Consider the following 72,089-nt stretch of genomic DNA (forward strand, 5'->3'; position numbering starts at 1 on the left):
AGCAGCGAAGATTTTTGTGAGGTAAGTGATTTGTGAAAGGTATAGTTTAATGTTAGTCAGGGCCATTCTTTTGTAGGGAATTTTGAAAGTCAGATTGCGTTGCGCTAACAAAATATTGTGTGTCAGTTTAAGCACAGTCGTGTATAATTGTTCTAAGGGGAAGTCTCGTGTATAAATAGTTCTAAGGGGATGTTTCAATAATAACGGATTTTCTGAACTTGAATTGAAGAACGTTATTTCCAGAGCGTTGATGAAAACATCTGCCAAAGTACCAGCGAGGGGACTACCCATTGCTAAACTATCTGGTTGTATGTACATTTTCCCATTGAACGTGAAGTAATTCTATTTCAAAACGACTTTAAACAAACTAATCAGTTCTGCAATCTGAATTTCACTTAGTTTTTTATGTTTTAGTAGATTATTTTTTACAAGGGCTATTGTTACTTCGACATGGACATTTGTATAAAGACTGACGATGTCAAAGGAAACCAGTCTAGTGTCAGGTGTACATCTTACAGTTAGAATATTGTTGATCAATTCCTTGCCGGTTTTCACCGAAAAATTATTTTCAAATATGAAAGCATCTTAGTTTATGTGATGTGGGCTACCTATTCCATTCATCACAGGGCGAATCGGGTGATTTTGTTTGTGCAGTTTAAACTGACTTCTGAGCACGGGTGGTTTCGGGTTCATATTTATAAGCCATTTCTTTTGGAAGTTATTGAACAAGCTGCCAGAACTAGCTAAAGTACGCTGGATTTCTTTTTGCAATTCCGCGGTTGGATCTACGGTAACCTCAGCGATGTCATTGTCCTCAAAAAGCTTTACCGTCTTTTCAATATACTCATTGTTATAAGCCACGACAGAAGTTTTCCCTTTGTCACTCTTAGTGAGTAAGGCGTCGTGTTCTCTCAGTTTACGATTAATGTTTTTACTATTCTGTATTCACCCGACTGAACATTAGAATGTAGTTTAATTTCTTTGTCTATTATGTTATTACATTCGTAGGCACATTTGACTTGCTCGGTTTTCTCTAATTTAAGTGATTCCAAACCGATTTTAAGATCTACAATAAGATTACAGATAACTGGATTTTTATCGAGTTGAGGCCGGCCGGAGTGGCCGTGCGGTTCTAGGCGTTACAGTCTGGAACCGCGCGACCGCTACGGTCGCAGGTTCGAATCCTGCCTCGGGCATGGATGTGTGTGATGTCCTTAAGTAAGTTAGGTTTAAGTAGTTCTAAGTTCTAGGGGACTGATGACCTCAGAAGTTAAGTACCATAGTGCTCAGAGCCATTTGAACCTTCAATGTATCGAGTCTAAATGACACTGATAAACGTGAATGCTGAGTATTGTACACTAACTGAAACTCGCTAACCCTCGTATTTGTAATATAAACAAACGTTTACGTACACAAGCAAAATGACCTAATAAAACGTATAAAAACTGGTGCCTTCAATGTATCTGGTCTAAATGATACTAATAAACGTAAATACTGAGTTGTTCGTAATTGTAATTCCTAGGAATTTAGTTGACTTTAGGTTTTACTGATTTATCGTGTTATCGAAGTTTAAAATATTTCTTTTAGCACTCTTGGGGATAACCTCACACTTTTCATTATTTAGGGTCAATTGCCAGCTTTCGTACCATAAAGATTTCTTACCTAAATCGTTTCGCAAATTGTTTTGATCTTCTGATGACTTTACTAATTGATAAACGACAGCGTCATCTGCAAACAAGCTAAGACGGCTGTCCAGATTGTCTCTCAAATCGTTTATGTAGATAAGGAACAGCAAAGGGCCTATACACTACCTTGGTGAACGCCAGAAATCACTTCTATTTTACTCGATGACTTTCCGTCGATCACTACGAACTCTGACCTCTCTGACAGGAAATCACGAATCCACTTGCACAACTGAGACGATATGCCATAAGCGCAGAATTTCACTACAGGCCGCTTGTGAGGGACGGTGTCAAAAGCCCTCTGGAAATCTATAAATGCAGAATCAATTTTAAATCTTTTGTCGATAGCATTCAACACTTCCTGTGTTTCACAAGAATGATGTTTTCTAAATTAGTGCTGACTGTGTGTCAGTGACTGTTCTCTTCGAGGTATTTCATAATGTTCGAACACAATATGTTTCCAAAATCCTGCTGCATATTGACGTTAATGACATTGCACTGTAATTTAGGTGGATTACTCCTACTACCTTTCTTGAATATTGGTGTGACCTGTGCAAATTTCCAGTCTATGCGAACAGATCATTCGCCGAGCGAGCGGCTGTACATGATTGTTAAGTATGGAGCTATTGCATCAGCATACTCTGAAAGGAACCTAACTGGTATACACTCTGTACCAGAAGACTTGCTTTTGTTAAGTGATTTAAGTTTCTTCACTATTCCGAGTATATCTACTTCTAAGTTACTAATGTTGCAGCTGTTCTTGATTCTAATTCTGGAATACTTACTTCGTCTTCTTTGGCTGTAACAGCACTGCCATCGATAGTATTTCCACTCCTATCACCTGACTGCGTCTTGTCGCTGGCATACTTTTCATACGACCAGAATCCCTGTAGATTTTCTGCCAGGTTTCGAGACAAAGTTTCGTTGTGGAGACTATTATAAGCATCTCGCATTGAAATCCGTACAAAATTTCAAGCTTCTGTAAAAGAACGAGAATCTTGAGGGTTTTGCGTTCTTTTAAATTTGACAAGCATTTTTCGTTGCTCCTGAAACAGTCTTTTGACCTGTTCTGTGCACCATGGGGATCAGCTTCGTCGTTTGGTAACTTATTTGGTACGTCTCTCTCAACTTCTGACGACACTATTTCTTAGAATTCTTGCCACATTGGTCTACACTTACGAGGGCAGTTCAATAAGTAATGCAACACATTTTTTTTCTCGGCCAATTTTGGTTGAAAAAACCGGAAATTTCTTGTGGAATATTTTCAAACATTCCCGCTTCGTCTCGTATAGTTTCATTGACTTCCGACAGGTGGCAGCGCTGTACAGAGCTGTTAAAATGGCGTCTGTAACGGACGTTCGTTGCAAACAATGGGCAGTGATCGAGTTTCTTTTGCCGGAAAACCAGGGCATCTCAGATATTCATAGGCGCTTGCAGAATGTCTACGGTGATCTGGCAGTGGACAAAAGCACGGTGAGTCGTTGGGCAAAGCGTGTGTCATCATCGCCGAAAGGTCAAGCAAGACTGTCTGATCTCCCGCGTGCGGGCCGGCCTTGCACAGCTGTGAATCCTGCAATGGCGGAGCGTGCGAACACACTCGTTCGAGGTGATCGACGGATCACCATCAAACAACTCAGTGCTCAACTTGACATCTCTGTTGGTAGTGCTGTCACAATTGTTCACCAGTTGGGATATTCAAAGGTTTGTTCCCGCTGGGTCCCTCGTTGTCTAACCGAACACCGTAAAGAGCAAAGGAGAACCATCCGTGCGGAATTGCTTGCTCGTCATGTGGCTGAGGGTGACAATTTCTTGTCAAAGATTGTTACAGGCGATGAAACGTGGGTTCATCACTTCGAACCTGAAACAAAACGGCAATCAATGGAGTGGCGCCACACCCACTCCCCTACCAAGAAAAAGTTTAAAGCCATACCCTCAGCCGGTAAAGTCATGGTTACAGTCTTCTGGGACGCTGAAGGGGTTATTCTGTTCGATGTCCTTCCCCATGGTCAAACGATCAACTCTGAAGTGTATTGTGCTAGTCTTCAGAAATTGAAGAAACGACTTCAGCGTGTTCGTAGGCACAAAAATCTGAACGAACTTCTCCTTCTTCATGACAACGCAAGAACTCACACAAGTCTTCGCACCCGAGAGGAGCTCACAAAACTTCAGTGGACTGTTCTTCCTCATGCACCCTACAGCCCCGATCTCGCACCGTCGGATTTCCATATGTTTGGCCCAATGAAGGACGCAATCCGTGGGAGGCACTATGCGGATGATGAAGAAGATATTGATGCAGTACGACGTTGGCTCCGACATCGACCAGTGGAATGGTACCGTGCAGGCATACAGGCCCTCATTTCAAGGTGGCGTAAGGCCGTAGCATTGAATGGAGATTACGTTGAAAAATAGTGTTGTGTAGCTAAAAGATTGGGGAGTAACCTGATGTATTTCAATGCTGAATAAAACAACCCCTGTTTCAGAAAAAAAATGTGCTGCATTACTTATTGAACTGCCCTCGTACATTGCCAGTTTTGAAGGAGTGGAGATTGCCTCTCAGGAAGGCGTCAAGCGAATTTTTATCCTTTTTTTTTAAGGTATATTTTTCGTTTATTTTTGGAGGATTTGGGAGTTACGTTATCCAGACTGGCTACGACAAGTCTGTGTTCATTAATTTCTGTATCTGTTTTGATGCTCGTTGTTATCTCAGAATTATATGTTGCAAAGAGGACACTTGTGTTTTCACAACCGTTCATTATTCGAGTAGACTCATGGACTGATTGCTCGAAACACTTTTCAGGAAACGCGTGTAGCATTTTTTCGGATGATATTTTATGCGCACCTCCCGATTTAAACACTTATTTTCGCCAACGTATCGAGGGTACTTACGACTGCACTGGACACTACTACTGAAATTTGTATAATTTGGCTCTAGCCCCCACGTGCTATGGCACGAAAAAATATATATTTGTTACACTCATCGTAATTGAGTGGCCCAGAGAAGTGACTGGTCTCAATGTTTAGCTTCGTTTCTCGTCATAGGGTGCCAGCTCACACCTATCGTAAACTCAACTTTTAAGCTGGCATAAAATATAACAAAACATACTTGTCCCCGAAGGTGGCTACCAACCCACTACTACCCCCAGTATGTCTCTTAGCGTCGCTCATACCCAACCCCACTTTCATTAAAGATGGCCGCCCTATGCAACCTCGAAACGAGTGCCTAACTCAAAACAACGTTTGACAAAAAGAATTACGAATGTTCTAAAACCAAACACATTTGATACATTGAAAAACACGGAACATTTCTGGAAAATAACAATTTAAAGTCTAATTTCCTGTATCTGCCACCGTTTTTCCACAAATAATGTTCTTGTGGCGTGATATTGCTTTTCCCGGTGTTTTGATACTAAACATAAACAAAAAAATAAAAATACATTCTTAATTACTCATCTGCCTCTTTAAACTTTAGAGTGCTGCCGCTAGTTTCTTCTGTTTAAATTTATTTATTACCAAAACCGCAGTTTCTCTCAGTCGAATCCCACATTCCAAATTTTCATTCAAAAAATGGTAGAGATTCTGCTGAATCATATATGATTGCTCGATGCAGCTCTACTAGCCGCATCCGTAGACACTTTGTTCACATTAATCTGCCGAATCATTGCCGAGATATTAACTTTCGAACTTTGATAAATTTATAATTTTTAAGACGACAATAGCTTTTAAACTATTATACATTTTTGTGGCACGTCTATATAATTTAGTTTTACATATTCTTCTGTCTATAAATGCCAACTCGCACCTCCGTGTTTTTATCAATTTTTGTCTGGAATATAAAATCCTCCAAGCGCAAAAAAACGGTCATACGCACCCCTGCCGAGCGCTCGGGTTTTTATAAGACCGCGTAAACGCTAGCAGCTCACCACGGCCCCATAGCAACCACCAGCCACATGCTCTGCGGCGGAAACTGCAGCTCTGAATTCTCGCCACAGCTTGTACGCTCACATACTTCAATAACACTCGAGAAAGAAAAAGCGGTCCGGTTGTAAAATGGTTTTTTATTTATTTAATTTGTGACGCGTTTCGCTCTCACAGGAGCATCATCAGACATCAGATAAAAACACTCGAGGACACTGGCAAGTTTACAGAAAGTCTCGCGATCACCAAAAACGGCACGACATAAGACATTTTGCAACTGAGACTGCCTATTCTTTCTTGAACATCTCAAGAGACTGTAGTAACGTTTGCCGAAAGATGGAGTGGTGTGATTTTTCAACAATAATTGTATGAGTCGGGTACGTGTTTGAAATTAGACTCAAGTTTTGTTTGAACCTTTCTGGAATTATATCATCTATGTTGAGAGGTCGGTAAAAGTATCCAAATATTATTTTACTCAGGTTGCTGTGAATGACCTTTGCCCATACAGACAGATGGAAAACAAAGTTATGCTACAAAGTACAACATTACGACACACAGCAGCAGGCGTATACTCTCATTGCACGTAAGTTATAATAGAAGAAAACAGCCATCAAATACGAGGTTTAACTGTCAACGGCATAACCCAGTATGGTAGGTTTTAACGAGTTGCTTCTGCGTAGAAAGCGAGCTTGCATCTCATTGGCAACCTTCATCTCCACGTTATGACAGCAGCAAACTCGACTAGCTCAAAGGTCCGCTTTCGCTTTCACGTTCCGTGTGACCACAGCTTTACGAACTATCCCCGGGTGCACTGAAGACCGGCCGTACCGTGGGTGCGCCACGCAGCCTCGTAGTAACCCGATTCTTTCAGCCGCTCGCCTCTGTGAAGGGCCACGACAACCAACGCCCCCCCCCCCTCTGTCCACTCGACATTCCCACACGCTGCTACGGACTACTGGAGGTGGAGGGGGTGGAAGGTTTAGGAGGGGCGCTTTTTGGCTGGAGAGCGCCCGCCACCCCGGTGGCTGCCAATATGTTTGCCGAGCGGCTATTAGCCCAGGCATGCGGGCACCTGCGTCCCCAGAGCCGCCCCACCGTGCAGGGTGCGCGGTATGCGTCACAATCGATAATTGAGTTAATTAGTTCAGCTTAATTACACTCGATCACTTTCTGCCGATGCGCAGCGACCACAAGCGGGCGGCGCCCTGGTGCCATTAAGGCGCGCCGCGTTCGAACCCAATCCCAGTCGTCAGGCTAAAGGAAAAAGAACGCAATTGGTATCAGAGTGTTGACAACTATAGTGAGAGATAGATTGAAAGAGGAGAAATTTGTACTGCTCTCGTTGACTTGTAAAAATCCTTTTATAGACAGTGAAATAAATTATTGGACATTTTAAGGAAGAACGGAGGCTGATTATAAATCTATTCCTTCAGCAGGATATACGATTCCATGTTGGGAATGGAATGACAGAGGAAAGCACAATTGAAAGGGGAGTAAGGAAAAGCTGCTGTCTTTCCCCAGTTCTGTTTGAAATATGCAGAGTGTTCGGAGCTTACCGTTACGAACTGCCACGAGTTGTAGATGGGAGAGAGTACATAATGTTCTGAATAGGGATCCGTGTCCGGAAACGTCACCCAACAAGGCTATAGAGCGTCAAAGTTACAGGCGCCAGCGCCTGTAAGTGTATGTATAGACAGGGTGCTTCCGTGGTGATGTTTAAAACTTTCCAGGATGATGGGGACAGTTAAATGTATCAATTAGAGGCAAGGGTCCTTGATTCTGAAACGGAAGAGTCGACAGTCACAAGCGAAATTCATTCTGATACCTCTGAAAGAAGTAAAAGTAGTGGTACAGTTGTTGCTAAGACTGAAAGGTAGTCAACTTTCGGAGAAGGTAGTACGGGACAAAACAAGAAAAAAATGCCGAGTAAACATGGGCTCTAAAATGCGTACTTTAGGAGCTATGGGCACTTGTTCAATACAAGACTTGCGTTTCACAGTAGCATAGATGAACAAATGCTCATAGCTTCTCAGGTAGGTGTTTTAGACCCCATGTTTACTCGACATTTATTCTTTGTTTTGGTCCATACCAGCAACTCTGAAAGTTGTCTGACCTACAGCCTTAGCAACAACAGTGCCAGTACAAGTATTCCTCTGACAGAGGTAAAGCACGGTTTTCGCTTGTATCTTTCGACTCGTTCGTTTCCAGTACAGTGACCCTTACCTCAAATTAATACATTTATCTATCCCTATCATCCTGGTAAGTTTTTAACATTATCACAGAATCACCCAGTCTCTGCACACATTCAAAGGCTCTGGTGCCTGTAACATTGACGCTCTGTACCATCGCTGTGTTACGTTTCCGGACATGGGTTCCTATTCAAAATATTACGTACTCACTCCACTATACAAGTCAAGTTTGTAACGGGAATTTCCAAACACCCTGTATTTACAGCATTTTACTCAGAAACATTTGAAAGAGTGTGAGTTGGTTGTAGGGGGATAGAATGTATTGATCTGAGGATGATATGTTGTTATTGACAGAGAGCGAAAGAACTATGTTTGGATTGTCGAAGCAATTTCATAACACCTGTGGGGAATTTGGGATGAGAATTAATAAAAAAGAGGCGGCGAAATGCGTGGTGAGCACTGCCAGAGCAGTAAGAACGGGTATAAAGTTAGGACAGAAAGATAGAGAACAACTTAATGTTTTCATATCTCAGGGAAGCATAATTACAGAAGACATGAGGTGCAATAAGAGTATACCAATTGCCAAGGAAACATTAAATAAGAAGAGGTGGCTTCTGTGTGGGTGCATGGTCAGCGACCTGAAGAAGAGACTGGCGAAGTGCTTTGTGTGGAACGTGGAATTGTACTGAGTTGAGACATAGACACTCAAGAAAGAGGATGAAAGAAGAATAGACGGATTTGAGATGTGAAATGGAGGAGCAGGTACCGGATAAAATGGGTAGAGAAATTAGGAAATGAGGAGGTGCTGAGAAGAGTGAGGGAAGAGAGAGAAATGTGAAAGTTAATCAGGAAGACGAAACACAATTGGCTTGGGCGTTGGATGAGAAGAGATTGCTCATTGATGGATGCTGTGGAAGGAAAGGTGAACGGAAGAAGAAGAAGAAGAAGACAATGCAGAAGATACCAGATGAAGTACAGTATAAGGATAGGAAACAATTATGAGGAAACGAAGGGGGTACTAAATGATAGGGCTGCATAGAGACCTACATGTGAAGACCTGCCCTAGGGCAGAACACTGATGATGACGAATGGCATCAGAATATTCGGTATCAATAACAGCATCCGAGCAAGCTGAGGTTACGTGTAGAACAAAAATGTCGTCGGACTTTAAAGAGGTATGATAGTGTACTTCAATTCGTCCTGTCTTGCACTAATGTTTTCTTCTCCACCCAAAAAAGGTGACAGCTTACAAAACCACCGTTCGATCAATATTTGAATACTGCTCGTTAGCCTGGGATCCATACCAGATACAATTAATAGAGATAATAGTGAAGATCGGAAGAACAGCAGTATGTTTCGTGACACGCTCATTTATTAAGGTCCCAATCGTCTCAGTGATGCTCAGCTGACTCCGGTGGCAGACCCTGCGATAGAGGCATTCTGCATCACGTCGTTGTTTACTGTCAAAATTTCAACATCGTATGATCCCAGAAAAGTTAATGAATATATTGCTCCTCCTACATATATCTCGTGAAATGAGAATGAAGTTAAAGTCAGAGAGATTCCAGACAACATAGAGGCCTACCAGCAATCGTTCTTCTAGCAGACATATCGCACCTGGGAAAAAAAAGGGAAGTGAGAGCGGTACACAAAGAACCCTCCACCACACACTAAAAGGTGGTTTGAGGAGTATGGATGTAGACGTAGCTGTATAGCTGCTACACACATTGAACATTTGGTACTAAGGACACATGTTGCAGCGTTAAGGAACCACCAGCTTGCTAATGGAGGAAAGCATGGACTCTATAAATTGCAGAGAAAGAACAACTTCCTTCCTTACTCATTTGAAAAACTTTTCATTCTCTATAAAGATAGCGAGGTTTGCTCGACTTCTGAGCCATTGTTGAGCCAGCGAAAAAATTCTCTGTGTTGGCACGGAATCGAACCCCGGACCCGCCGATCTTAAGGCAATGTCGCAAAGTACTGGACCGCAAACTGCATACTTCACTCTAAATATTCAGCACGAACGGCAACAGATAACTGGAATCATATGACAGCTTGCACCACAGGTAATCGAAGATGCCGATACCTTTTCACTGGACACTGTGGACTGGCCACGCTAGTACTATAAACCAGTTACGTGTTACTCATGAATTTTAAAGGTCGGGTACCTTCTGTGTCACCCGACGTGACACGACCCGTCGGGTTAGCCTTTGTGTCGGTGTAAAAGAAAGGCCGCTTCCTTTATTAATGTGACTTGCGGCTGTCATAGAGACATTCTCCCCTGCTTCGTGAATTATGCTCCTGCTTCACAATCGCCCGCCTATTCGTCTGGCGCTGAAGCCTTCTTACCGCAAACTTTGCGAACATTGTTTTCGAAAGGACAACATAATTTTTATTTTATTCGTCGTGTCTCCAGGAGATATCAACAAACTACTGCACTAGTACTGATACCTAACGACCACACAAATTTTTGGTCTTACTGAACTCAATACATTTCCATCTACATTTTCATTAGGACGAATTGCTAATTATGTTGTCAAAAAGTTACTAATATTTTCGCACTATAGGGAGTAAAAGATTCGTAACTTTTGAAAGTTAGTGTGAAATAAAATAATATTTCCCTCTGCGGCACTGAAAGAAAATACGCAAAAATATTAACATCCCCAATCAATCATAACAAAGATTACTCATTAAAATTTACAGTCTATCAACTGATTTTAATTCAAGACCATAAAAGTATGGAGTATATCGGCTGATAATCACACAAAAATATGAGAAGCTTGGGCAAATGTCAGTAAAAGTACATATATTGTAGTTGGTGGAACAAAAGAAGATTTAGTATTGTAAGGAGTGATTGGAACAATAGCATCTACTGATGAACATGGATACCTTTCTCTGGGAGTTAGAACAGAATTTGTAGTTAGAATTTAGATTAAGAACAATTCTGAGACATATGACTATTTCATTATTAAATTAAATTTTTTTATATAAAAGCGTGACAACTAATACAAAAAATGGCTTTTAAAACGATAATTACGAGCATTATTACCTGTGGTTGGACAATAAAATGGTAAATAAATTCAAAATTAAGCTGTGGAGATGGATTTGCAGAGATGTTCGATAGTGATGCCAGCAAAAGAATAAACAAAAAACGAACTGAACACAGACGGAAAGAATGTTCAAAATAGTGTTATCCAACAAAAGCAACTACAGTGGTATGGGTGGCTCTGAGCACTATTGGACTTAACTTCTGGCGTCATCAGTCCCCTAGAACTGTTTCAACCTAACTAACCTAAGGACATCACACACATCCTTGCCCGAGGCAGTGCAAGGAATCCAAGATCCCACGAACATAGATATTAGTATCCGACGCCCAGGTCGACAGCAGACAGGAGTCGATTGTCAAGCGTTGCAGGAGGCAGTGAGACTAGTGTTGAGTGCGCAGTAGTACTGGAGAGTGTCGAGTAAACAGTGGTACCGGGGAGACGGCCAAGAATGGTGGTCGAATGAGTAGGAAACGGTACATTCACCGGAGTATGACAAACGAGCGCGTCCCACCGTTCATCGTGGGGTGGACCCTCATCGATACTGATTCGCGAGTGCTATGAAACCAAAAGTGACAAGTGCCGAATTACGTGTTTCGCATCAACCGCGTCGGCCAGAAACAACCATGGATTGCACTGAGGATTGTTGTGAATGTTAACCATCATCATTGCGTGTGACGAAGTACCTAAAAAAAGCAACAAATAAAAGACATAACCATAATTAAACGTGTAAGGCGAAGGTAGCAACCGCCTCACAATTTGTGTGTTAGTAGAAAATATATATCACTTTGTACATCGCAACCTTTGTGGTCCTTAATAATAGACAACTTTCAATCATTAACTATTCAGTTTCAGGACAGCCGCACTCGGTTGAAATACCCCCGAAATCACGGCAGAAAAACCGATAGCCTTCAACCATTAAGCTCACGGTCATATAATCATAATAATTAACTTTTGGCAGCTTCGGCAAATCACACAAAACCCAATAAAGGAATTTAAACGGGGGTATTTCAGCAGGATTCGAACCTGCGACCGTAGCGGTGGCGTGGTTCCAGACTATAGCGTCTAGAACCGCTCGGTCGGCTAGTGGTATGGGTATTCGAAATTAAATCCAAGAAGAAAGGCTTCCAAAGTGTATCACAGACGACATCAAACTGAAGAAAAAAAACAAGCTGAGAGTACCTGGTACTTAGAGGGAAAAGGTTCAATGACTAATATGGGAGACGATATTCTTGGAGATATATGGACGAACAAAGCAGATTGGAGAAAAGACCACACTTTGTAATTGTATTGATTGTTAGCACGCAGCTGGAGAACATACTGAGTGGGCAAAATAAAATTAGGCCGGAAAATATTTGTAACACTGATGCAGTATTTGCCCGCTGTAATAAAGAGGACGATCTCCCATAACATTAAGTGCTATAAACCGTGAAGACGATGCAGAAGTCGATGGCTGTCATATGTCTTCGCATGCGCACCTCGCATGTGCTCTGTCCCGAGCACTTCGCTGTGTCCTTACTGAGTGAGAGAAACAGACGTCTTTAAGGACCATTTGGATACTACACAAAATGGTGCTGACGATAAAACAGCGCATATTTGGTGTCGAGTGTAACACGAAGTACAATTAGGGGAAAATGTGTGTGGAACTATTTGCTCCGGATTTTAAGCCTGTATGAGTTTCAGGAAAGCCTCCAGCAAAAACTACAGTTAAGAAGTCGTGACAAAATGACGTGAAACAGGCTTTGCAGCGAATAAAGTCCGTAACTGTCCGAAAAGAGTTCAGACACCAGAAAACACTGCTTCAGTGCAGGAAAGTCTGGAACAAAGACTGACAAAGTATCAACGCCGTTTACCTTTGAAAGTGGGAATGAAGAGACCGTCGTACCTAAACATTATAAAAAAAGATCTGTATCTTTGTCCTTGGAAATTTACTGACGCGCCTGAGTTGAAGCGTCGCGACTAATTTTCTGTTGTTGAATTCTGCCGGTAGTTTCTGAATGAGGACTTTTGGATCTTAAGTTTTAATATATTCGGATGAGGCCTCGTTTAGTCTGCCATGGTATGTGTGGATTTACAGAGCATGCCAGGTTACGTATCACAAGATCCCCACCAGTACTCTAAAGAACCGCTGCATAGTATCAGTATTGGTGTTTGGTGCGTACTGTCAAAATGGTTCAAATGGCTCTGAGCACTATGGAACTTAACATCTATGGTCATCATGTAAGGGGTCCGTAGGCCCTTACTATAAGTTTGCACTCGGCACAGGTCGATAGGGCAAACAATCGATAGTGTGTCGTGTTGCGAGAGCGAGTGTAGAGTTGAGTGAGTTCCCAGGTTGCGGGCCGAGCCGTGCGGAGGCCTGTTGATGTAAGGCAAGGCTTAAACGACAAAGGGAGTGGCCATCGCCGCGGTTTAACCCCTTTGTGTTAGAATAATATGGGAAAGTGAAGAAGTTTAATTACGAGAGTGATCAGCGATATTTTTGTGCCGATATTTGTGGTTTCGTGTCTACCGCGCCGGCATCATTTGGATTGCAGTGTTGGATTGCAGTGTTGGATTGCAGTGATTGTATTTAGCGTGAGACGATTACGAATAACGAAGAAGCCTGTGCTCAGATTAGCCGTAATTAATTATGTATGACGAAGGCAGTGGCTGTCTCCTTTTTCTTGTGTTTTTGAGACGAATATAAGTTCTTGATTAATGAAGCTGTGTTGGCGTTCTTCTTGTCACGAGACATTTCATTATTACAGCATTTGAGAAGGACAAAATGGAATGTAACAACTCCGCAGCAGTCCATTCCGATTGCCAGCCCCATTAGGTACACGGTCACATTAATTAATATTTATTTGGGCTGCTATTCAGATCCCGATCGAGCGGGATACATAAATCGGAGGTGTTACAATGAGTCCCCTAGAACTTAGAACTACTTAAACCTAACCAACCTAAGGACATCAGACAACACCCAGTCATCACGAGGCAGAGAAAATCCCTGACCCCGCCGGGAATCGAACCCGGGAACCCGTGCGCGGGAAGCGAGATCGCTACCGCACGACCACGAGCTGCGGACAGCGTACTGTCAGGTGTCCCCATTGTAGTATGATTCTTTCGCCAAGCTGCGTGAGCTGTTCATGTCACCTGGGTCATTACAGAACTGTTAACTACTTACTTTCAGATATCGACATGCACACAGCTGAGAGGAAGTACGTTGATCTACGATCTTTGGTTGTGTTGTTACACGGTTTCTGCATCGGGGGGGGGGGGGGGGGGGGGCTCACCGACAGGTCATTACCATTGATCGAGGTGTGTTTGGAAGCTGACCTGAAACAGAATTGACACGAAACTTTAATCTGCAACTGAGACGCTAAAACTGAATACAGATTTGCTACAAATGATTAAATAAGATGACAATGAGGGTATTTATGGATTTTGAAAAGAGTTTTGAGAAGAATTGTGCTTAGAGGTAAATCCGCAGCTTTGCATATGTGGGCAAAGTCATCATTCTGTTGTGAAGTTAACTGTCGTACCAAGATTTCATTGAAGCAATTCTCATTTGGATTGCTCACAACTAGCGAAGTTAATCTCCTCTCCTACATACAGGGTGTTACAAAAAGGTACGGCCAAACTTTCAGGAAACATTCCTCACACACAAAGAAAGAAAATATGTTATGTGGACATGTGTCCGGAAACGCTTACTTTCCAAAAAATGGTTCAAATGGCTCTGAGCACTATGGGACTCAACTGCTGAGGTCATTAGTCCCCTAGAACTTAGAACTAGTTAAACCTAACTAACCTAAGGACATCACAAACATCCATGCCCGAGGCAGGATTCGAACCTGCGACCGTAGCGGTCTTGCGGTTCCAGATTACTTTCCATATTAGAGCTCATTTTATTACTTCTCTTCAAATCACATTAATCATGGAATGGAAACACACATCAACAGAACGTACCAGCGTGACTTCAAATAATTTGTTACAGGAAATGTTCAAAATGTTCTCCGTTAGCGAGGATGCATGCATCCACCCTCCGTCGCATGGAATCCCTGATGCTCTGATGCAGTCCTGGAGAATGGCGTCCACAATGCGAGCACGAAGAGTCTCTACAGTTGGTACCGGGGTTGCATAGACAAGAGCTTTCAAATGCCCCTATAAATGAAAGTCAAGAGGGTTGAGGTCAGGAGAGCGTGGAGGCCATGGAATTGGTCCGCCTCTACCAATCCATCGGTCACCGAATCTGTTGAGAAGCGTACGAACACTTCGACTGAAATGTGCAGGAGCTCCATCGTGCATTAACCACACGTTGTGTCGTACTTGTTAAGGCACATGTTCTAGCAGCACAGGTAGAGTATCCCGTATGAAATCATGATAATGTGCTCCATTGAGCGTAGGTGGAAGAACATGGGGACCAATCAAGACATCACCAACAAAGCCTGCCCAAACGTTCACCGAAAATCTGTATTGATGACGTGATTGCACAATTGCGTGCGGATTTTCGTCTCATTGTGAAAATTTACAATTTGATGACGTTGGAATGAAGCCTCATCCGTAAAGAGAACATTTGCACTGAAATGAGGATTGACACATTGTTGGATGAACCATTCGCAGAAGTGTACCCGTGGAGGCCAATCAGCTGCTGATAGTGCCTGCACACGCTCTGCATGGTACGGAAACAACTGGTTCTCCCGTAGCACTCTCCATACAGTGACGTGGTCAACGTTACCTTGTACAGCAGCAACTTCTCTGACGCTGACATTGGGGTTATCGTCAACTGCCCGAAGAATTGCCTCATCCATTGCAGGTGTCCTCGTCGTTCTAGGTCTTCCCCAGTCGCGAGTCATAGGCTGGAATATTCCGTGCTCCCTAAGACGCCGATCAATTGCTTCGAACGTCTTCCTGTCGGGACACCTTCGTTCTGGAAATCTGTCTTGATACAAACGTACCGCGCCACGGCTATTGCCCCGTGCTAATCCATACATCAAATGGGCATCTGCCAACTCCGCATTTGTAAACATTGCACTGACTGCAAAACCACGTTCGTGATGAACACTAACCTGTTGATGCTACGTACTGATGTGCTTGATGCTAGTACTGTAGAGCAATGAGTCGCATGGAAACACAACCACCGAAGTCAACATTACCTTCCTTCAATTGGGCCAACTGGCGGTGAATCGGGGAAGTACAGTACATACTGACGAAACTAAAATGAGCTCTAAGATGGAAATTAAGCGTTTACGGACACATGTCCACTTAACATCTTTTCTTTATTTGTGTGTGAGGAATGTTTCCTGAACGTTTGGCCGTACCTTTTGTAACACCCTGTATACATATTCATGAAAGAATAGAGATCATTTCAAGTAGGTTTGTCTTTTGTGTACAGTATTTTTTTTTATATATAATCAACATGTTAAAAAAAGAACAGTCGTTTTTGTATAACGTCAATATTGTTCATGATCGAGGAAGTCGAGCTATAAAGTAATTATTTGCTATCAAACTATTTCAGAAAAACCATTTGTAGAACATTAGCATGCAAAATTATTCCCATGCCAGAAATTCTGTGTTGTTTGTGCCCGCATTTCACGTGGCGTTACACACGCTGTTGAATGTTATTTTTAGTTTACCATTTTAGTCTAGCTTCGCTGCGGCGCCCCTTGCTGTGCTCCACTTTCTAGAGAATATTTTCACTGTAGCGATGTGAGTACAAGAATAGTTCACGGCCATAGCTACACGGTTACACTATACTACAAACAATGTCATTACGCAGTTAACCACTGACTAGATCAGTTAGCTTACATTCACTTTTGAAGCTATTTTCTTGTTATGCAAAGTACATTGAATGAGCATTGTGATATATATGTATGTGAAACGTTTGGCGTATTGTGCGCTTTGTTTCGGAAGTTAGCTACGTAAACCAGAAGTGGACTTTTATTAAAGTCATTTCAAAAGTTTCTTGAGACAACGAAATTTAATAGTTCATTTGATGTGTAATTTTTATTCGTTTACTTTCGAGTATTTTAGAGATTGAGAAAACTGTCCAGTGTGACGTCAGTCATCACACGAATGCCGCACAGGATTACCCGAGCGGTCTTACGAGCTGCAGTCATGGACTGTGCGGCTGATGCCGGCGGAGTTTCGAGTCCTCCCTCGTGCATGGGTGTGTGTGTTCGTCCTTAGGCTAATTTAGGTTAAGTAGTGAGAAAGCTTAGGGTCTGATGACCTTAGAAGTTAAGTCCCATAAGATTTCACACACATTTGAACAACACACGAATGTTGACTCGACTGCGCAACACAGGACTTAAGTAAACACGGTTTTTCAGTAATTAGTTTCGTGCAGTTCCACTCCACACACACACACACATTCTTTATACAGACACACAGAATTATATACCGGAAAAATTGCAACTGTTATCGCTGACCAGTGTGTGCATAAGGTGTATATGTCGATCGACTGATAGAAGAACGACTTCATGGATATTTTCCGCAATACTGAGCAACAGCAAAATCTTATCCCAAGTGCATGAGATTTTGGGTGAGAAGTACAATCAACAGAGACAATGCAATCTTATGGCCACATCGATCGCCTAGTATCTCTCTTTGTGTTTTTACCAGTAGGACGAACTGAAGGCCCATGTGCGCTCAATAATCGTCAGGCGCTAGAAGAGCAACTGCATAACACTGAAAACGCTTTTGCTGCTAATCCCTCAGGCGGACCAGCTATATGTGGCTCATAGTCTGAGAAAACGAGCACATCGTTACGTCGACGTCAACGGCGGACATTCTCACCACCTTTTTTTTGTGTTCATTAACAAAGCGCAATCCCGCGTCAGTCTTACTGTAACTATTCTTCAGGTCAGTACTGTTTTGCTGACCTTGTTTACACCCTTCGCGCCTAACGTCTGACTGACTTTCCCTGTCATTACCGCTGCGGTTCTCCTCTAACACCGGGAACTTCCGTTTGCTCCTTTCCTGTTAAATTTATTGTGCATGTATGTGAATTTCTATAGCTTCCTTCAATAAACGCCCATGCTAGCCCTTCTCGACAGTGCGTCCAACTGTGCCGTCGAATTTCACTATTTTGTCGGTCTCACACATCGCCATGGCTGATTTCTTCCCCTGTCCTAACCCGTAACGCCGGCCACTGTGGTCGAACGATTCTAGGCGCTTCAGTCCGGAACCACGCGGCTGCTACGATCGCAGGTTCGAATCCTGCCTCGGGGGTGGATGTGTGTGATATCCTTAGGTTAGTTAGGTTTAAGTAGTTCTAAGTCTGGGGGACTGATGACCACAGATGTTTGTCCCATAGTGCTTTGAACCATTTGAACTAACCTATCACACAGTTTGTCTTCGATAACACTGGTACTGATGGATCGTCCGCTCGTTCTAACATTGACTTCTCCACATGGACACCTTACGTGGTTTATTCTCAATGTTGCAAGTGGGTCCCTTCATCCTTTTCTACCGTGATGTCAATTTAATAACTGTCACGGAGATAGTTCGGATGTCGTAGGAAGTCACCGAGCTGTTCCTCAACACTACTCCACAGGACGAAAGTGCCGTCGACCCACCTGTTTAAAATGAATCAAGTTCCTCTAGATACTCCTTGAAGAAACTGGCAACCATTGGACTAAATGGACCACCTGGGCCATCCAACTGCTCGTATAAATGATTCATCTACAAAAAGTAGCATGTGGTAAGATAGGTTGAGAGGCACCCACATGCCTTGCTCATACTGTGGCATCAAGCAGTCAGGCCTGCAAGATGAGTGGTCTGCCAAGCGAGTGGATTCATTCTTACTTATCGAGTAACATGAACTCTAGTACTCACACTTAAGTTACAAGTTATCCTCCTATATGATTAATACGCAACGGAAACACGCATCTGACTATCAGCAATTTACAGAACTCTGACTGTACATTACGCACTGGCAATACCACATTTTCATTTTGTCTTTTATTTAACGGCTTTTGTCACCACGGGGCCACCGCACTGAATATGAATGGTGCACACATTATAAATTCGGGACATTATGACAACATACAATTCGAAGGGAAAGTCCGCCAATCTTTTTCTTTTCACTATCTTATTTATTCCGACAAATTCTCTAACCTAAACACACAAATTCTATAACCTACAACAATAACACATGAGAAATTCCGCCCAGTGGGCATGGCTTTACAACGGTAAATCTCTATATTATGGTCTCGTAATTATTTTAACGCTACAGTGCACTTTCTGGATAGGATGGTGGATCTTTTATTATACCTCACGCTTCGACTCTCACAATCATCATCACTAAACTCTCCTCCAGACCGAGCGGTACCGAAGGAACAAGCATAACCCACTAATCTTTTGAACCTACCTCGCTCCTCTCCCATGCAAACCACACATACCAAAATTACGTGACATACACCACACTACAACATGAAATACTACACAGAGAATAGTCACAACATTATCACTTTCAGCTTTCCCACTTCAATTAATATTTATCCCAGTTTCACACGACACTGTCCCACTTCATAATTCAACTTTCCTACTATGCACTCTGGAGATATTTGCACGTCTTCCTGTGCAATGCAAGCCAAGTGGCGTTGCTGGATAGACGGCCGACTCACCTTGCTTCTCTCTCAGAGTTTGAATCAAGCGTCACACGGAATCATATCACGCAAAGTAATATTAAGAACATCACACACGCGAGTCCTCAACTGATACCATGGACGAGTACTTCTCTTTATCTTTTGTCTCATACACAGTTTGAGACTCACACAGTACTCACCACGTGGAAGTACTCGTCTCTAATTTCAAGTCCTGCACACGCCATTTCTTAAATATTTCAGATTATGGTACACACGCTATTTCTTAAATATTTCAACTTATTGTACACACGCTAGTAATTCAGCTCAACTTAAGCACACGGAAGTATTTCAACTTAATGCTACACGTGGTTTCATTGTGACCGTTGGTCACTTCCGAAGATTCCTACAATTACGTTAATATTACCTGCCTGACATTTAATTCTCCCCACAAAAGTTCCTGAAATAGAGAAATTAATATTTCAAAGTACTCTTAAATATTCCACATGCATACCATGTCTCCACTCATTCGTCATTACGGAGCACAACTAAAACAGGTCTTAACAGCACAAGATCCAGCGGCAGAGTGCTGAAGCATGGCCGTTCTTGAGGTTCTCTCCCATCTCTGTCGAGGTGGGGGAAGCACCTTGCTATCGTATCGGTCAGCCACATTTCAGGCGCTCAAAGCTCTGGTAAATTTCATCTCTTTGGTCCCACCAAAGGTGGCCAAAGGATCGACTCAGAGATGATCATATATTCACATTCACTATCTGCGGTTAGCAGACGACCATACATTCATTCATTTCACAGATCTCACCAAACTGGATGTAGGGATTAACTTTGTGGGGGTGCACATGTGATCAATTAAATAAATAAATTGTCATTCTTTCCCACACTGGTATCCGGCTTCGCTGTATTAATTGAAATTGAGTTATTTTACAAAAAAAATGTGTTGCTCTGACAAAAATAATGAAGTACCCTTTCAAGGTATCATCGATTTTGGTGAATTCCGGCACGAAAATGCAACCCATATGCTCCAGAGAGCCATATATTCGCACAAGGCGAACAAATAAACATTATCAGAGCTGACTAGGACGTCGTTTTTCCAAGCCTTCCACGCTGTTCACCTCTCTGAAGGGACCAATGTTCACACAAACGCCTAAACATGGATTATTATATTATTTTAGTTCGTCAGTGCTGTCAGGGTTAAGTGGCTTGGTAAATCTGAGAGATATCTCGACCATAACCACGTGCTTGACAGTGGACGAAAATCATCTGAGCTTCCTCCTGGAATGAATAACGGACCATTCTACTTCGACTTCGCTGAAATCACGTAACCTGAAAAATAGAACTCTTCCTGTTCTTCATCACTTCCATCTACGTATCTACGTTGGGAAATGTTCTTTAATTAAGTTAAATTAATACCACGTAATGTGTAGTACAATGTGCCACTAATAATTATTTTACTACAGAGTCACTGTCCATTTGCATACATACGTTGATTTGAACTTCCCTGTCAGGAACCATCTCCTCGAGTTTCCCTGTTATTTAATATACACCCTCTATAACCTGTAACGATAATACGGACCACTTTAAATGGCAATAGATGCTAACGTTAAACCTCTATGAGCAATTTTTAAGAAAGTTGTGACCGTGAGATAAACTAATGGCCACAGAACAATCAAACTGGGATTCGTTTCAAAACACTCCAGCAGAGTATAGCCAACAGTAAACAGCTTTGTCAGGAACAGACGTTCTCCCAGCACAAAAGCAAGTTGTAACATTACGAATTAATATCGGTCGCCAGCCGAATTAGGCACTCTTGTGTCAAGGAACATAATGAAGCAGTAGGCAGTGTTAAGGCTAACCTAACCTTCCTTGACAAATACACACACACTAAACACTTCCTTTATACCTGTTCACACTACATCACAGTAACCTAACCATTCCGAGCGAGGTGGCGCAGTGGTTAGCACACTGGACTCACATTCGGGAGGACGACGGATCAATCCCGTCTCCGGCCATCCTGATTCAGGTTTTCCGTGATTTCCCTAAATCGTTTCAGGCAAATTCCGGGATGGTTCCTTTGAAAGGGCACGGCCGATTTCCTTCCCAATCCTTCCCTAACCCGAGCTTGCGCTCCGTCTCTAATGATCTCGTTGTCGACGGGACGTTAAACACTACCCACCACCACCAGTAACCTAACCTTTGAGATAAATGTACCATTAGCATAAAAGTCAGACAAACAAATCGTCAATGAGATAGCAAACAGTAACATATGCCGCTCAACAACAAGTACCTTAAATGAGCTAAGTGCCGCAGTTTATAGAACCAATCTACATCTATTTGATTAGTGGCTGGCAGAGGGTTCAATGAACCACCTTCAAGCTGTCTCTCTACCGTTCCACTCTTGAACGGCACGGGCGTCATTACACATTACACACTAAACTAGTAGGAATATTAAACAGAAAAGAGGATGAAATGATTCTGATTTAAATCAACCGGTCTGTTAATAATTGTACTCCATAACATCATTGCTTAGTACACGGTCTCCTTGCCTCTGCATTAAGCAACTTGCTTTAGTAGCTAACATAGTAAATATTTCTGGCCGTGCGGGATTAGCCAAGCTGTCTAAGGCGCTGCAGTCATGGACTGTGGGGCTGGTCCTGGCGGAAGTTCGAGTCCTCCCTCTGGCATGGGTGTGTGTGTTTGTCCCTAGGATAATTTAGGTTAAGTAATGTGTAAGCTTAGGGCCTGATGACCTTATCAGTTAAGTCGCTTGAGATTCCTCACACATTTGAACATTTTTAAAAATATGTCTTTCTTAAGTTCGGTTTGAAGCAATTAAACAGAACTGAAACGTAATTACACTGTCTGTGAAGGAGCCTTTGCTATGTTTCATTAACTAACCAGCCTACTACACGAACGCTCTTAAACTTTCATGGTTTGAGGCACCATGCTCATTAACAATACTACATAAGTATGTATGAGAAATTGTAAGTATTCTCATTAGTAATTATTAATTAAGGAAGTCCCAACAAACTATAACCCTTTAAATAACAAATATCCTTTGATAAGCAGTCTTGTAACCTAATCAATATACAGTTGGCTGTGCAAATGCCAACACAACATTAAAATGAAGTTCAAACACATTCTCGTGAATTGAACACTGATAAAACTTTGCAATTCTGATCAAAGTACATAAAGACAACAATTAATAATCTTTTACACTTCAGTTCAGCTTTACTTTTTGAAAGCAGTTTTCAAGTAAGGCAAATTATTTAAGAAAATAACAGCAGATTTATTTAAGAATGCACTAGAAGTGGAGTATTTCTCATACTGTAAAACTAAACTTAAAACACTGTAACTCCACACATTATAAAGCAATCACAGCTATTTTTACATTGCCGAATACGTCTTCCCATAATAAATTAGGACACTCGGAATTAAATTCACTAGTTTTGGATTCCTCTTCAGGTTTGTGATTTGGGATAGTCACGGGTGTAAGACAGAGATTTTAGCAACACCACGATTGTTATTAACTTCAACCAAATTTCGCAAATACCTGGTCCATTTACAGAGTGCCAAATGTAAACAATTTATTGGAAGGCTGGTGGTAATGATGGCGCAATTTGCAGTAGCTGTTAACATGGCGTCGATGCAGTCATGGCAGTACTGTTGACCTCGCCTTGCTACGGATCTTCTTGGCGTAGGAATCATATTTTTACAAGGCCAAAAAATATGCCATAATAACAGTATCACGAAATGCAGCATCCGAGGCCCTAAATACTGCTCTTAAGCTACTCTGGCCTCAAAATCCCAAGAACATGAGCCATAAACATCCGCTACTGCTAGCGAGATGTTAACCGCAGCACTGCTCAGCCGAGACTCCCTGAACGTCGCAAAGGAAGTGTTGCCACTTCCGCGCCAATCACACATTTTCCACTTTCCACTCCGCCAGGCTACTTCCGTAGCTGCGGGGCTTTTCCACATCTTCTACATTCAACCCTACTTTCCCTAACTATGAACCAAGGCATTTACAGTACATTGTATAACAATCATTAAAGTAGTTCTTTAAATCCACAAGCACAGTTTAAACAACATCGTTCAAAAGTTCACATAACTGAAATATGTATACATAGTCAATGAATTCCCATGACAAGACACTTGACACACGCCTGCATTGAGGAGGTAATCAGGTTCATCCGTTTTCCGTCGAAATAAGTCTTTTATTTTGTTTTGGCTAAAGAAAGATGTCTGATTACCATTTTACTTTAAAATTCTGCTTACGCGGTCAGTGACCCCAGAAACGAACGGTAACCTGACGGAGTGAGTAGGCGGTCCCTCGTAATTCTTATTAGCGGTATAAATATTCCGCCTAAAAGCCCTGTCGATTGAATAACTATCATACCCATTTGCTTTCCACGTCCTCTTTAAGAAATTCAACTCCGAATCTAAGTTGTCGTCATCGCTGATACAGAAGGCATGTGAAGACAGAGTGTTGAGTACTTCTTGCTTCTGGGCTGGGTGGTGGTGCGAAGCGGCATCTAAATACATGTTTGTGTTAGTCAGCTTTCTGTACACTCTGTGACCTAGAGTGTTATCAGATCTTCTGTATACCAACACATCTAGGAACGGGAGACCGACCTCACTCTCAACGTGCAAGGTGAATTTTATTTTGGGAAGAATTCCATTTAAGAAACTGTGGAACGCATGAAGTTCTTCTTCGCCGTGTGGCCATATAACAAATATATCGTCCACATAGCGGAGCCAACAAGAAGGCTTCAAAGGAGCACTACTTAACGCCTGTTGTTCAAAATGTTCCATAAAAACGTCAGCTGCAACTGGCGAAATGGGTGAGCCCATAGCAAGGCCGTCAGCCTTTTCATAGAATTGACCATTGCATTTAAAATAGCTCAAACGAAGACATAGTTCAATTAAGTCACAAACATCTGGTGCAACATTCTCTCTTATATCTCCATTGTATCTAATACTGGGACGTTAGTAAATAACGATGTCACATCGAAGCTAACAAGAACGTCACCTGAAGATATCCTCAGTGTGTGTATAATTTCTAAAAAATGTTTCGAATCTTTTATAAAAGTATTTGTTTTACCAACTAGATGTCTCAGTTTGCCAGATAAATGACTTGCTAAAAAATCGTCGACGAGTTAATCCCACTGACTACAGGCCTCAAAGGACCCGATTCTTTACGTATTTTTGGTAGTCCGTACATTCTGGGTGAGACAGGTATTGGAGGTGTTAGATTCTTTGTAATAGAGATGTCCAGTCTGGAGTCTGATATCACGTTTTTCACTTTCCGAACGATTCTGTTCGTCGGGTCGCTTTTTAACTTGCGATACACAGGATCAGTTAGTAGTTGTTCCATCTTCCTGTGATAATCCACGAAAACAACAATAGCATTCCCCTTATCCGATTTTGTTACAACAATGCTTTCGTTTCTCATGAGTTCAATAAGAGATTTCCTTTCCTGCACCGATATGTTGCTTTTCGGAGGTTTCGATTTCCGTAGAACTCTCGACACATCTTGTCTTACTTCTTCGGCCTGCACCTTCGGAAGACGAAACAAGGATGCTTCGACGGCACTTACGATTTCTTCAACAGGTATTCTCTTCGGTGTAGTTGCGAAATTCAGACCTTTGCCCGGAACTGAAACAGCTGCTTCATCGAGTACTTCTGGCGAGAGATTCACCACTACTCGCTTCGGATCCACAGTAGCGTCTTCCTTCTGAACTGTAACCGTTAGCTTCTCGAACTCCTCTTTTTGTTTCATAGCACTGAAGTCCAAAAACCTTGTTGAATGAACAAACGTTATTCTGTCCACTTTATCCCAGTCCTATGGTGAGAGAGTTGCCGCCAATGAAAAATGTGCATCAATCAAAACGGAGCTAACACAATTCAAGTCTCTGCGTATTTGCTGGATTCTTTCACGGACAAGTGCTTCGCTGGCCTTTTGGTAGATTCTCCTGGCTTTCACTGTCTGCACACGGTGGCTAATTCTGGCGAATGTGGAAATAACATCCTTATCACGGCACCGGGATAGAAAGGCCAAATCGCATAGTGATTTTCCTCTTCTTCTGCGAAGGTTCTCCAGTCTTGTGATGGTGATATAAACCTCTTGCCCATACAAGCGTTTTATGTAAGTCTGCAGGCTTTCGTGGCAGTTGTCACTGAAGTTAAAATCTTCTGGGTTATTAGGCCGCGTCATGTTTCTTCTAAGATGTTGATCATAAGGTTGCACAGGTCAACAAAATCGTGATTTTATTCAAACTAAATGGGAAAATGAATATCTCCTGATGTACAGAAAGACGCTATAACATATTTCAGAGGATGATATATGCAAATTTACTTGATCAGGTAGTCGTTCAGTTACACAGATCTGTAAGTGGATATCTGGCTTAAAAATGACACTGACTGTCTTAGCTTCACTGTTTGTTTTTCTGCCTTTCTTATGTACTTGGTGGAGATTTCGAAGACCTGAAAGATTACATGTTGGATGAGCGAGATAAGTCTTCTTCTAAGAGGAAGTTGCTCTGGGCAGGCGCCCGGCTCTAGGTAATGTGCTGGTATTCCCTTTTCCCCAGCTCGTTATCCTGGAGGGTTACGGAACACGCATCCTTCTGCTGAACGAAACAAATGATTTCTTCGCAAAAGCCCTTAGCCAGATTAGAGATTTCTAGACTGGTGTGGCTTCCCTCAAGTTATGTAAATATTCGTTACGATGTCTCAGAGAGACGTCCAGTTTGAAAGCGTCAGAATATCGCGTTCTCATTGGTTCATTCTGTATTTTTCAGGAGACACTACACTTTTGCGCTGTGCCTAAGTGCAGATTTTTTCATTCGTCAATTTCAGAGTCGTGTTATGGAGTGAGGGGAGTCTCTTGACTCTCGCTGTCGACGTCTGAGCGATTAGCTGAAGCACAATGAGACAGACATGAGTAGGAGATCGTTGAACGCTGTTGTGTATTTTTCATTCATTGGAATTCGGAATTTCTGTGCTTGTTGGCGGAGATTTCTAGTTCTGGCAATAAGACAGCAGAGTTTCGGACGACTCTTGCAGAACACGTTAGGCTTTCGCCACTGGAACGATGTCTGTACCTAAGTACGAAGTACACAGAGAGGGCAGAAATCATATCCTCCGATCGCTACTGTCACCATCTGCGTTATTCCACGGTTATCGTCACTTGTGTTGTAGTCATTCAGACATTAAGTTAATTCGCTCCCTTCAAGAACTAAGTACGCGATCTTAAAGTCGAATAGCCAGCTTGTTGCTCTCAACGGGCATTTTAACAATTCTACGGAGTTCGATCCTATCTTTCCGCGTACGTTCTACATCTAATTACCTGCTTAGGCAGCCAGTGGCCCTGTCCACCAATTGTTAAAGTGAATATGTTTTATCCTACATACCCACCTCTTGTCATTTCTGAAAGTATTCGTATGGAGTGTAGCCATGTATGGAAGTGAAACATGGACGATAAATAGTTTGGACAAGAAGAGAATAGAAGCATTCGAAATGTGGTGCTATAGAAGAATGCTGAAGATTAGATGGGTAGATCACATAACTAATGAAGAAGTATTGAATAGGATTGGGGAGAAGAGAAGTTTGTGGCACAACTTGACCAGAAGAAGGGATCGGTTGGTAGGACATGTTCTGAGGCATCAAGGGATCACCAATTTAGTATTGGAGGGCAGCGTGGAGGGTAAAAATCGTAGAGGGAGACCAAGAGATGAATACACCAAGCAGATTCAGAAGGATGTAGGTTGCAGTAGGTACTGGGAGATGAAAAAGCTTGCACAGGATAGAGTAGCATGGAGAGCTGCATCAAACCAGTCTCAGGACTGAAGACCACAACAACAACAACCCACCTCTGTCACGGTTATATTGCTAGTGGTTCTTTTTACGATGTCAGTGGGTAACGTTCATTTCCAGAGTCAATAAATCTATTTCTTTTATTCTCCATTTGTTTCCATTCATAGGTGAAAGATCCCTTCTTCCATGAATATTTCTGTGGCTGGTGTGGTACCCATTTGTTTCATGCTTAATTAGGTCATCCCAATTAATATTCATTTCAATAAAATGTTTTCCATTGTGTGGCAGTGCCCTTGTTTTCAGTTAATTTGCATGACCATTTGAGGTGGTTCCTCATGTCTGTGAGCACAAGAATTTGCTTCTGTGCATCCTAGTAATATGCTCATACCACTACCAACCCCCCACATGTGCCTCTCCAAAACATTTGAAGAATAGGGCCGCTCACCAGGTCGCCACCATATTCATCTGTGATGATCAGCTTCGACTGTGCAGAACTGTGATACAACGCTGAACACAATGCGACGCTGTTCACCAACAGACCGTTTCTCCTGGTCTCAGGCCCTATCCAAACATGGTCGTTTGTGTTGTGTCGTTAACAGCAGTCCTCGCACGAACAGTACTATAGTCCGCTACAGGTAGTCTTCGACTAACGGTGTGGGATGACATAGATTGTGTCAGGTAGTCTGCTGCTCGTTCTTGAATGTGATGGAGCTACGATCATCCATTGTGGTGGTCAGGGTTGGTTCACAAGAACCTTGACGCCCAGTTTGCCCGCCCTCACGTTTCTAAGGAGTCTTTCATCAGGCCACTGTCACATCCGAATGTCCCACAAATGTGGATATTGGCCAATTCGAGCAATCGGTCAGATTGCTGCCCACAATGAGGCCCCTTTCAAACTCTGTTAGGTGAGCTGATAACGCGTCACAATCATCGAAAGAAGATCTTGAATAAAAATTATTATCTCCAGATACTGAATAACAAAACAAACGAAAAGTATAAGAAGCTGTTAAACCAGGTAGTGGCATCTCGGCCCCTTCACAGTGGTTACTCAACGTCTTACCCTCATATAACATACTGGGTCCGGTATAACAACGCTATATACATGAATACCAACAGTGTACTCTGACTCTACTTGTCGTCGACAACTGCAGCTCCAGTCCTTTACATACCAGCCGATGTTTCGTTTTGTTATAGGGCGCAAATACATCTACGTCATACGCGCTCTTCTCAGAAGCGTAGAACACGAAGACGAAAGAGGAGTTAAAAACGACTACACGTAGAGTTCAATCGACGGAAGGGAGGCCAGATAAAATTAAGGACTTTCAGAAAAAACGGAGAAGACATGCCTAATTTAAACGGACGCAAAATCCCCAAGATTGGCTACCTTTTACAGAAGCTCTAAATTTAGCGCAGACTTCAGTGCGAGATGCTTATAACAGTTTCCACAACGAAACTTTGCCTCGAAACCTAGCAGAAAATCCCAAGAAATTGTGGTCGTATGTGAAGTATGTATACACAATCAATGCCTTCTCTGCGTGATAGCATTGGAGATACTATCGAAGACAGTGCTGCCAAAGCAGAGTTACTAAACACAGTCTTCCAAAACGCCTACACAAAAGAAGACGAAGTAAATATTCCAGAATTCGAATCAAGAACAGATGCCAACATGAGAAACACAGAAGTAAATATCATCGAAGTAGTGAAGCAACTAAAATCACTTAACAAAAGCAAGTCTTCCAATACAGACTCTATACTAATTAGATTCTTTTCAGGCTATGTTGATACAATAGCTCTGTACTTAACAATCATTTACAACCGTTCGTTCGATGAAACATCCGTACCCAAAGACTGGAATGCTGCACTGACCACACAAGTATTCAAGAAAGGTAGTAGGAGTAATCCACTAAATTACAGGGCCTGATCACTAACGTCGATATGCAGCTGGATTTTGGAACATGTATTGTATTCGAACATAATGAATTACCTCGAAGACAACAGTCTATTGACCCATAGTCAACACGGATATAGTAAACCTCGTACTTGTGAAATACAACTAGCTCTTTACACACACGAAGTGTTAAGTGCTCGGTAGCAGTCAACATTTAGTGTGTGTAAAGAGCTAGTCGTGTTTCACAAGAATTACTAAATCCATGTTGACTATGTGGGAATTCAAGGGATTTCAAATTGACTCCGTATTTCTGGATTTCTAATAGTCTTTTGACACTGAACCACACAAGGGGCTTGTAGTGAAATTGCGTGCTTTTGGAATATCGTCTCAGTTATGTGACTGGATTCTTGATTTTCTGTCAGAGAGGTTACAGTTCGTATTAATTGACGGAAAGTAATGGCTCAAATGGCTCTGAGCACTATGCGACTTAACTTCTGAGGTCATCAGTCGCCTAGAACTTAGAACTAATTAAACCTAAGTAAGCTAAGGACATCATACACATCCATGCCCGAGGCAGGATTCGAACCTGCGACAGTAGCGGTCGCTCGACTCCAGACTGCAGCGCCTAGAACCGCACGAATTGACGGAAAGTCATCGAGTAAAACACAATTGATTTCTGGTGTTCACGAAGGTAGTCTTATAGGCCCTTTGCTGTTCCTTATCTATATAAAGGATTTAGGGGACAATCTGAGCAGCTGCTTTAGGTTGTTTGCAGATGACACTGTCTTTTATCGACTAGTAAAGTCATAAGGAGATCAAAACAAATTGCAAAACAGCATAGAAAACATATTTGTACGGTGCGAAGATTGGCAAATTGACCTTAAATAACGAAAAGTGTGCCGTCATCCACATGAGTGCTAACAGGAATCCCTCAAATTTAGATTACACGATAAATGAGTCATACCTAAAGGCCATAGATTGAATTAAATATTTAGCATTACAATTACGAACCATTGAAATTGGAGGGAATAGAAAATGTTATGCGGAAGGTTAAACAAAGACTGCGTTTTATTGGTGGGACACTTTGAAAATGTAGCAGATCTGCTAAAGAGACTCCCTAGACTATACTTGTCCGTTCTCTTTTAGAATACTGCTGCGTGATGTGGGATCCTTACCAGATAGATTTCACGGAGTACGTCGAGAAAGTTTAAAGAAGGGCCGCACGTTTTGTATTTATCGCGAAATAGGGGGGAGCGTGTCACAGAAATGATACAGGATTTGGGGTGGACATAATTAAAACAAAGGCCTTTTTCGTTGTGGCGGAATCTTTTCAGGAAATTTCTATCACCAAATTTCTCCTCCAAATTCGAAAATATTTTGGTGACGCCGACCTACATCGGCAGAAACGACCACCTTGATAAAATAAGCAAAGTCAGAGCTCGCACGGAAAGACACGGGTGTTCGATTCTTACCCGCGGTCTACGGGATTGAAATATTAGAGACTTAGTGTGAAGCTGGTTCGATGAACCCTCTGCCAGGCACTTAAATGTGATTTGCAGAGTATCCATGCAGATGCAGATGTAGAAAGGTCCATTAAATACACCACATAGGAACGGAGGTCCTTAACTAAAGATAAAATGTCCCTCGCCATATTGCTACGACGGACTAAAAGGAAAAAACGCGGCCGACAGCCCACGCGTCGTTCGCTAAAACGGCCGATAATACAGTCGGCAAACTTTAATGAGAACGCAAGTACTTCAATAAATTGCATTGCGACAGGAAATGGCGAACCGTCAAAGGTTGAGGGCAATGAGATCAAAGTGGTGGGAAATCACCACCTAACAAATGGCGATTGCTAAAAATACAGTGCCCAATATGAAACCTGGATAAAATGATCTTCTCGCGGAGACAAGGCAGACAGGAGATAGTCCAAGGTGCTGGAACAGCTTCTTTCCATGAAGAGACGACCAGTGGTGATAGCAAAGTGGCGCCGCCTGCTGACAGATGGCAACACAGAGACCGTCGGAGGGAATAGAGGAACTAGTGCGCTGACGTACGTGGACTGCTGCCTTGACAGCAGCGTCAGACGCCTCGCTTCCTGACAGACCGACGTCACCAGGAAACCAAATAAACTTCGCAGTGGCTCCAATAAGAGTGAGTAAGCGACAGTTTTTCTGGAGCCGTCGCACTTAGCGGTGGGCGGTGTACAGCGCACATTGTCTTTGAAGGGCACTGAGAGAGTCTGAGCAGAGCACACAATTGAAAAGTCTGTGTTGCCGAATGCTCTCCGATGCCTGATACAGGGCGAAGAGCTTGGCTTTAAATACTGCGCAGTGTGCCGGAAACCGATATCGCACCACGGTCAGTGCGAGAGCAATCAGTCTACACAAAGGTACTATCACGAAGTTCCGCGCGAAGGTCGAGGACTTACGGCGATAGATAGAATCTGCAGTAGTGTCCTTAGGAAGCGAATGAAATCCGAAGTGAACTCTGGCCGTCGCACGAAGCCAAGATGGTGAAGGGTTCACACAAACCGGGAAAGTTGCAGGTAGCGTGAAATTAAGCTGCTGGAGCAAGAGCCGAAAGCGAACTCAGGGAGGTAAGAGGGAAGAGGTTTGCGCCCCATACTGGCGATCAAAAGAGTCATCGAAGAAGGTGGCATAGGATGGGTGGCCACGCATCGCAGACAAGCGGCATGCGTATCTGCTGAGGAGAAGTGGGCGGCCAGGTAAGATACGTGGGAGCACGAAGAAAGTTTCCTATCGATCATGGATCCCAGTAATTTCGTACTTCCAACGAACGTAAGAGCAACAGGCTCTAAGCACTATGGGACAGTACTCGTCTACAGCTGCTTGCGCTTAGCAATTGAAAGCTGTCGAAGGCGATGCCTGCTGTCAGGGATTTCCTTAAGTTGACTCGACTCTAGGGGTGTCTTGTTAGCAACGAATAATGTACAGTTCATTCATTTTTTCGTAAATGAAATAAATTCCACAGTTTATCAAATCTATGAGTATGGTTTGTAAATAAATTGTGGAAAGTTTTGAACACGATATCGGAAATTTTAAAAAAAATTGCCAGACTTTGACTCGAACCACGTTTTCCTGAATTTTTGCGAGAAATGGACCAACGCGTTATTGATCTGCTCTGTTTGTGAAGCTCTTTCCCTTGAATAAATCTGAAAGTGCAATTATTTGCTTGCCTGTGCATCTACATTCTCTTTCAACGAATAAATGTGTTAAGACACCATGCATAAAATGACATTTTCTTACGTATCGCAGTGTTTGGAACTGTGTATCGTTCTCTAACAGTAAGGTTCAAATGGCTCTGAGCACTATGGGACTTAACATCTATGGCCATCAGTTCCCTAGAACTTAGAACTACTTAAACGTAACTAACCTAAGGACATCACACACATCCATGCCCGAGGCAGGATTCGAACCTGCGACCGTAGCGATCGCGCGGTTCCAGACTGTGTATCGTACCGTGCAGTACTTGTGTAGAGACATTCAGCGCTGTATTCGGATACTGTCTGCGAAATATGGTGTGAATAGAGTAGCAAATAAGCAATAAATTTAAAAGTCATTCACAATGCTGCAGTTTTTCCCTTATGTCAGGGTTGATGAGGTTACATCTCTCGATGTATGCGTCATACTATTATGCAATTTTGTAAGTAGATTCAGCGTCATATTTGTGTAGAGTCTGAAAATGTGTTGCGAATATAGCTAGCAACAAACAAGTAATAAATTTAAACACCATGTACAATGTGGCAGTTTTCCAGGAATTTCAGCGTTTATGACGTCATGTCGCCAGATCTATGTGTAATACCATTATCTAATTTTGTAGGTGCATTTAGCGGAATCTGCGAATGAATAGAGTTAGTAGCACAGTACAGAAGTAATAAATCTAAATGTCATGCATTATGCTACAGTTTTCATGCATCTCAGTATTTATAACATTATCTCATAGAGGTAATGATATTACAGAGAGATGATTTAGCCACATGGAAACGTTTCCATTAGGAACGTTTCATGGAATAACAGGTCCGCAGTACCGTTCACTTTACGTAATTCGACGCACGAGTAGAATGCTAGCCAGAGTATTCCATAACCTGGTGCACCCAGCCTGCGATATGTTTCCGTTAGGAAGTAGCAGAATTGCAGTGTACGCGTTAGTAGTGCGAACAAATAACTCTCGCCTGGCTGTCCTCCGGATAAAACCAGCCCTCTACTGGTTTCTCAGACAACTTGAATAAGTTTAATGATGGATTATAATAAAAAACTACATATACACTCCCATTTCAACAGCCTAACGGCTGTTTCCTAAACATATCTTGCCCGTTGCAGTGAAATACGGAGGGTCGTGAAAATTTGTGAGACACTTTGGATATGTTCTTGACGTTTCTTTCTGGAGCACCAGTTCTGGAAGGTTGCAAGATCTACCTAGAATACGTTAATCCAAATTTCCATTTAATTCAAGAAAGGAGCTTACTCACTAGCACTAACTTCAATCTGCAGGCAAGGAAATGTATCCTGAGAGCATTCGTTTGTCGTGTACAGGGAGGAACTTGTAAAAAATAGGAATGGGTGAGCAGACGACTGGAGATCTTATGCCACCGTCCGGGAAGCTGGGCAAGGCACGTGCCGGGGGGGGGGGGGGGGGGGACCAGAAAACCAAAAACAGCGGGAGAGACAGAGGCATCGATGAAGAGGTGCTGGAAAGTATTCAAAACTTTGAAATCATATCCAAACTAGAAAACAGAATGTTATAAGGAACAATAACTTAATTGGAACAGTAGCAGAAGGAGTTATTGACAGAAGGAACGACCAAGTGTGTCATACCTACAGCAGATTGGGAGTGACGTGAAACAATTCACTTACCCAGACATTAAGAGACAGAGATATCATTTGATTGGCCAGAGCGGTTTCTTCCCGGTTTGGGATCGGTAAAATAAATACAGTCGTTGACAGATAAAGTAAGTGATAGTATGTTTCGAGCCCGTTAACAACAGTGTGAAGGCAACTTATTTGTCTGTGTGCAACTTACCATCGGACAAAGACTATTGCATCGTCTCTGGGAGAAGACACCGTGGCTTTCCAGAACTGATCTACACACAGACTAGATTTGATCAATTTCTAACATCTTACGATGGAATTATAGCGTCATTCCAACTCGCGTAACTCACCTCTGGTCCCGACTGAAATTAGTCACAAACGTTTCAAGCAAATTCATAATGAAGTTGGCGTTCGTTGAAAGAGAATCCCCGCTAAAGATTAAGTTCTGTAATAGGGAAGCAGATTTTCTCTGCGTCATTAGTTCTCATGAAGTTCAAATGGTTCAAATGGCTCTGAGCACTATGGGACTTAACATCTGTGGTCATCAGTCCCCTAGAACTTAGAACTACTTAAACCTATCTAACCTACGGACATCACACAACACCCAGTCATCACGAGGCAGAGAAAATACCTGACCCCGCCGGGAATCGAACCCGGGAACCCGGGCGCGGGAAGCGAGAACGCTACCGCACGACCACGAGCTGCGGACCTTTCATAAAGAAACGAAGAATTGCAGAGGTTCTGTCACTTAAGACATGTACCCTAAGAAGCAGAATATTTCTATATTTTTCAAAGACGACTGCCTCCGCAGCTAAGGGGTGAGAGCCAAGGTTTCAATTCCCGTCACTGCTTGGTAGGTGGACTAGCACAGTGTGGATTCAGCTTTGTGAGAACAGGTGAGGAGCTTCTTGAATGAGAGGAGTCGGTTCCAAGATTTCAAAAGCCTACAAAGGCTGGGAGGGTGGTGTGTCGACCACAGGGCCCCGCCACACCGCATTTGAATGACGCCATATGGAAGAAGATAACACAGCATCCCTCCGTCCTCTGGACCTGATGGCAAAGTTATTATTTTTTTAAATATTAGTCCTAGATTCCTTCCAATTGCACTACGTCGGCCAATACAGTTTTGGACTGTCTGCACAACAAGTACAGTGTAATAATAAAAGTTTTACTATTAGTTCTATGTAACACAGACTGAATTGCGCTTACATATACAATCATCATGCTCGAATAGATTGGTGCAAGTGACCTGCAATTCTCGTTTGTGTGACTTAGGGCCGGCCGCGGTGGTCTAGCGGTTCTAGGCGCTCAGTCCGGAACCGCACGACTGCTACGGTCGCAGGTTCGAATCCTTCCTCGGGCATGGATGTGTGTGATGTCCTTAGGTTAGTTAGGTTTTAGTAGTTCTAAGTTCTAGTGGACTGATGACCACAGATGTTAAGTCCCATAGTGCTCAGAGCCATTTCAGCATTTGTGACTTAGGAAGTGATAGGGTTGTTTTAACGCTGGTAGAATACTACAGAAATAAAAAGCAAGTACCGCCTTTGAGCGTACAGTGCGTTCACTGCTAATGCCCAGCGCTGTTTGACACCGCGTCACTTGAGTCGATAGTATTGTTGATGAGTTATGAGAAACACTTTGCTACATTTACAAAGAAGAAATGCTGCGTACCTGCAATACGTCTTCCGAGGTAACCACAGACGCTTGGGCGAAAATCATGACGAACATGACATTCGAATCAAAACCTTACCTTAGACTGCGTACACCGCTTGACTTCTCTGCGTACTTGCGTTATTGTCCGTAATGGCGCTGATGCTGGAAGGGGCAGGATGAAAGGGCGGAATATCTCGCGCATTAATTTCGAAAGGAAGAACAGAAGTAACATTGTGGTTAAGCTACCCGTCAATGATGTAGTCGCTAGAGATCGATAACAAGCTTTCATTGAGGGAGAGTAGCAAAACGTGCAGCTGCTTTTAAAAATAACCATGACATTTGCATTTAGCGGTTCAGGAAAATTAAATAAAACCTATATGTGTATATTTTTTGAGCAGGTGCTGCACCTCAGATCGTAAACATTTGGGAAGTGTCATATTTCAGAACTGCCGAGAGCTGCTGATGAAGTACTGATCAATTGACGAACAGAAAATACCATAAAATTATTTACATCGGCCATTATGGGAACATTCTGTCTGTGACATCAGAATATGGCCGTCAGTATGCAGAATGCACTCCAAACAGTGTACGACGGTTATTTAACCGTAAAAATGCATTTTGCTGTTGAATCTATTAATGAATTTCGCTACTGACCGCGGTTTCAGTGATGTTGGGTGGTTGTTGATTTTATTTTTGACGCCTCAGGAAGAACGTGGCTAGACAGGCAAATGTACCTAATTTTATGTGGTCTGATGATGTTCGGTTGATCGAAAATAGCAATTAATAGAGGTTTCTGGCCCCAGTAGCGCCTGGTGGTTCTCAAATCGGCGGTTTTTCCAAATCTGGATGGCTGGACGAGAATTTAAATCGTTTTGTCCCCAATGACGAGCTCACTGTTTCACCACTGCCACACCGAGCGAGGTGGCGCAGTGGCTAGCACACTGGACTCGCATTCGGGAGGACGAAGATTCAATCCCGCGTCCAGCCGTCGTGATTTAGGTTTTCCGTGATTTCACTAAATCTCTCCAGACAAATGCCGGGATGGTTCCTTCGAAAGGGGACGTCCGACTTCCTTCCCTAATCCGATGAGACCGACGACCTCACTGTCTGGTCTCCTCCCTCAAACAACCGAACCACTGCCACACTTTTGGGAAAGTTCACGTAGTGGAACGCACTACGTTTATATTTTTCATAGTTTATCTATGGCACGCGTGCGTAATATGCATCAAAATACTCGTCTGATTCTTGTCCATTGCCTAATACACGTTTGACATTAATTTCGAAGTTCTAGGACTCATAATGAAAAGTGCATGAAATATAAAGAAGTGGCATCAAATGTTACGAAATAAACATAAGGCTACACAATAAGTCAGTCTGTTACCACAAGTTAAATTCGCCATTCACATTCGTTGGCTTTGCCAACTCTTATCCAAACGATCACCTTTCAACCTAAGTAGACGTCGAGCAGATAGTCTCTCACCACAACCAAGATCTCGTTGGGGTCCGATATGACACTCGAGATCCGCCTCGCTCGATCATTATCTTCGGAAAAACTGAGAAGCTCTTCACGTGGCATGAACGTCTATCAGGCAGGGAGGATGGAGGGAAGGAGAGAGGGAGGGTAAAGGGACAGAGGGAAGTAGGGTATGTGGTAAGGACTGTGAGGCAAAGTGAGAGAGGTGGAGGAAGAATGGAAGAAGGGTGGTGGGAGAGCAGGTGAAATGGCAGGAGGGGAGGGGAAAAAGGGAGAAGGGGAGGGGGAGATAGTGGTGAAGGGTACGAGGAAGTCTGTCTCGGAGAGCAGGAGGGATGGAGTGGGGATGCTAACTGTCGTGGAATAAGATATCGAGAGGTGAAATCAGTATCGGAGTAGGTATTAATTTCAAGTTCTAACGAAAAGCTATTTCCAGAAAGCAACGGAAGCACTGTGTATTCGTGTACTCAATTAGCTTCAGAGTGACGCCACACTCATACAAAAAGGGTATGCACAAACGAGAAGGGCATTGTTCACCGCTCATGTGACCTGTATTCTGACACTCTCAGAATATGCGAAAGTTGTGTGATAAAACTGAAGCATGTGACCCCTATGTATATCAGATGGATTTTTCACTTTGTAGTCGAGTCGCAGTTAGAGATCTGCCCACGCTATCGTCGATAAACGCCATCCACAAAGTGTCATTACTCACCCTTTCAGGACACGACATGGGGAGGAATGGGTTAAGGGGGGTAGGACGTCAAACGAGCCAACTTGGAGCAGGAGAGACACCACAGTTTTCATTTCCACTGTTTTTACTACTACAAAGAAATTCAGCATGCACAGGGAGGATTCACAGTCATAGCAGAAAAAAAACGAAGTAATTTTGTTTACACGTGAAATTTCATTTTTTCACTTACTATTGGCCGCATTTGTTGCTACAAGTACACTTTTCTTCATAAGTAAGGGAGATTCTTCTATGAATTTTTCACAGCAGACAGATGGATGAACTCTAGAATTTTCCAAATCTGTTAAAAACTGCGGTAAAAATTGAGATAATTAACTATAAAATTCGATTTTTATCTAAACATGAAGTTTAAAATCTAACAGTTCATTCATTTTTTCATAAATGAAATAAATTCCACAATTCCTCACATCTATGAGTAAGGTTTGTATGCTGTGCAAAATTGATCGAAGAATCTCTCTTGCTTATGATAAAAGTACTCCTATAGCAACAAATGCAGCCAACAGTAAGTGAAAAATTGATGGAAATTCACATGTAAAAAATATATTTTGTTATGTATTTCAACTTTCTCTGCTATCAGTGTGATTCCTAAATCATTTCTGGTCATTCCGACAAAGTTTTATGAATTTATTTGTAAAAGTATAGACAGTGGAAATTAAGATGTCCTTTGGGGCTTCTCCTGCTCCAGATTGGCCCGTTTGACGTCCCACCCCGTTAAGGAGGGCAAGAGGGAGCGAGAGAAAATGGCTGGGAACGCAGGAGGTAAGATGAAAAGAGGCTGTGAGGGATGGTTACAGGGGGGTGGTGGAGGGCTCAGAGAGGATAGAGGGAGCAAGGGAGGGAGGGAACTAGGACATGTGGTAAGTATTGAGAGGGATGATAGGGAGCTGAGGGAGGAAAAATAGGATGGGACAGAGAGAATAGGGGAGGGAGTAATGGTGGAGGGAAGAGTGTGTGGCAGGGGAGCGAGGAGAGAGAATGTAGGATGAGTAAGTGGGAGGAAAGGCTTTAGAGTCAGAGAGAGGCAGAGGTGGGTTGGATGGGGGGGGGGGGGGCTGGTAGGAATGGCGCGTTAGAGGAAGGGAGGGTTGTTGCACGGCAGCAGCGAGAACAAGAAGAAGTGGATGGAGGAAGCAACGGTAAGAAGGGTAAGTTTGACAGAGTAAGGGTCAGAAGGAGTGGGAGGGAGATGGAGTCAGTTCGAGAGGGAGGAAAATGTCAGGGACAAGGAGGGAGGGTGAGTGGAAGAGAAGGAGAGAGGAATAGAGGGAATGAGTGAAGGATAGAGTGGGGGAAAAGAGTGTAACTGTATATATGTGGAAAGAAAATTCATTTGACAGCTTGGCACAGTCATCCTTAACTTCTCCATTTCTTACAGAGATGTTTTTTAGCCTAAGTAGCGTTACACTTTACCTTACGCCAGCAGCCTCTGTTGCTATTGTGATAGTGTATTCATTCCAGAACTGCATTTTCTGCAGAGAGAACTACGCGCAACAGGGCAGGGAGGCGACTGGCCGGGCTCTACCTGCGCAGGCCCTTTGTCACGGGAGGTAACAGCGGGTAACGGTGCGCAGACGATCACAGCGCTGGCGACGCAGAGCCGCTTAACCGGCCCCTAGCCATGCCCACAGCGGGGATCGGGCAGAGCCGCTGTTTGCCAATCCGCGCGGCGCCGGCAGTCGATGTTAAGCGAGTGTCCACACGCTGATTGCAATCGGCCTGTTTGCCGCAAACACGGCGCGGCGTCTCCACCACCTGACTGACGCCCGTCGCACTCTGTGCGGTCCGAGTTCTGCGATGGATGCCGCGTTACATCGGTGTGTTCCGAGGCGCCCGTCTCACACACATAAACGGTAGCTTCTTTCGTCAACTACGACCTCTATTTGTCTCTGCATTTCCTTCAGCAATATACAGGGGATTCGTAAATTCCAGTTACAAGCTTCTGAAACTCATAGAAAGGACTGAGTGCATAATATTGTAAACAGGATCCCATGTTCGGAGCCAGCCGCTGTGACCGAGCGGTTCTAGGTGCTTCAGTCCGGAACCTCGCTGCTGCTACGGTTGGAGGTTCGAATCCTGCCTCGGTCATGGATGTGGGTGTTGTCCTTAGGTCAGTTACTTCTAAATCTAGGGGACTGATGACCTCAGATGTTAAGTAGCATAATGCTTAGAGCCGTTTGAGTCATTTGAACCATATCCGGAAACATCATCCAATGACGCTAAAGAGCGTGCCTGTTGACGTGTATTTAAGGGGCGCTATGAGCTCGCCAGTCAGTCTGGGTCAGTCTCTCGTCCCCAGCTTGCGAGTCTGTCTCTCGTCTGCATTTGTTAGGCAGTTACTGTCTGTCTGTCGTTCGGAGTGCTAGTATGTCTGTCGTTCGGATCAACCTTTAAAGCCGGCAGAATGAGAGTCTTTCCACTCCGCCAGTAAGAGAACAGCGAGATGTCTCGCGGTCGGGGCTTAGTTCCTGCATCTAAGTCTGCGCGTTGGGCCGCCAGTCTGCTCGAGTTTGCTCAGGCAATGGTCATTGGCGGTTGGATCGATCGGTTGGTCGGTCGCGCACTGAAACACAAGATGACTTGTCCGTCTTGAGCGTCGGCCCATGTGAGGTCGCCACGTGAGTCCAGTGGGCCGCGGCGTATAGCGAGGGGGCAGTGACTTCGCGGTCGACACGACAGCAACAGGAGTCAACCCACGACATCAGTCTGGCCGGTGCGAGCTGTGACGCCGTGAGACGGGAGATCGGCGCGCCTTCCTGCGTCCGTAGAGGCGGCTGACAGCGGACGGTTCGGGAGAGCGATTTGGGGGTGCTGCGCCAGGTCTTCTCTAGAAATCGCAGTTTATTAGAAGTTAAGCGATTGGTGATATCTTGTTTGATTTACGCTTGTTAAATTCTACTTGCTTTCTTGGTGAGGTCACAAGCCGTTTTGCATTGGAGTCGTCCCACTATTCTTCTCCGTTTGCCCACCCGCGGGAATGTGGTTGTTTATAAATTGGATGGTCCGTTTTTCCCTTGTGGAGTAGGGGCGGGTTAGAGCAACCTGCGGTTCGGGTTGTTCGGTAATCTCCCTATCAATCTACCGTACGTTGGTAGCTGCCTCTGTCATGTATGTCGGATTTGGTGTGTTTACGAATTTATTGCTTGGAGTGTAACGGCCTAATACCTGAAATATGTTTTCATCTTTGGAAACTTTGATATTATTGCCTATGATCTTGAGAGGCGGTATCTGTGTACTGTAGAGCATCTTAACTACTGTTTCGCCAACCTTATAGAATTTTATATAAGATTGCTTTTCATGAGCTTTTATTTAAGTGATCACTTTAGTATATAAAGTTGCCACTCTTTCACCGTAAGACTTTTCTTAGAAGTTAAAATCAATTTGCACCTTCCGTGGCAACGTTAATATTTTAATTGTTGCTGTTTTTTCCGTCCCTCCTACCGGGGGTGCATAGTTTGTGTGCTTGTGTAAATTGTTAAAACTCTTTGTTTAATGTTATCTGATGTGTTGCAGATTTGCGCCAGTGTAGTCGCTCAGAGGCTGTTGTGAGCGATCGTAACTACGGCCGTGTCTAAAGGGAGCGGGAAGGTTCTCTGCCCGAAAGCTCATACAGTCAAAAACTTGTTTCTTTCTGCCTCTGAATAAATTGTAACTTTGATATTTAGATGGTGCTTTATGATTATAATTTTAAATCTGTTTCTTTTAAAAAATTCTTTTAGGCGCTATTAAAGTGAATAAAATTCACATTTGTTAAAAGGAATTTGGTTATGATTTCTTCAATTACTCCCTGGCAACTACTTCCCTGCTTACATAGTGTGATTAAATGTGTTAATGTGTAATGTTCTTGATGAATCGCTAGTAAATAAAATAAATTCTTAAGAATATTCTATAAAATAAATCACGGTTCACACACACACACACACACACACACATATATATATATATATATATATATATATATATATATCAATCTGAGGCAAGAGTCCTTGTTTCGGAAATGAATAAGATAAAAGTAACAAGTGAAAATCATTGTGACACCTCTGAAAGTGGAATACAGTGATCAGACAGAACATTTTGGCCAGTTATCCAATAGCCGGTAAGTCCACATTTGGCACGGACAACAGCGGCGACGCGTCGTGGCATGGAAACAGTGAGGCCCTGATAGGTCGCTGGAGGGAGCTGTCACCACATCTGCACTCACGAGTCACCTATTTTCCGTAAATTCTGGGAATGGGAGCGATGAGCTTTGACGGCACGTTCCATCACATCACAGATGTATTCGATCGGATTCAATCTGGCGAGTTGGGGGGGGGGGGGAAGGGGGGGGATGAGGCAGCGCATCAATTGTAACTCGCTATTATGTTCCACGAACCACTCCATCACACTCCTGGTCTTGTGACATGGAGCATTATATTGTTGGAAACTTCAACTCCAATCGGGAAACATGATCGTCATGTAGGGGTCTGCAACCACTATACGATATTCCTTGGCTGGCATGGTGCCTTGAAAACAGCACATCAGTAGCACTTTCCATTTCAGCAATATTTGCGATGCAAGTTTTAGGTGATTGACGCTGTATACAGGGTGTTACAAAAAGGTGCGGCCAAACTTTCAGGAAACATTCCTCACGCACAAAGAAAGAAAATATGTTATGTAGACATGTGTCCGGAAACGATTACTTTCCATGTTAGAGCTCATTTTATTACTTCTCTTCAAATCACATTAATCATGGAATGGAAACACACAGCAACAGAACGTACCAGCGTGACTTCAAACACTTTGTTACAGGAAATGTCAAATTTTCCTCCGTTAGCGAGGATACATGCATCCACCCTCCGTCGCATGGAATCCCTGATGCGCTGATGCAGCCCTGGAGAATAGCGTATTGTATTACAGCCGTCCGCAATACGAGCACGAAGAGTCTCTACATTTGGTACCGGGGTTGCGTAGACAAGAGCTTTCAAATGCCCTCATAAATGAAAGTGAAGAGGGTTGAGGTCAGGAGAGCGTGGAGGCCATGGAATTGGTCCGCCTCTACCAATCCATCGGTCACCGAATCTGTTATTGAGAAGTGTACGAACACTTCGACTGAAATGTGCAGGAACTCCATCGTGCATTAACCACAAGTTATGTCGTACTTGTAAAGGCACATATTGTAGCAGCACAGGTAGAGTATCCCATATGAAATCATGATAACGTGCTCCATTGAGCGTAGGTGGAAAAACATGGGGCCAAATCAAGACATCACCAACAATGCCTGCCCAAACGTTCACAGAAAATCTGTGTTGATGACGTGATTGCACAATTGCTTGCGGATTCTCGTCAGCCCACACATGTTGATTGTGATAATTTACAATTTGATCACGTTGGAATGAAGCCTCATCCGTAAGGAGAGCATTTGCACTGAAATGAGGATTGACACATTGTTGGATGAACCATTCGCAGAAATGTACCCGTGGAGGCCAATCAGCTACTGATAGTGCCTGCACACGCTCTACATGGTACGGAAACAATTGGTTCTCCCGTAGCACTCTCCATACAGTGACGTGTTCAACGTTACCTTGTACAGCACCAGCTTCTCTGACGCTGACATTAGGGTTATCTTCAACTGCACGAAGAATTGCCTCATCCATTGCAGGTGTCCTCGTCGTTCTAGGTCTTCCCCAGTCGCAAGTCATAGGCTGGAATATTCCGTGCTCCCTAAGTCGCCGATCAATTGCTTCGAACGTCTTCCTGTCGGGACACGTGCGTTCTGGAAATCTGTCTCAATACAAACGCACCGCGCCACGGCTATTGCCCCGTGCTAATCCATACATCAAATGGGCATCTGCCAACTCCGCATTTGTAAACATTGCACTGACTGCAAAACCACGTTCGTGATGAACACTAACCTGTTGATGCTGCGTACTGATGTGCTTGATGCTAGTACTGTAGATCAATGAGTCGCATGTCAACACAAGCACCGACGTCAACATTACCTTCCTCCAATTGGGCCAACTGGCGGTGAATCGAGGAAGCACAGCACATACTGACGAAACTAAAATGAGCTCTAACATGGAAATTAAGCGTTTCCGAACACATGTCCACATAACATCTTTTCTTTATTTGTGTGTGAGGAATGTTTCCTGAAAGTTTGGCCGTACCTTTTTGTAACACCCTGTATACAAAGTTACAGGCGCCGGGGTCTGTAGCTGCGTCGATCTGTAGCGGCATTGGACGGCGTTTCCGGATATGGGTTTCTACTCGAAATAGTGTACTCACTCCCCTCTACAAGTTCTAGAGGTCTGTGACGGGAATTTACAAACAACCTTTCTTCGTAATGAGAATTTTAGCTTAAATAGTACCAGGTTACAGGTTTTTTCTGCTTCATTGCTCTTACAAAGTTTTGGTGTTTGTAGACAATCATGCTCAACCAGATATGCTATTAAGTGAATAAACACTATGTAATGAAAAGTATTGGGACCCCCCTAAGTAACACGGCATGTAATGTAGGGAAACAGGTTGGTTGGTTGGTTTGGGGGAAGAGACCAAACAGCGAGGTTATCGGTCTCATCGGGTTAGGGAAGGACGGAGAAGGAAGTCGGCCGTGCCCTTTCAAAGGAACCATCCCGGCATTTGCCTGGAGTGATTTAGGGAAATCAAGGAAAACCTAAATCAGTATGGCCGGACGCGGGATTGAACCGTCGTCCTCCCGAATGCGAGTCCAGCGTGCTAGCCACTGCGCCACCTCGCTCGGTGTAGGGAAACAGGGAGTACTGTGTTGTCTGTAGAGAATGGGCAACAGCAGAGTGGGTCCTTCAGGATCACTCAGTGACGGCAGACATACACTAGCCGCTGGATGTCACCTGAGTAGCAAATCAATCAGAGAAGCTTCAACCCTTCTAAAGTTGCACGAGTCGGCTGTTGGTGATATTAGTGTGACGTAGAATAGGGAAGGAACAACAGCAGCTAAACCGTCCAACCAGACCTCGTCTACTAACAGACATGTGCTGTCGAATATTGCGAACGGCGTTTGTACAAAATCACATCAAGTCAGTGGAAGTCATTTGCGAGTTACGATGTGCTACCAGCAGTCCAGATAATACTATGATTCTGCGTAGAATGTTACAGTGAGCTCCTCACATCCCACACAGTTCTGTAGTCAGTCATAAACGACGCTCCAGATGATTTAAACACCAATGCCACTGGACTACCGCGAACAAGTGATTTGGAGTGAAGAATCAGCCTGTACTCTATGCCAATCCGATGGAAGGCTTTGGGTTTGCCCAATACGTGGAGAACGTTATCTACCATCATATGCAGTGCCAACAGCGAAGTAACTGAGGTGTTACAGTATGGGAGTGTCTTTCGCGGTTAGGGTCTGGTCCCTGGTTTCTTGAGATAGATGGTAAGAGGTTCAAGAGAGTACACCAGTTCAAATACTTTGGACCTTGGTTTACCACGAACAACAACATAAAAATGGACATCAAGGAAAGAATAGCAGTGGAAATGAAACGCATGCATTCCCTCAGAGAGACGCTCGGCTCTAACTCGATCTCAGTGAACACTAAGATGAAAAGCTACAACACAGTGGTATGCCAAGCAGTAATGTACGGTTTAGAAACATGGAGCATGAGTAAGCGAGAAAGGGAAAAACTATTAATAGCTGAAAGGAGAGTAATGAGGAAGATATGGGGACCAGTTTTAGATAACGGAGAATGGAGGAGGAGGAAAAACGAGAAAATGTACCATCTGATGCGACAACCAACTATCCTACAGAAGATAAAGAGGAAAAGAATACAATGGGTGGGCCATGTAACATAGGCGAAGATGGCACTAGCTGGGAAACCGAACACCAAACGCCCCATAGGACGACCAAGGCAGCGCTGGATGGACGACCTGGCTAAGGACCTAGCAGCCCTGGGAACTGAAGACACCTGGAGGAACCGGCCACAAAACAGGGAGGAATGGAGGCAGTTTGTGGAAGCAGCGCGTGGTCTGTAGGGCCTGTGATCGCTGAATATCTACCTATCTAGGGTCTGGTCCCCTTACCGCATTTACGAAAACGCTAAATGTGCGGCTGGATGTGAACGCATTTTACACTATTCTGTGCTGCATATGGTAGAGGAACAGTTCGGAGGGGATGCCTGTTGGTGTCAGAGTGACATTACACCCTGTCAAAAAGCAGCCTCTCTGGCTCATTGGCTTGTAGATAGGTGGGCTTAGTGAGCAGTTTTATTGAGAGGAAAAGCGGGTTTCCATATTTTTTTCGAATTTTCCATTTTAATTGTCTTTCATATGACGTGCGGTCCTGCATCTTTGGTAAGACAGTGGCTGAGCTCGAGCCGGCGTAGTACAGGGTGTTTTGCGTAAAACCCACGCCCAGTCCAGGTGAACATCGTCCCACCTAGTACCGCAGACTAGGGACTCTATGTTGACGCAGGGATGCCCACTGAAGCACCCTCTGTCCGCCAATGGGAGGTCTGGGCGGCGGTCACCTGAGGCACACCGGACGGGTTGGTGAGAGTGCGTCGATATTGCCAGCCAGTTCGGTCCGTGACCAGACGCGTCCACTAGTTCTCCCTTCATTTGGGCAATGCTTCTCAGATTAACTACAGCAGCACCCTCTTGCCGTAGCGAGACTGAGTTTACTATACCCCTTAGGCGCAGGCTTTTGGAGAAGTACAACCTCCACTGCTGACTGGAAACAGTCTTTTCTTCCGAAGGTTTTCTCGTAACACTACCGGACGCCCCGCTTCACGCTCATTTTCCTGTCCTGACTAAATCCAGAGCCGCGTGGTATGAGGCGCTTTGTCACGATTCGCGCGGCTCCTCCCCGTCGGAGGTTCGAGTCCTCCGTCGGCTATGGGTGTGTGTGTGTGTTTTATCTTTAGCATAAGTTAGTTTAAATTAGATTAAGCAGTGTGTAAGCCTAAGGACTGATGCCCTCAGCAGTTTGGTCCCAAATAAACTTACCACAAATGTCCAGTTCCAAGTCCAGCACATACACAATAACTTTACTGAAATGGAGTGACCTACCCACAGTTCAGAACTGAACCCGGTGGAACACGTTTAGGGTTCAGTTGGGACGTCAAATTCGCTGCAGACAAACATCATTATCTTCTCTGGTTTCCCCTCTTGAAGAAGAATGGGCTGCTATACCCCGCAGACACCCAGACATCTCATTAATAGCGTACACAGCAAAGTTCGAAGACGGTGGACAAATGCATATTAATATTCTTTTCGTAGGTATCCTGATACCTTTGATCAGATAGTGTACACTCATGGGCCACAACATTACGCCGTAGTCGGGAAAGTACGTAAGCGGAGCAGAGACAAAAGGCAATTTCTTTCTATCATCGATACGGACCACCTGCACCCCTTTCTACCTGATGCCTTCCACAGCAGCGAAGGCATTTTTCAGTAGGATAACTACCCTTGTCACAAAGCCACAATCGTGCCGGAGTGATATGAGCATTATGATAGCGAACTCAAGGTGATGTCTTCGCCACGAAATTCGCCTAACCTGACCACTGAGGAACACACCTGGAAAGGCATCGGGCGCCAGCATCGATCTCACAGACCACCGGCCTGTAATTTACGGTAATCCCACGGATAGTGCGTACACACCCGGTGTCACGTACTTCCAAAAACCTGCCAAGGACTTGTCAAATCTATGCCACGGAGAATGACTGCGGTACTGCGTTCTGTAGGTGGACCAACAGAATTTTTGAGTAGGTGCTCATCAGTGTATATCTGGTACCGCCTATGTCTTGAGAAAACAGTACTGTATTGACCATCGTCTTTATTTCTACAGAATAACGTTAGGTTTTGATCAGACATAGCAACTAGTCGGCTTCAAACTTGAAACATCAAGATGAATTATTTCCAAGTAGAAAATGAAATCATGAAACTTAACAATGAGTGTGGATTACCTCTAAATGACAGACAGTGACATAAAGATACAGACAACATGTGGGCGATCATTTACCTCTCGAAAAGTGGTGTACGAGCTAACAATCCAAAGATGTTCGGCCTCACATGCGGTTAATCTTCGTCGAAATGTCTTGGCTCAAACTGGTCTATGGGTTGAACCGCACGTGTGGCATTACATGCCATAAATTAGACACTTGTTACCCTTTGGTTAAATTGTCTGGCTGAAGGTAAGTTTTCGAAACTGTATGAAACATACAAAGTTAGTATAATATATAATAACAGTATAAATAATATCTGGAGCTAAATTAACGACCCATAAATGATGTAGGCCACATAGTTGCGATTCAGTTATAATAATGTGTATTCAGAAAGCAAAATAATTGCGAAAGTGGTCGTATTTAGAGTTACTGTTACACTCGAGCGCATATTCATTTCATTCACAATCGAACTGCGAAATAAACGTCCAAAACTCCACCTCTACGTGAAAAGTTAGAGTTCACACCAGGCGCGCGCTGCTCTCCACTCAGAGACCAAGTCCTGCGATACCACTCAACGCGAAATTTTCTAACAAGGGAGCCTCCCCATCGCACACCCCTCGGATTTAGTTATGAATTGGCACAGTGGATAGGCCTTGAAAAACTGAACACAGATCAATCGAGAAAACAGGAAGAAGTTGTGTGGAACTATGCAAAAAGTAAGCAAAATATACAAACTGAGTAGTCCATGCGAAAGATAGGTAACATCCAGGAGAGTGTTAGCACACGAGTGCCGTCGCCCCGTGTTTAGCGTGAGCAGCTGCGGAACGAGTGATCCGTGGTTAAAATCTTCCCTCGAGCGAAAAAAATTTTTTTTTTATTTTCAGACAATTATCGAAGTTCAGACACTCACACATAATCAACTTCGCTATCCAAAATTCCAGGACATGTTCAGATTTGCTTGGACATATTTAGGATTTGACGGTCTACACAGGGAAAAATTTGAAACGTTAAAACATATGTTTTGACAGAGCACAGGGAAAACTGTGCGACTGTGAAACTGTTGCACTCATTTGTTGCAGTTCACATCCACAAGAAAACCTAAATCGGGCAAGGTAGAAGAATCTTTTTACCCATTCGCCAAGTGCACAGGTTAGGTGGGTCGACAACATATTCCTGTCATATGACGCACATGCCGTCGCCAGTGTCGTAGAGAATATAACAGACGTGTTTTCCTGTGGAGGAATCGGTTGACCTATGACCATGGGATCAAATGTTTTCGGTTCCCATTGGAGAGACACGTCGTTTCGTCTACTGATCGCAGGGTTTTGCGGTGCGGTCGCAAAACACAGACACTAAACTTATTACAGTGAACAGAGACGTCAATGAACGAACGGGCAGATCATAACTTTGCGAAAATAAAGAAAGTAAGCTTTTCACTCAATGGAAGACTTGAACCAAGAACCTCTCGTTTCGCAGCTGCTCACGCTAACCACGGGACCACGGCGCTCGTGAGCTTACAATGTCCTTGATGTTACATACGTTGCGCATGGACTACTCAGTTCGTATATTTTGCTTATTTTTTCATAGTTCCACACAACTTCTTCCTGTTTTCTCGATTGATCTGTGTTCAGTTTTTCAAGGTCTATCTACTGTGCCAACTTATAACTAAATCTGAAGGGGGTGCGATGGGGAGGTTCCCTTGTAAGTCGTTTCACTTCCTAGCTACCTACAGACTGAGTGTCCGCTTTCGCGTCGCAACCAGCACTGTCCCTCTGCCCGTCTCCGGCGGCGTCTACTGCGTGCCGAACATCGTCGATCAACTGACTAGTGCAGTTCCCTTCTCTGAAGCCGTCCATCTGATTGGCTACAGCTTATTCTACATTATTTTACATTTTGACATATTTCAGTAGTCAAAGCTTGACCACTAACACGTTCTAAATAAAGTAACAATTATATCCATTACATAATAAACGTTAAATTCTTTTACTTAAAACCAATACAATTTCCTTCTTAACTTTGAATGTCACGGCCAGTAGCTATGCACTAACATACTTTCCGATAGATAAATAAAGAACAAAAGTAGCTATTATGCACTAAACTCTACAACAAATATTCTGTTACCTAATTATTCAATAAGGTGTCATGCTGTAATTGTTCAGTGTGTTTTGTGTGTAGGAAATGATGTTCTGATGCTTAACTGAAAATACTGATAATTTAAATTTACTATATCTTTCAAAGAAATAAAGTTACAGAGTTGATATTTACAACATCTGTCATTTTAATAATGCGCTTTTATATGAAATGTCGATCGTTAAGATCGACTGAAGCGTTCAGACTTTAGTACTCAGGTCTTTGTTATAAAACTTGTTAATTTCACTTTAACAGTGAATCCTAAACTATTATAGATATGTTCAATATTCAAGTTTTATTGGGATCCCCGTGAAAATCTAAGAAATTTGGTAGATTAAAATTACTGTGGCTTCATTCTCTGGGTTACTACAGAATTAAATAGCGTTCATAAATGTTTTCCTTTATGGTCGATCTTAGGTCCGCCATATTGAAGATCGCTACGGCTCCCTGGGCACAATCAGCTCCCACAGGGTTTCCCTAAGACGTAGGTTCTTGTCTGACTCACTAGCACACTACAGCGCTTGGACCTGATCAGCCTGGCCTCATTCAGCACAGTAGACGCCTGTGAATTTTCCCATCTCCTGGGGAATCTGCACTCTTTGCGGCACACGGTCCTGCTGGACGGCAGGATTCGTTTCATAATTCTTGGAATGCTGTATCTTTCGACCATATACATAAATGAGAGTGAAATGGTCGTTAACTCACAGATATCACCACATTGTCGCATAAAAGGCAATACATGAGGACGCAGGATGTCGGTGAGGAAGGCTTGTACTCTGAGAGTTCCCTCAATCGCTTCCATCTGAAGTCATGTCCAATAGTTCCTCACCCCACGACGTCGCGAATAGTCCCGTTATGCCTCACCAAAACATTGCAAGAACGGACCTCTCGACAAGTCACCTTCGTACACTCGGATAACAGCCATGCGTGATAACGCAGAACGGCGATTTATCACTGACCACAATGCGATGGTATTCATCAGCAGTCCATGATTTCCGACAATGGCATTTCTCAGAGCGCTGCCGTTCGTGTTGTGGTGTTAACGGAAACCGTCACGTCTTGTGGTAATTCTCGACTCTGGCTGCGGCTAATCTCCCATCAACGGTGCGGCGTGACACACAATATTACAGACAGACCATTATCTATTCTCGAAGGTCAGGCACAGGTCTTCATACACTCCTGGGAGAAACGATATCCCGAAGTAATCCGTCACTCTCGCACTAGGAGTTGTTTCCAGAATGTATTTTACACTCCGCAGTGTAATCTGCGTTCTTGTGAAACTTCTTCACAGACTACAACTGTGAACTGGAGGCGGCAGAATGGACTCGAGATTCTAAAGCTGTGCAGGTGGCTCCACGATATCGTCTGGGTAGTACAGTTGGCAACCAAAATTTTTGTTTATACTCGTACTTGGCGTTGCGACACGGTTCTAGCTAACCTGGAAGCAGTTTCAACGCAAGTATCAGAATAAATTCCTTTTTATCTAATTTGTGAGCACAGATCTAACAGCACTTTTTTGCGTTTCCATTTATTGTTTTTATTTAGTTTTAGACATTGTACACGAGGGAAGGGTTTTAAGGAATCGTTCATCAAATCCTTCTCCATCACCACAGCATGAGGAATTTTTAGACAGTGACAAGATTTAAATTGTTAAAGAGCCCGCATCTCGTGGTCGTGCGGTAGCGTTCTCGCTTCCCACGCCCGGGTTCCCGGGTTCGATTCCCGGCGGGGTCTGGGATTTTCTCTGCCTCGATATGGCTGGGTGTTGTGTGATGTCCTGAGGTTAGTTAGGTTTGAGTAATTCTAAGTTCTAGGGGACTGATGACCATAGATGTTAAGTCCCATAGTGCTCAGTGCCATTTGAATTTGTTAATGACTAGTTTCCCTCTTTTTCATTTATTTCGTTGTAATCAGAATGGAAAGCTGTGTTTAATAATTTCCATCATCTCTATTCGATAGGATGCAGAGAAATCTTTCGACAATGCTAACTGTAATACGTGCTCAAAAATTTTGGAAGTATCATGGATAAATTTCAGGAAGCGAAAGGTATGCACAAAAATCTGATTGTACTTTTAGGAGTGGACGAACTTAAAAAGGGGGAGTTGTAGTTGAGAAAGGTTCATCACAGGATTGTAGCCTGTCAGCGATGTTATTAGATCTGTACATTGAGCAAGAAGTAAGGGGTGCCAAGAAGAAATCTTGAAAGAGGAGTGGAAGCTGAGGTAAAGGAAATAAGTACTTTGGGGTTTGCCTATTGCTTAATCTGGTAGAATCTTAGCAGGTAAGTTGAATGGAATGGGAGAAATTTCCTTGAAGATCGAATATTAACAAACGTAAAATGGGGGTAATGAGATGTAGTCGAACTAAATCAGTTGATGCCGAGGAACGTAGATGAGGTAGTGAGACACTGAATGTCAGGAAAAAAATAAAAAACTTACAAGGAAGTATCTCAGTCTTGGAAGTCAGAGAATTTAAGCAGATATCAACGTTAGTCTGTCCCGAGCAAGGCTCTTCATCTTGCAAAGGCTAAGAACTTTGTTTTCAATATTTTTCCTAACAAAAAAAAAGGTTTTCAACATTTGGAAGAAGCAGTGGTCCACAAGCTCTTTAACATTTAAGAACATGATAAATACGTCTTGTGGCTATTAGTACACTTTGTAGTTAATGTTGCATCTTGGTCGGTTCGTTCTTGTCAAGCATGTACCGCATGCGGTGACACACATCAGCAATACTGACAGTGCAAAGAAGTACTACTTATCTCGTATCCTACTTTATGTGTGTTGTACATGACATTAGTAGGCAGCGATTTCCAGTGTACCACAATGCATTCTTTACCAGTCACAGAACGAATATAACAAGAGTGTACAATAAGTCATCTTAGAACTCAGCATTACTAAATCAGAGATGTAAATGTCTTTGACTGTGTCAGTTCCAGTATCCTCCCCATCCTGGTCGAACTCCAGGAGAGGGGTGTGTGTGTGGGGTGGGGGGGAGGTTGCTATCTGCTGTCCTGTGGCCTGGCGTACACAATATTGTAGTCTTCATTTTATTGTTTGTCTCACGTACACATCTTACTATTCTCCCTTTCATACAGACATGTTGTGGGCGTCCGTCTTCTTGAATCAAGGTCAGGTCACCCGGAGTTTTTCGGATGTGCCTCTAACTTCCTGAAAGTTCCTAAGCTTCATGATATATTCCTTCGTCCAGCTTTTCCGTAAGTCATATACTAGTTTTTGCCGCTGTTCAAATGTTTTGATTGGACTGTATGTGAAGGCAGGTTTTGGTCCAGTGGGCACGTTTAATACTCGTAATCCTTCACCGACCAGAAAGTGTACCATTGTTATCGGTTCTATGTCATCTCCTGGAGATGTAGGCCTCGAGTTTACTGCCGATCCAGTGCTGACCAGGGTCGTGTAGAGCTGTCCTGCATTTAGTCTCGAACGTACCAACACTTACCGTAAGCATCGCTTGATGGTGCCCACCAATCTTCCCACAAAGATGACCGTGGGCAATGAGCTTCCAAATGATTCCCTCTCCGACGAGGAAGCGATGGGTCTTTGAGGCGGTCAGTAAATTCCGTAGTTCCGACAGTTCTGTGAAAGGTCTTCGTCTTGTTGGTGTAGGCGGCATGCAGCTATCCACGTCTACTAGCAAACCTCTGTAAAGCCATCAAAAACATGTCTGTATTCATGCTGGAACAGAGTTCTAAATGTACTGTGTGCGTTGTTGTGCAAGTGGATAGTGTTAAACAGGTCCTGTCCATGCCCATGCCTATCGTAATGTATAGAGGACCTACAAAGACTACGCCAGTGACCGTAAAAGGCTTAGATAGTCTCATTCGATCCGTATGTGGGAGCGTGGAGGGCTCAATTTGATATCCTCTTGAGGTCTCCGTGATCTTGCATGGTAGACATGTATTCAGAACCTTTTTATTGCTATGACGACCTTTAAGTATCCAAAATTCTTTTAGAATTTGAACACCAAGATGACGCCTCATGAAGCGATGTGATCCGTCAAGGAGTTTTAGATGTCGTCGGTCACTAGTGAGGTCTCCAAACTGTAATCTATCTCCCAGATCAGTAAGAGTGATTTAAGGTGTGCCGCAGAGCAGTGTCGTAGGAACGTTGCTATTCACAATATAGATAAATAACCTTGTGGATAACATCAGAAATTCACTGAGACTTTTTGCGGATGATGCTGTAGTATATCGAGAGGTTGTAACAATGGAAAATTGTACTAAAAAGCAGGAGGATCTGCAACGAATCGACGCATGGAGCAGGGAATGGCAATTGAATCTCAATTTAGACAAGTGTAATGTGCTGCGAATACATAGAAAGAAAGATCCTTTATCATTTAGCTACAATATATCAGATCAGCAACTGGAAGCAGTTAATTCCATAAATTATCTGGTAGTAGGCATTATGAGTAACTTAAAATGGAATGATCATATAAAGTTGATCGTCGGCAAAGCAGATGCCAGACTGAGATTCATTGGAGGAATCCTAATGAAATGCAATCCGAAAACAAAGGAAGTAGGTTACAGTACGCTTGTTCGCCCACTGCTTGAATATTGCTCACCAGTGTGAGATCCGTACCAGATAGGGTTGATAGAAGAGATAGAGAAGATCCAACGGCGAGTAGCGCGCTTCGTTACAGAATCATTTAGTAATCGCGAAAGCGTTACGGAGATGATAGATGTACTCCAGTGGAAGGCTCTGCAAGAGAGACGCTCAGTAGCTTGGTACGGGCTTTTGAAGTTTCGAGACGATACCTTCACCGAGGAGTCAAGCAGTATATTGCTCCCTCCTACGTATATCTCGCAAAGAGACCATGTGGATAAAATCAGAGAGATTAAAGCCTACACAGAGGCATAGCGACAATCTTTCTTCCCACGAACAATACGAGACTGGAATAGAAGGGAGAACCGATAGAGGTACTCAACGTACCCTCCGCCACACACCGTCAGATGGCTTGGGGAGTATGGATGTAGATATAGATGTAGACGGAGTCCATTATCACTAAATGTACGGTAGCGTTCAGTTTTATAGTCTTGCGGCGTCGGGTTACCGTTCTGGAATGTGTGCATTTCCTGCGTGAAACATTGCCATTGAAGTACATTGATCCAGTAAATTCGTGTGTTTCTGACTTAGATTGCTGTCAACTCTCCATCATATTTATTTGTGACGATTCTTATGTTTGAACCGAAGAATCCACTCTGTTGTGTGAAATATTCCCCAGTAGAAACTGAATCTGGAAATGTTTATGAGGCTGAGAGACGTAATAAATGGCATCACATCTTTAATATTCTTTCTCTCTTTCGGGAGCACAAGACACACGTTTTCATTGCCAACATTCTTCTGGGTGTGCAAGCAGTGGCGTTCCATTCCACCAAACATGAGCAGATTAGATTTGATTGCCAAGAAGTCCCCGTGTTTCTTGATTCGCTGGGTTATCATGTCCAGGACAATGTCACAACTGAGAAGGAGACGTACATGTATGAATGTCTGTCATCTGATACAGATGAAATTTTCCCATCGTCAGAATCAATGCGTGTCCAGCCTAAGATCAATATAGCGTCCGTCCATGACACTACGCATGTAATATCAGAACTAGTGCCCGTAGTTATTATGATTACCTGGGAGGTAAGCTCATATCTCTTTTAATGAGTTGATTACTAAAATCGAAATTTCGTTGCTCCTGGAAACTATCAACCAGCAGTTTTATCTCTGCCCTTCAGTATTCGTGACCTGATTTTGAATCATAATTTTCATGGCTTCCCGGCCCCCTCCCCTCATTTTCTCGTGTAGTAACAATACACATATAGTAATGTATATTGTGATTTTGACATTAAAGCTAGTTACAAACCTTACAAATTATCAAAATAACTAAATCCATTGCAGTTTTGGAACACCGATTTGCTACGTTGATAAAACCAGAATCGATGGCCCTGTATAGTTCTCTGTCTAAAGACGCATACACACTGGCCCAACGAAGGCAAACGAACGACAGCCACCAGGGAGTTGGAACCAAGGGATTCGGCCATGTGGAACTGGAGTTGTCTCAATTAACTTGTTGAAGTTGTTTCCGTTTCCTTATTGGCATAAAGTAGCGTTTTAACTACAATTTCATTGACCGATGTTATGTGGGAAGAAGCAGATTTAGCAATCGTCGCATGTGCAGCATTTACAGTACTGCAAGAAACTGATCATCGAAAAACGACGTATAAGAAGAAACGACTCTGTTGGACAACTCTCTATTACAAAGTAGACGATAGCGTGGTGTGGCAAGATTAATGTTTACGTCAAAGCTGAATTAGAATAAGGGCTACGTCGTATTGTTTTCATAATGGAATCTATAGATTTACTGTTGTTATCGAATTGTGTAGATCGAAAAAGTTCCAAAGATAGCACCTCGTTAAGAGGGCTGTACCTGCAGGAGAAAGTTAACAGTGTCTTCCAGTTTTGTTTGTTTCTCTTTGTCGTTTACGGTGATAAGATGTCAATAGAGACACATTTACTTTTTCATCATGCGAATCACTTTCTATTAGCTATTTTCCTCCAAGCGCCTAGTCTTTTCAGTTAGTTTTTATAATCGCAGTTCGTAGGGCCCCAAAGACATTGTCGATCACGATAAAAATCTATCACCTTTAATGCTCTCTCCACAGTCCACTCTATATTCCAGTATATTCGATCCTTAGGGACAGCAGGAATTGCTCGCAGGGGAAACAGTGACTGTTGAAATTAAATTTTTCGAGAGAGCCGCAAGTCGCAATCTGTATGTTTTATTGACCAGTTTCCTTGTTTAACAGCTAACTACTGATTTGTTTTGTGGGGCGCTCAACGCGAGAGGGCGGGAAGTTTTCTTGTTTGTCTTACAGTGCTGACAACTCACAAGCGTGCACCCCTCGTACAAGTCACCTTCCACCATGTGTATAATATATCAAGACATGCAGATCGAAGTGGTTGACAGTGTTAAATTTTTGCGATTACAACTCGATAATAAATTTAGTTGGGAAGGGCATACCACAGAATTGCTTAAGCGCCTAAACAAGTCTGTATTTGCAGTAAGAATGATGTCAGATGTTGTAGATATTAATATAAAAAAAACTTACGTACTTTTCTTACTCTCATTCTGTCATACGGGATCATACTCTGGGGTAACTCATCAAACCGAGCAGAAGATTTTAGCGTCCAAAATCGTGTAGTAAGAGTCATTTGTGGTGTACATTCAAGAACATCATGCAGAAAACTGTTCAAGGAACTTTGTGTTCTCAACACTGCTTCTCACTATATTTATTCCTTAATGAAATTTGTTGAAAGTAATATATCTCTATTTCCAGCCAATAGCTCAAAACATAGTATCAATACTAGGAGTAAGAACAATCTACATAAAGACCTAAAATCACTTACCTTGGCCCAGAAAGGGTTCCAATGTTCAGGAACAAACATTTTCAGTGAACTGCCAGCAACCACTGAAAACTTGGTTTCGTATAAAGCACGCTTTAAACAGAGTTTGAAAGACTTTTTGATAGGTAACTCGTTCTACTCCATAGATGACCATCTCATCAGAAACTGTTAGGCCAGCTTAAGTAAAAATGTCTGTTAGATTTCAGTTTTGACAGCACTTTGTCACAACAATCATGATTAGGTATTTTGTGTATGATAAATTTATTAATAGTGATTAACAATGTTCCGTTCTGACAGCGTATTAATTCTGAAAATATTAGCTGTATTGTACTCACCTATTTTGGAAATCTCCTGACAAATGATCAAGGTAGTAACTATTATATTCACATTTTTTATGTCATACTTTCTGACATGTTGAACACCAGCGAGAATCATCTCAGTTTCTGGGTCCATGGGACGAAAACTAAATCAAATTTAATCTAACCCAATATAAAATGGCAAAAATTACATACGAAAGTAACACGAGTTCGTGAATGCACATCATGGATAAAATCATCTTCGAATGCTGCATTTATTTGTAGCTGTTAGTACAACGCAATTAGTAGACACAACAGCCTGATGACGCGAAAAATCGGCCCGATACTAACGTCCCTGTGCTACTGCAGCTTTTGTGTATCCAAACACAAACCTCGTGCACAGTCTTGCCTTTGCCGGATTTTCGGCTTTGGCTGCTTCGAAGACAAAATATAGACCTCAGCTAATCACAGAAAAACAACTCAGTATCATTTTCTATGTGAAACCCTCCTTCGAATAACTTTACTTTGCAAGCTAGGCCGAAGGGAGTCACTAACAATTACTGAACTCGTTTTTAATTTAGTACTCATAAACTGATTTTTAAAACATATCTTGCAGTAGTGATAGATCTATTTTATATTACATCAGCGTAAATGTTAATTTTAATGTTTATTAAGTGATAATGCATTTTACTTTGTTTTCCTTTCACTAACTTAAGCAATCTTTGAATTCATATCTTTTTCTCATCAGTGAGCCCGCGTCCCACTCTAGGCACGCCAGTTGCACTGGCCGAGAATGACTGAGACAGGCAACGTGGAACTGAGACCGCGTAACAAGTTGACTATACTACCAGTTTAGTTGGAGAGGTTAGAAGAAAATCTAATATACAGTATGATGAAACGTTCCCAGTGTGGCGCATTTCTTAAGATAGATTTACACGTGTGAGTTTTTCGCTCTCAGAGAGATACTCAGACGGTCGCTCTCTGCGAGTTTTGAAGTAACAACCCGTTTTTCCTCTCAGACGAACAGGACGAACTGTGAATTTCGAAAGTTCTAGACTTAAATAATGCTACGAGGCAAATAATAAATAAAAACGTCATACACTTTTTATATAGAATAACTAATGAAAAAAATTGTGATTAGACACACTCGTTCCCACAATAACAAAACACTATGATCCAGAGGCTAACGCGCCGCTGCCCCACTTCAACACTACAATAATTGGCTCTGTAAATACACATATCAAAAAACGTTTTGCATCACCCCAGTTCCCAGAACTCTTGAAGATAGACGTTGACTGTGGATATTGTATCACAGATAAAGTGCCTGTGACTATTCAGAAATGTTAATAAACGCGCACAAAGATGTAAACAACCAAGCATGAGCAGCGCCTATTAGACAGAGGGGGTCCGCCAGCCGGTCAGTTCCAGTCATCCCAATAGGAAGGAGGTACACGGCTCGTGTTGTATATAGTTCAACCATGCCTAGACAGTCAATAACGCGGTTCGATAACATCCGCATTGTTACTTTGTGCCAGGAAGGGCTCTCAACAAAAGTGTCCAGGACTCTCGGAGGAACCAAAGCGATGTTGTTCGGACATGGAGGAGGCACAGAGAGGCAGGAACTGTCGATGCCATGCCTCGCTCAGGCTGCCCAAGGGCTACTATTGCATTGGATGACCGCTCCCTACGGATTATGGCTCGGAGGAACCCTGACAGCAATGCCATCATGCTGAATAATCCTTTTCGTTCAGCCACAGAACATTGTGTTACGACTCAAACTGTTCGCAGTAGGCTGCATGATGCGCAACTTCACTACAGGCGTCCATGGCGAGGTCCATCTTTGCAACCACGACACCATGCAGCGCGGTACAGATGGGCCCAACAACATGCCGAATGGACCGCTCAGGATCGACATCACGTTCTCTTCACCGATGAGTGTCGCATATGACTTCAACCAGACAATCGTCGGAGACGTGCTTGAAGGCAAGACGGCCAGGCTGAACGCCTTAGACACACTGCCCAGAGAGTGCAGCAAGATGGAGGTCCCATGATGTTTTGGGGTGGCATTATGTGGGACCGGAGTACGCTACGTGCCCATGGAAGGCGCCGTAACGGCTGTACGACACGTGAATGCCACACTCCGACCGATAGTGCAACCACATCGGCAGCATATTGGCGAGGCATTCGTCTTCATAGACGACAATTCGCGCCCCCATCGTGCACATCTTGTGAATGACTTCCTTCAGGATAATGACATCGCTCGACTAGGGTGGCCAGCATGTTCTCCAAACACGAACCCTGTCAAACATGTCTGGGATAGATTGAAAAGGGCTGTTTATGGACGACGTGACCCACTAACAACTCTGAGGGATTCACGCCGAGTCGCCGTTTAGGAGTGTGACAATATGGACCAACAGTCCCTTGATGAACTTGTGGATAATATGCCACGACGAATACAGGCATGCATCAATGCATGAAGACGTGCTACTGGGTATTAGAGGATCGGTGTGTACAGTAAACTGAACCACCACCTCTGAAGGTCTCGCTGTATGGTGGTACAGCATGCAGTGTGTGGTTTTCATGAGCAATAAAAAGGGCTGAAATAATGTTTATGTTGATTTCTGTTCCAATTTTCTGTACAGTTTCCGGTACTGTCGGAACCAAGGTGATGCAAAATTTTTTTTGATGTGTATATAGACCAGCATTGGCGGACCGGTTGAAATTACTGACGCGATAAATACGCACTGTCAGTGAATGTCAGCGATATGTCGTCAAAAAGTAACGAAGAAATCTGCCAGAAAGTGGAGTAACCAGGAATTTGTGCATTTGATTGGTTTGATGATGGACAGGCCGGCGTTTTGTAATGTACACTTAGTGGACAACAGCAGCTGAGATAAGAAGCAAAGTTTGTTGGCTGAGTTGGCCACAGTTTTTAACACCTCCACAGAAGAAATGTACCAGAAAACGCACGATTGAAGGAATCAGGCAAGCAGTTTTGTGACCTACGTTATTGAACATAGAGAAAGAAGTTAAGTTATGCTTGAAAGTAACAGTTCTGGGATTCGGAAAACTGGCATTTAACTTCAAATAGTATAGCTCTATCTATAATTTTATTTGACGTGGTATTCATTGATTACATTATTATACTGCGTGTTGAAACCAGACCTTCAGGAATTCCTTAAATGAATAGAAGTAGAAACGCTCAAATAAATGTATGTCCGGAAATGCTTCGATTATCAGTAATTTACGAGTGATTCCTTCAATGAATTGATGTAGAAACGCTCAAATAAATGTATGTCCGGAAATGCTTCAACTATCAGATATCTGGCCTAGTAGACTTTTGAAATTCTATGAATAGCCACATGCAATTGGTGTAATGTTGTTTCATCGTAATAGTTACTTTACCAGATATTAAAGAGAATAAACGTAGCTGAGTCAGAAGCAGTCTGTCTTTAACACTAATGGATTTACCCACAATAATATTTACATTGGTAAATTTGGGTAGAATTAGGAAGAGCATTTCTCCCATCTCTATCGTTACCACTCTCATAAAATTAAAATATTTGTGTGGATTTTCCATCACAAACTGTACAATGAGATTCTTGCCTGGTCCAAAATCAACCCACCGCCTGGTGCGCTCTACTGTCCATCGCGAACAGAGTCGTTTACGTTTTTCCTTTGTCACTGTAAGTATTAAACCCCAGCTGCAGTCTGACGTTCTCACAAATACTCCCACACTATTGTGACAAAACGCTTCCGATTTCTGTTCCCGCAGGACTCTGCGACCGTACGACAGGTATGGGATTGTGCACGTGGCGTTCATGACAAAATAATATAGAATTTCTCGCGTCAACTCGCCGAAAATCAAAGTTGTAGACTGTTTACACCTCAGCGTCCCCACGTGCTACTACACATTACACGGCACAATCACTTCACAGCGTCCCCTAAATGTGGTTGCAGTTTGGTGGCGAGAGGAAGTTTTTAAAACCAGATCAATGTTACTGGAGCCACTCTGTAGCAATTCTAGCCGGCCGAAGTGGCCGTGCGGTTAAAGGCGCTGCAGTCTGGAACCGCAAGACCGCTGCGGTCGCAGGTTCGAATCCTGCCTCGGGCATGGATGTTTGTGATGTCCTTAGGTTAGTCAGGTTTAACTAGTTCTAAGTTCTAGGGGACTAATGACCTCAGCAGCTGAGTCCCATAGTGCTCAGAGCCATTTGTAGCAATTCTGGACGCCTGGGTAGTCTCATTGTCCTGGTGCAATTGCCCAAGTCCATCGGAATGCGCAATGGACGTGAATGATCGCAGGTGATCAGACAGGATGCTTACATACGTGTCACCTTTCAGAGCGGTATCTAGACGTATCACGAGTCCCATTTGACTTCATGCCGCCATTAGCTTAAACAGTCCCCTGCTGACATCCAGGGTCCATGGATTCATGAGGTCTCCGTACCCGTACTCGATACAATTCGAAAGGAGGCTCGTCAGACCGGGTAACATGTTTCCTGTTACCAACAGTCAAATGTCGGTGCTGATGGAACCAGGCGAGGAGTAAAATTTTCTGTCGTCCAGTCTTGAAGGGTACACGAGTGGGCCTTCGGCTCCGAATGCCCATATCTGTGATGTTTCGTTGAATGGTCCGTACTCTGACACTTGTTGATGGCCCAGCGTTGAAATCTACACCAATATACGGAAGACTGCACTTCTGTCACATTGAACGATCACGTGTGAAATGGTCGTACGGGAAAATCACCTTTCCATCGACACCTCGGAGATGTGTGTCCCATCGCTCGTACGCCGATTGTACCAGCACGTTCAAACTCAGTTAAATCTTGATAACCTGCCATTGTAGCAGCTGTAGCAGATCTAACACCTGCGCCAGACACTTGTTGTGTTATATAGGCGTTTCTGACCACAGCGCCATATTCTGCTGGTTTAAATATCTCTGTATTTGAATACGCCTGCCTATACTTTGGTGGTTCACTGTACCGGGTGATCAAAAAGTCAGTATATATTTGAAAACTGAATAAATCGCGGAATAATGTAGATAGAGAGGTATAAATTGACACACATGCTTGGAATGACATCGGGATTTATTAGAACCAAAAAAACACAAAAGTTCAAAACAGTATATTGCTAGACGCGTGAAAGATTTCTTGCACGCGTCGTTTGGTGATGATCGTGTGCTCAGCCGCCACTTTCCTCATGCTTGGCCGCCCAGGTCACCAGATCTCAGTCCGTCGGATTATTGGCTTTGGGATTACTTGAAGTCGCAAATGTATCGTGATCGACCGACATCTCTAGGGATGCTGAAAGACAACATCCGACGCCAGTGCCTCACCATAACTCCGGGCATGTCTTACAGTGCTGTTCACAACATTATTCCTCGACTACAGCTATTGTTGAGGAATGATGGTGTACATATTGAGCCAGCCGAAGTGGCCGAGCGGTTCTAGGCGCTCCAGTCTGGAACCGCGCGACCGCTACGGTCGCAGGTTCGAATCCTGCCTCGGACATGGATGTGTGAGATGTCCTTAGGTTAGTTAGGTGGTCAGAGCCATTTTTTTTCGTTTTTTTTTTGTAAAGAACATCATTTTTGCTTTGGCTTACTTTGTTATGCTAATTATTGCTATTCTGATCAGATGAAGCGCCATTTGTCGGACATTTTTTGAACTTTTGTATTTTTTTGGTTATAATAAAACTCCTTGTCATTCCAAGCATGTGTGTCAATCTGTACCTCTCTATCTACATTATTCCGTGATTTATTCAGTTTTCAAATTTATACTGACTTTTTGACCACCCGGTATTAGTCAGCGATCCTTTAACATTATCTGTGAGTATCAAAGCGTCTGAGAGCAAAAACTCTCAGCGAAACACCGAGGGCTGGGATACAATGAGTGTAGGTCTGGATATAGATGCACTGTGGTTGAGTGGGACTCGGAGTACACTGGCCGCCGTGTCCGCTTGCTCGGTTATGCTGGACATAGTAAGCTGAGATGAGGGGCTCTGGCGTTGAAATGCCGGCCAGCTCTCACTGCTGCCTACTCGGCAGGAGTGGAGTGGTGTGGAGTAGGGCAGGATAGAGTGGGGAAGGTTAGTGGCTGCCCGCTGGCTGCTGCCTGCCGTAAGGCCCGGTTTTACAGGTGGACGGGGTGGGGCTTTGTATTCGGAAAGCAGTGGCCGAGGCCCTCGTTTGACTGCCCCACTTGCCGACAGGGGCTGTCGTAAAGGCGCTGCCGGCAGGATTGCGGCCGCCCCTGAGTGACTGGCAGCAACCCCGACCCCGGCACTCTTCCGTCTCCACTGCAACAGCTCCAGCAGCTCCGGGGACCGACCATCCGACGAGAAGCCAACACTATGAGACAGGCAGACCCTCGTCTCAGGGAGCCGTCAGGTGCACTTCCGCGTTTCTTAAAGTCAGCGCATTCCCTCTTTGTGTCCTATGCTGCATCTTACATATTCACACCGAATAATGTCACACCATGGACTGCAATCTGATCTGTAACTGTATTTAGTTGTTTTCGACGATGGTTTTCGCTATAGGGAACGAAAGGGAGCCGAGTTCCCCTCCTAGAACCTGGGGGTACAGTCTTTATAAAATGGCTCTGAGCACTATGGGACTTAACTTCTGGGGTCATCAGTCCCCTAGAACTTAGAACTACTTAAACCTAACAAACCTAAGGACATCACACACATCCATGCCCGAGGCAGGATTCGAACCTGCGACCGTAGCGGTCGCACAGTTTTAGACTGTAGCGCCTAGAACCGCTCGGCCACTCTGTACGGCTACAGGCTTTATACTCTCAAGATATGTAAAAAGGCAGAAAACGGAGCTGCGCATATATAACACAACAAGTATCTGGCATAGTTGTTAGTTCGGTTACTGCTGCTACAATGACAGGTTATCAAGATTTAAGTGAGTCTGAACGTGTGTTATAGTCGACGCACGAGCGATGGGACACAGCACCTCCGAAGTAGCGATGAAGTGGGGATATTACCGTACCGCCACTTCACGAGTGTGCTGTGAATATCAGGAATCGGGTAAAACATCAAATCTCCGAAATCACTACGGCAGGAAAAATATCCTGCAAGAACGGAACCAATGGCGACTGAAGAGAACGTGACAGAAGAGCAACCTATCGGCAAATAGCGTCAGGTTTGAATGCTGGACCATCAACAACTGTCAGTATGCGAACCATCCAACGAAACATCATCGTTATGGGCTTTCGGAGCCGAAGGCCCACTCGTGTACCCTTGATGATTGCAGGGCACAAAGCCTTACGCCACGCCTGGGCCCGTCAACATCGACATTGGACTGTTGATGACTGGAAACGTATTGCCTGGTCGGACGAGTCTTGTTTCAAACTGTATCGAGCGAATGTAAGTTTACTTGTACGGAGACAATCTCGTGAATTCATGGACCCTGCATGTCAGCAGGGGGCTGATCAAGCTGGTGGAGCCTCTGTAATGGTGTCGGGCGTCTTCAATTGGACTGATATGGGACCCCTAGATACGACTCTGACAGGTGGCACATACATAAGCATCCTGTCTCATCACCTGCATCCGTTCATGTCAATTGTTCATTCCGACGGACTTGGACAATCCCAGCAGAACAATGCAACACCTCATATGTCCAGCGTTGATACAGAGTGGCTCCAGCAACACTGATTTTAAACACTTCCGCTGGCCACCAAACACGCTAGACATGGACAGTATTGAGCATATCTGGGGTGTCTTGCAAGGAGCTATTCAAAAGAGATCTCCAGCCCCTCGTACTCTTATGGATTTATGAACGGCCCTGCAGGATTCATGGTGTCAGTTCCCTCCGGTACTACTTCAGACATTGGTCGATTCGATGCAATGTCGTGTTGTGGCGCTTCTGCTTGCTTGCGGGGGCCCTATCTGATATTAGGCAGATGTACAAATTTCTTTGGCTCTTGTGTGTATATTAATACATTATATCTTTTAAAATATACATAAACTATATTAAAGAATTATGTACCTAAAGCTCACAGAATTCAATGCTGTGTCAAAATTACAAAGCAAACGATCGAGAACTTTCAGAGATAAACGGTTTTGAATAACTACATCTATAACACATCTACGCCTAGTGGAACGTCATTTGTTTTTTGTTTATATACACAATCCAGAGGGCGTCTACTAGGCACCTAAAAACACGTGATTATTCGAATGCAGTGTAGTGTCAAAATTTCAAAAGTATCCCTCAAGAATTTTCGGGAGCTTTGAGATGTTGAAGAAACAAACATCTGTGTTTGTACTTATACATGTAATGTATATAATAATATATATGTAATATAGAGATTGTTATAAATTTAGTATTAGGAAAACTTGGCTACAAAAAAATCTCATATGTAAAGAAGTAGATACCTAAAAATACTAAGTTAATAGATTAAAACATTTTATTAAAATTGGTAAGAAATCGGTCAAGAACTATCGGAGATGCACTATTTTGGACAAACTAACATTTTCATTTTTATTTATATAGATTGCTTTATTAGTAACACTAGTGACGCGTATTTGTTGGTAGCTGTTACGAATGTACATAGACTTGCATCAAAGGAGAACAAGCTGGCTATCATACTTAAGTACCACTAACGGGTCAAACTAGTTTATCATAATTAAGTGCCTAACTACCATAAACGGGTCTAATTATGGTTATAGTAGTACTTGCACGATCCCTTACATGTGCGATAAAGAATGAATACTGTAGGATCTATTTATGACTGCAAGGCTATATATTTACTATGTAAATGCTAGAGACATTCGGTAGTGTGGGGGAGTGTTCCATTGATTGTATACACATTTCAAGTAATTTTCAACTGCAGTCAACATTAAGATATAACAGTATGAGTCATTTGCTCCCAGTTGTACACATCTCCAAACGATTGTGCTCATTTCAATGTAGTTACATTATTAAACTTCATTCCTTATGCCTAAGAAGTGACGAATCATCTTTTGTGATTAATTTCCGTAAGTATGAATGAAAATTAAAATGATTGTACCAGAAAGTAAAAACGGAAAAATGGAGTCCCAGAAATACATATTTGAAAATATTATCACTGGCTAAATTTTCCTTTACGTCATAGCTCCAAATTCCAAGCTTTGCAGTACACTTTCGCTATAGCGTACCAGGAAGTTATTTCCCAACACCCATCAGGGCGTAATGCATTAAAACAGAGACCCGTTTAAAAAAATGGTATACAAAATCCAAAAAACTGGGTAATTATCATTCTTTTCCTACAGAACAAAATAGGACAACTGAGCAGCGAAACTGGGTACAAACAAGCGAATTGCTATTCCGCTTAGCCCTTCAAAGCTTCGTTCGAAACATCGAATGCATATTATGCATATGAATCTCGTTCACAAAATCCACGATACTATTCGATGGAATCTCTCTGTATTAACGATGAAATTACATTCACAATCGGGGACACGCTTATGGAGAAAACCTTACACCGTACCACATTCGTGTGATTTTGGAGGTAATGTAAATTGGCTGCAAACATTATGTTCGGCAGCTGAGAGATGATCCCACACTATGACGGTCTATATCGTCGTGGACAGGAATTGAATTAATTGCCAACAGTAAGTTTATGACACAGAGACTTGAATTTACACAGAATTTGTAACTCAGAAAAGAATTATTCTCAAGGGTGCTTGTAGAGACTCAAAATTGATATTTAGAAGCTAATATCTCCGTTTTCTTTGCCAAGGGTTACATCTTTACAACGTTATTGGCACAATTCCGTTTGACAATTAATCCTAATAAAATTTAATAGATAGTGTAATCCTCATTACCAGTTATCATAGCCATCCCTCTATAAACGTTCATGTTAGGAGAGATAATTGTTAAATAGTAATAATTATTATTAAAATCCTAACGCTAAACTGCAGAAGCATCATTCACAAATTGCCAGAGTCTGAAGCGCTCATGAAAAGCAGTGAAGCTCATAAAATAATAGGCACAGAAAGCTGATTGAAACGTAAAATTGATTGCAGCGAGATTTTGGAGAAAATTTAACTGTATATCGAAAGGATAGACAAATGCGAAATGCAGGTCGTGTATTTGTCGCAGAAGACAATAAGCTCAAATCCACCGAGATAGAAACTGAAGCTGCATGTGAGACTGTTTGAGCGAGACTCAATATTAGAGTTTGGCACAAAATGATAACTCGATCCTCCTATCACCCACCAGACTCATCTCCTGATGTAACCGAAAACATTAGCGAAAATCTCATTTCACTCGTGTGTAAATTCCCCTACAATACTGTGGAGACTTTAATCATCCAACAATTAATTGGAAAAATTACACTTTTGTTAGTGTTGAGCCTTATAAGACATCTTGTGAAACTTTACTAAAACTACCTACAGCTTTAGTTAAAACTGACTAGAATAGATAGTTAGAAATCCCTCTCATGATGGAGATATATTGGATTTAATGACAACAAATAGACCTGACCTCTTCGAGGATGCTTACGTCGAAACTAGTATCATTGATGATAACGCAGTTGTGGCAGCAATGAGTACCAAAATACAAAGGACATATAAACCGAGCGGAGAGATATATATGTTCAGTAAACTAGATAAAAAGCTAGTACTGTCATATCTTAATGAGGAACATGGAACTTTCAGCACAGGAAAGGAGCATTTACAGGAAGTATGGCTCAAGTTTAAACGAATAGTTGACCATGCGCTGTATAGATATGTAAACAGCAGAACGGTTCATAATGGGAGGGAACCTCCATGGTATACTGTAACTGTAAAGAAACTTCTAAAGAAACAGAGATTATTGCATAATAGGTGAAAAACCAAGCTTATGCCTATAGATGGAGAGATGTTGAATGAAACGCCTTTGGCTGTCAAGAGAGCAATGAGTAATGCCTTCAACGACTACCGTAGTAGGATATTGTCAAGTGATCTTTCACAGAACCCAAAGAAATTCTGGTCGTATTTAAAGGCTGCCATTGGCGCCAAAGTTAGTGTTCAAACCTTAGCGATTGAAACAGGTACGGAAATTTCGGGTAGCAAAACAAAGGCTGAAATCTTAACTCCGTTTACAAATGTTCCCTTACAAAGGAAACCCCAGAACCCTGGGAGAATGGCTCCAATTTAATCGCCGTGCCACTCAAAAGATGAAAGAAATAAGCATTAGTGTCAGTGGTGTTGAGAAACATCTGAAATCGTTAAAATTGAACAAAGCTCTAGGGCCCGATGGAATCCCTATCAGATGCTATGCTCAATTTGTGGTTGAGTTAGGCCATCTTAAAACTATAATCTGTCGCAGTTCCTCGAACAGAAAACCGGTCCCAGTTCTTGGAAAAAGGCACAGGTCACACACATCTACATAAAGGCTTGCAGAAGTGATCCACAAAACTGCCGTCCAATATCCTTGACGTGGATTTGTTGTGAACTCATACATAATGGGACATCTTGAACAGAATGACCTCCTCAATGCCAAGCAGCATGAATTTCGAAAACATCGATCATGTTAAACCCAACTCTCACTTTTCTCATATGACATACTGAAAACATTGGATCAAGGCAACCAGGTAGATGCAGTATTTCTTGATTTCTGGATAGCATTTGACTCAGTACAACTCCTACAGTCACTGTCAAAAGTACGATCATATAGGGTATCAAGTGAAATTTGTGACTGGATTGAGGACTTTTTGGTAGGGAGGACACAGCGTGTTATCTTGCATAGAGGCTCATCCTCATATGTAGAAATAACTTGTAATATTATGTGTGCCTCACTGCTTTTTTTTTAACTAACTTGTGCCTGATTTTATTCTGAGAAGCTCAGTAATGTATGTAAATACCGTAAATGTAAATGTGATTCAAAAAGTGCTTGAAGTGAAGTGAATGGCAGCTGGACAGCAAGAAACTCTTTAGCGCGCAATTCCCGCAAAGATAGTGTTAGAGAATCTTTGAGTATGGACTCTTTAAAGAAAGACAATTGATTTTACAAAAAAAAAAGACTGTTAATCTGTATCTTGTGGAAAGAGGACGCGTTGCTTGGCCGTCGCTAAGAACGTACTGTTATATTTAATGAAAATTTATATTTTAGTGATAAAACCGAGTGAAGTATGTGTAAGAGTTGCCAAATATTTATGTATCCAAATTTTCTGGAAATAAAGAACAGAAATATGTTGATTTTGGAAAAGGAGGTGAACTTCATTGTCGTTGCCGTCTATCAATCGACAGAATTGCAAGTGTACGAAGTTCACTAAAATACAGGAGAATAAATGCATTCTCTGTAGTTTTCATTCAGTCATTAACAACCTCTCATAATTTCTTAATTACAGTAATTGGATTATGTTATTGTACAATAGTATGGTGCTGAACTCCACTGACCAATTTTGATGTAGCAGGACGTGTAGTTTGAAGGAAGTTTGTGTGACAAACAATCTCCTTTTCTCACGAAAAGCAGATTGCTGTTTGATCTTACTTACTTACAACAGTGGTCCCTTAGGTATGGAAAGCTACGAAAACTTGGGCTCAAAGCCATCCGCAATACGGCCAAGTAACTAACAGAGTCGTATTTTAAACCTTAAAGAACAATAACTTCCTCCAAATTTCAATACGTCAACAACTGGTGCAGAAGCTGATCATTCAAGGAGGCAGCAACCAAAATTCAGGTACCAGTTACGACTTAAAGTAAAAATCTCAATCAAAAATCAATCTCTCTCTCTCTCCAAACACATATATAAATATTGATATTATTATTAAAAAAAGTCATTTTACAAACTTCGAGTGTGTTGTGACTCTAGCTATTCATGTCGTATGTTAATGAACTTACAAATAATATTAATAGTAAAATGAGGCTTCCTGCAGATGATGCAGCTATCTATAGTGAAGTACTATCAGAAAGAAGCTGCATAAATATTCAGTCAGATCTTCATAACATTTCAATGTGGTGCGGAGATTAGCAACTTGCTCTAAATTTTCAGAAATGTAAGATTTTGAACTTCACAAAACGAAAAATACGTAGTATCCTCTCAGTGAATCACTGTTGGAATCGGCCAACTCATACAATTACCTGGATGTAACAGTTTGTAAGGTTACTAGTTGGAAAGGTCACAGAGACTCAGTCGTGGATAAAGTAGATGGTAGACTTCTGTTTATTGGTAGAATACTTGGGACGTCTACAAAGGAGATTGCTTACAAATCACTCGTACAACCGGTTCTCGAATATTGCTCAAATGTGTGGGACCCGTACCGGATAGGTCTGACAGGGAATATTGAACGTATACAGAGAAGGGCAGCGCGAATGGTCACAGGTTTGTTTACTGCGTGGAAGACTGTCACGGACATACTGAAGGAACTGAATTGGAATACTCTTGAAGATAGACATAAACTATCCCGAGAAAGTTTATTAACAAAGCTTCAAGAACCGACTGCAAATTATAAGTCTAGGAATATAGTAAAATCCCCGACCTATCGCTTACATAGAGATCATGAGGATAAGATTAGAATAATTACTGCACGCACAGAGGCATTCAAAATAACGTTCTGCCCGCGCTCCGTCAGAGACTGCAGCAGGAAGAAACACTAATAACTGGTACAAAGGGACGTACCCTCTTGCATCCACTCACGGTGATTTGAAGAGTATAATGTGGATGTTAATTACATTTAATTTCTTACGAGACATAAGCAGGTTATCTGTAGTGTTGTATTACAGTCTTTTAATTTCATTATATTTCCTTGTGTTTATCATTACTGGTGAATATCTGTGTATCCATAAGGTTGTAATGTCATGCCCTAACAGGAGCAGCAAGTTACAGGAGCAGCAAGTTCAAGAAGAAGAAAGGGAAATAAGCCTAAAACAAATTTGTCTCAAAGCAGCTTAATCATATTGTAGTGTACTCAATTTTCCTAAATTCGTCAATCTTTATTGAAGAAAAGGGAGATAAGCCTAAAACAAATTTGTCTCAAAGCAATTTAGTAATATTGTAATGTACTCAATATTTCTAAAGTCTTCAGTCTTTCGACTGGTTTGATGCTGTACTAAGTCATTTCCTATTTCTCTTAAAGAGTTTAATCGAAATTTTTCCAGTTTATGACCACCGTATTTCTCTACGAAAAAAATTAACGTTTCCACATTCGAAAAGCGCCATTAATGACTACGAGATCCTAGCCTAGACTACATACATCTCATATCGTGTCATAGGCAGTGTGATAGTAGGTCGGAATCAGTACTCTGTAACAAACACAGCTCAATGGAGTGTCTTTTAGTTTTGTACTATAAATTTTTACCCAGGTATTGGATGATCAAAGTAAGCTACAAAGCGTTGGCGTTGAAACAGGACACGCGAATGAAAAACAATAGGTGTTTTGACTGACTTGGTGCTGACATGTGTATAGAATGAAAGAGGGAAAATAGTTTTTAACCTGTTACTCAGTTTGATATTTTTCCGATAGTGTCATGACCCAAGTTTCTGTGTGTGTCGATGGTATGGACTCCTATACAGTAGCGTCACATAAACTGTAAATTTGTGGTAGGGTCTTATGGAACCAGACTGCT

The sequence above is a fragment of the Schistocerca piceifrons genome, chromosome 8 (genome assembly GCF_021461385.2).
Source record: "Schistocerca piceifrons isolate TAMUIC-IGC-003096 chromosome 8, iqSchPice1.1, whole genome shotgun sequence".
NCBI lineage: Eukaryota > Metazoa > Arthropoda > Insecta > Orthoptera > Acrididae > Schistocerca > Schistocerca piceifrons.